General features: G+C 42.3%; 1 protein-coding gene across 1 annotated transcript; it reads right to left on the minus strand.

Moving 5' to 3' along the window:
• Window positions 1-16,172: 16,172 nt before the first annotated feature.
• Window positions 16,173-52,697, minus strand: LOC147605932 (uncharacterized). Its single transcript, XM_086792460.1, has 6 exons — window positions 52,232-52,697; window positions 19,860-19,933; window positions 19,618-19,767; window positions 19,201-19,486; window positions 18,892-19,125; window positions 16,173-16,971 (listed from the first exon to the last, which is right to left on the minus strand). The coding sequence occupies exons 1-6, from the start codon at window positions 52,376-52,378 to the stop codon at window positions 16,435-16,437; spliced, it is 1,428 nt and encodes a 475-aa protein (XP_086648586.1). The 5' UTR covers window positions 52,379-52,697; the 3' UTR covers window positions 16,173-16,434.
• Window positions 52,698-72,089: the final 19,392 nt, after the last annotated feature.

The raw sequence follows: 72,089 nt of genomic DNA on the forward strand, positions 1-72,089 counted from the left end.
TTGTGGGGGGCACTATATGGCACTCCATAACATTTTAGCAACATAATTGAGCCCTTTATTAGGGGAAGATTAAGTCGCTAAAATTTTAGATAAAAAGCATAAAATTGCTTACAAATCACTTGGCTTGACTTTGGGAGAGTGGGAATTAGCTTTCTAGCTTGAGAAAAACTACTCCAATGTCACCTAAGAGTGGAGGGGGTAGTGGTAGGAGGCACTAAGCAACAAGACAGAGAGCAAAGTATGATAAAAATAAACTCCCAAACCCCTATGAAGTAGGTGCATTTTTCAGCTTGGAATTAGGGAAAAGAAGTCTCCACTTGCAGTAGGAATATAATGGGTATAGTAGTTACACAAGGAAAGGGAATGGTTAGAGGTAAGTGAGAAACCTCGTCCTTTCTAGAAGGAGGTATGGTGGACACGTAGTAGGAGGATGGGAAAGCAAGCCCCTTGAGTAGGTTTCCCAAGTAGGCCACTTATTATTAAGGTCTAATTCACTAATATTACAGTCTGGATACACCTAGGTGTTTGAATCAAATCTTAATTTGATAGTACCCAGATTTCAAGTCTAGTTTTGTGAAGAATTTAGCACATCCAACCTATCGAAAAGCTCATTGATGCAAGGAACATGGTATTTATCCTTGATGGTGCATTGATTAAGACCGAAGTAATTGACATAAAGTCTTAAGATACTATCTCTTTTCTTCTAAAAGAGAACAAGTGCTCCCCAAGGTGAGATACCAGGTTGAATAAATCCTTGATTAATTAACTAAGAAATTTTCTCCTTTAATTCAGTTTGCCTCTAGGACCATTATAAGACCTTCAACCCACAAGTTGAGAGCCAACCTCTAACTATATCTCATGATAAAATTTCCTACAATGTGGTAATTCTGTAAGCTCCTCCAAGAAAAGGTATACATATTTAATAAGCATTGCAATTCCCATTCCAAGGACTTATCTTCAACTTTAGTTAATTTTAAAGCATACAAAGCTAATCCTTTTCAAACACATTTGGCTAAACAAGAAAATTCAACTACATGCACTTTGGCCTCACCACATGAACCCCATTGCCTTGTACTCTAGTGGATGGCGCACCAAGGAAAGGCACATCCAAATTTACAATAAATGCCAGCATCATTTCTACTAATCTAATCCATACCCAAAATACCATGAATATTCCCAAAGGAATAACCTTAAAATCTTGAGAGGTATGGTGGCCCCATCAAGAAGAAATGGGATATAGAACCACACTTGCCATTCTACCTTCAATGATTTCTTTGTCTCCTTAGCCTTAACACCAAGCATCTTCAAACATCGAGGAAAGAAAAATGAATGCAAATTGCCTAAATCAATCAAAGATGAAAACTTTTACCTTGGAGAATCCACCAGCTACATGAACACGGGCCTCTTCTTCTTCTTGATCTTTAAGAGTGATAGCATGAGCTACACTCCTACTAGTTAAATAAAGGGGACATACATCAATTCGCCATAGAATGGGGAGGCAAAGTCAAGGGTCTCCCACATTCACAAACTCAGTGGTTCTTATCAAAAAGCATCAATTCTCCTCCTTGGCCCTTTGAAAAAGTTCAAGAGTAAGATTCAAAAAGAAGGGAGGGTTAATCTGCATCTCAAGCCAAGGGGGCTTGAAGCATCAAATTTCCCACTTGTAGTAGGAGGAGGAGGAGGGAAGTTTCTATTCAAAGCGTAAAGCTAGAATGAGGCTTAATTAGCCCCATCCTTGGCTCCAGGGGACTTCTTCTTTGGCTTTGGCTCGAAGCATAGCATTAGAGATTGAAGAGATGGAGCACAATTTGATTCTGAAAAAAGAAAAGAGTACAAAAATCTTTAGCTAATTGGATAGCCTTAAAAAGAATGAGTTCTCATAAGCAAAACCTTTATACATGAGAAATATTTACCCCATTTAAAAAGCTTGACAAGTTTATTTATATACAAGGGTTTCCCTTCCCTGAATCTTCTAAAAGTGTGTGTGTGCAGTTCATGCTGAGGGTCTAGCTCAATGATTACAACATATAAGACCTTTTTCCAAAGCATGTCCAATACATAAATGGTACTAACCCTCATTTTGGAAGTGTGTTAATAGTTCATGAAATCAATGGACAATGCATAAAATTGACTAAACATTTGTATGAACAATTTTATACCTTGGACCAACTTAGCATTTTACTTATCTATTCAACATAAGATGATAGTGTATAAGGAATGTTTTTCGAAGCGTGCCCAATACATAAAAGGTACTAACCCTCATTTTGAAAGTGTATGTAGTTCATGAATTAGTGGACAAGGAAAAAAATTTAGCCCAAAGGCTAATTTTAAGGGTCTTCCAAAATTCATGGGCTATTTTAGACCCAAAAAATGGTGACTATTTTAATATATTAGCCTAAGGTAGCATTTTTAAGGTAAATTTTAGAGAAAAATATACCAAATTTACACTAAAAATTAGCATATATCCTACAAATTTTTCAACATTTGCCAAAGTTTCCTACAAACTCTAACTTATATCAAAAAAATATTCACCAACCCATCGCTACTTGGACCATAGGATATCCTGTGTGTGTGGACAATGCACAAAATTGATTGTATTTTACTTATCTATTCAACATAAGATGATAGCATATAAGGACTTTTTCAAAAGTGTGCCCAATACGTAAAAGGTACTAACCATCATTTTGAAAGTGTGTATGTAGTTCATGAAATCAGTGGAAAATGCACAAAATTGATTTAACATTTGTATGAACAATTTTAAGCCTTGGACCAGCTTAGTGTTTTACTTATATGTTCAACATAAGATCTTTATGAACTTTTTGTACATTCTATTCTTTCACAAGGTCCACAAAGTATTATCTTAGGCATGAGAAACACTTAAAATTTGTATATACTAATTTGCAAAACATTTACATCTTTGTACACCATGGTTTATGAACCTTCTGTACATTCATCTTATATTCTTTCAAGGTACACCACGTATTGACTAAGGCATGAGAAATACTTCAAATTTGTATCTCCTAATTTGCAAAAAAATACATCTTTGTACACCATGGTTTTGAGAGAGTCTCTCTCTCTCTATTTATGGTCCATTTCGGCTCTCCCCAAAAAATTATACTCTCTCCCATTCACATAGAAAACAAGAATAGGAGTCAACACATCATGGTGAACTTACCAATGTGTTGTAGTGGATGCAACCCTATCTTCTTTTAGAGAGTTCTACATTGTTGTACTCCTCGTGATTAGTTATCACGTCAGATTGGTTATCATCCACTAGGTAGCCACACACTCCTCTCTCTCACACACACACTTATGGGTAGAAGCATAAGGATAGAGTAGAGAAGCTAGAGCAAGACTCAATTGCAGAATGGGAGACATAATGAGAGAAAGAGACTTGTATATAAGGCCATAAGTTTCTTATACAATGCAACTCATAATACATGCATGAAGTATATTCACATGGGATTTATCTTAGCTTGCTACCACACAATCTTAAATTATACATCCTTTTGGAGTGTTTGTCTTTGCTCTTCGATGTAAATACTAATGGTAGCATAAATTAATCCCAAAGTGATCATATATAAGAGACACGTCATGTCTCCAATTAAACCCTAAAATCTCTCTCTCTCTCTCTCTCTCTCTCTCTCTCTCTCTCTCTCTCTCTCTCTCTCTCTCTCTCTCTCTCTCTCTCTCTTTGTGCAATAAATGAAAATTGTTATTAGTAACAATTACTTGTAATTTTTGCACATGGAGGCTCTTACTAATTGAACAAAAAACCTTTTTGGTGCACTATCTTTGCTTAAGGTTTTTTTAGAGGATAATAAATTGGTTAGAATACATTTCAATTATTGTGTTTGTTTAAAGGTTGTATTTTGTAATAATAATAAGAAACACTTAAGAGGAAACTAGAAAGGTTTAACATCTTCTTCTTGTGAGCTTATTCTTGTTAAGAAGAAGCTTCTTCTTGTTAAGAACTGTTAAGAAAAAAACTACAAAGGTTTAAGATCTTCTTCTTGAGCTTCTTCTTGTTAAGAACTATGCATGTACAAGGGTTATTTTCATTATCACATATAAAATATAATATCATATAAGGATCCATAATTGAGAATGGAGAATGTTTTAATCATTTTGGTGTTAATATACTTACTGTCTTAATAGATTTTTTTGCTCTATGGATCTTCAGAGTAGGTGGAGCAGGTGGTTGTGTAGACATCATCCAAAGTAAGCTTCACCTATACATTGTACCCTTGAGAATCCTTTTCCTATGCATCCTACCCTTGACAATCCTTCAACTTCCTTGTTTGCCACCATGGGGCCTTGATCTGGCACAATGTACCTAATTCCTCACAAACCTACAACCCTAACCATAGAACAAAAAGCATAAAATTTTCACCTATACATTGTACCCTTGAGAATCCTTTTCCTATGCATCCTACCCTTGACAATCCTTCAACTTCCTTGTTTGCCACCATGGGGCCTTGATCTGGCACAATGTACCTAATTCCTCACAAACCTACAACCCTAACCATAGAACAAAAAGCATAAAATTTATCATTGTCTCCAAGGTCTAAGGATTCCATATGCGGCATACCTCATCTTTGGTGGCTAAGTGTTGCGACATGTATTTTCTTTGGCTAGAAGATACAACCATGACTATGTCAATTTCTTTGTTTTCTTAAGTCTCTAAAGTTTTTTAGTACTTGGAATCTAATAATGTTCTAACGTATATGTTTATCAAAGTTTATCAAAGATAAAGGTCATTTCTTATAGTAATTCTCTATGTGTAGTATCTAAGATAAAGGTCTTTTACTTAAATCTCTAAAATAAGTTTTTCAATACTTGGAATCTAATAATGTTTCATCATATATGTTTATCTAAGATAAAGTTCATTTTCTATGGTCATTCTCTATGTGTAGTATCTCCTCGTGAAGTTTATAGAGTGTTCTGACTATCATTAATGGTCCCTCCCTCTCGCTTGTTGATAAGAGTGTGATCATGTGGCTGAGGTCAAAAGTACATACTTTTCTCTTTCACACTAGTGTGGTTTTAACTTCAAATTCTAATGTCCTTATTTAGTCTTTATGTATTTTCTTTGCTAGATTTTTGGTCGCATCCTTGTTTTAGCTATAAGAGTGTAACTAGTTGTTCTTGATAAAGGTTTTTATTTTGCCTAGCAAGAGTATCACAAATGTGACTAGAACTAATGGTGATGCATACTATAGTATGAAGTGCCAATAGTTGTTATTCAAGCCTATATGATTGTTTTTTTTAATCATCATGATAAGATTAATGCAGTGAACCATATTTAAGTGTAAGAAAAAAGAGGAAGGAAGTTGCTCTAGAATTGATTTTGATGATCAAGTTCTCAAGATAAGAAATATGGTTTTCGTGTGTTAACTTCCATTCTCAAACCTCTTTGGATCACTGCAAATATGTGCCACAAAATCTGAACCTTAGGAAGTTCCACAATAGTAATCATATTTGTGTATTAACTTCCATTCTTGAACCTCTTTGGATCACTACAAATATGTGCCATAAAATGTGAACCTTAGAAAGTTCCATGGTAGTAATCATATTTGTATGCTTAAATTTTGTTTTTTGGTAGTCGTGCAACAATTTCATGTAATATGTTTCATCCTTATTATACCTTGCACATCAATAATTTCTGCATGATTTTGGATAAAATAATTAAGATCCACATGATAAAATTTGTATCCAAGGATAGCTATTAGCAGCATAAGGAAAACCTGTTTCTTTCTTTCTAAATTGTTAATTGCCCCAACATGCTACATAACTTAAGTACCTCCACTTAAATGAGGTAAGAAACCATAGGATTAGCACTCCTAAGGTTAAAAGTCTTTATAACAATAAAAGATTAAAGAAATAGGGATTTATAAACTTCTTGATGTTTTCTCAAAATATTGTGCAAGAATATCTCTGAATTCATGCTAATAAGTGAGGATCGTTGGCCCCAACATGCTTCATAACTTAAGTACCTCCACTTAAATGAGGTAAGAAACCCGAGGAACTAGCACTCCTAAGATGAAAATTTTTTATAACAATGAAAGAAAGAAGGCTTCCTAGTGATTTCTCAAAATATTATGCAAGAATATCTTTGAATTTATGCTAATAAGTGAGGATTATTTGCCTTCTTGAATTTGCAACATTGGGTTTTCAAGCCTTCCTAGTTAATTGAGAGACTCCTACTCGTTGTAGTATCCCAGTGTCATGGTTGTGTTGCTTAATGATACTAAATACTACTTCCAATAAATTCTATTGACATGCTTTGCCTTGGCCTCCTCTATGGGATCCCAATGATTATCTAACAAAATAATTTTATACTCACGCTATCCATATCTTTGAGCCCCTGCAACAAGATCTCTTCATAAAGGTGATGCATTTTGGTGCTTCACTAATAAATTGTGTAATTAAGGGTTACTATTTAAAAATATCCACCACAGTCACGCTTAAAATTCAAGGGTCTAGTAGCAATGTGATGACATTGTGAAGGAACATCATTGACGATAGTTAGAACATACTATCTACAACAAATACGAATTAGTCTTTCCCATTCTAAAACAATGAACGACCTCTTCTTCTCACAACATAGGGTCAATCGTCTCATCCTTTTTTGCACACGTACTTCTCTCTCTCTCTCTCTCTCTCTCTCTCTCTCTCTCTCTCTCTCTCTCTCTCTCTCTCTCTCTCTCTCTCTCTCTCTCTCTCTCATATCTTTAACATACTACTTTTTTGCAAGGCATGTATATACTCAATGTGGTCTTGGAAGCTGTAAAGATTATAAAGAATAATGTAAGATAGAGGTAGCACACTTTCAAGAGAGGGGGATGGGGTGCCACAATATAGATCAAAGAGCAAAAAGTGTGAGAAGAACTTTAGCAATTTAAGCCATGCCCACCATTACATGAGATGTTAACGTGTTACATCATGGTAGTCGCCGGCCATAGCCAATGAGGGCTCTGAGCTCTGGTCACCACCCAAACATAGAGGAATGTGGATAAGTGTCCACATTGTTGGACTTATATAGTGGCCTACCTGCCCACACTAACCCGGCGGCCCATGGTCCTCCGACCCAAGCGCCTCACCCCTAAACCCCGGACACACTCGTCACCACACGCGCTCTAGCGTGTGGACTCAACGTTCGATCGAGCTTTGTCGCCACTATGGGCCACTCGCGCATGCTATTACAAGCCACGTGACATTATCCCCCCATTCTAAAGAGTTTTTATCCATAGTGGCGACTCGCGCATGCTATTACAAGCCACGACATTATCCCCTCATTCTAAAGAGTTTTTATCCACGCGAAAATAAACTAGGGAAAGTTGTTGGGTGGTAAGCGTATTTAGTTATTCTCACTTGAGACCTTTTCTAATTTATCATTTCACTTAACAAGTGACTATCAATACATGGTAAACCTCGTTATTCTCACTTGAGACCTTTTCTAAACTAGGGAAAGTTGTTGGGTGGTAAGCGTATTTAGTTATTCTCACTTGAGACCTTTTCTAATTTATCATTTCACTTAACAAGTGACTATCAATACATGGTAAACCTCGTTATTCTCACTTGAGACCTTTTCTAGTTTATCCTTTCACTTAACCAAGTAACTATCAATACACAGTAAACCTCATATTCCAATCTCTCAACTAGAACTTCAAGGTAAACTATGTGCCGTAGTTTTTGCATGTGCCACTAGCACAAAAGTTAGATGTACTTGAGATTTCTCCAAGAACTCAAGTTTGTAGACTACGCTACCAGCCATTTGTAGACTACGCTACCAGCCATTTGTAGACTATGCTACCAACTTGTTCAATCTTCTCCTTGAATAGGTCTATGGCCATAGGAGATTTAGACTAGATTCCATAAAAGAACATAAATGGAGAAAATCTAGTCATGAACAACAAAAAATAGATTTCAAAGGTAAGAGGTACTCCTCTCCACTACTAGATTATTCATCTATGCACAAGAATATGCTCTAGAACCTTGTTGGGTTTCTAGTCCGACCACCATCAATCTACGAGGATCGTTAACCTCACTCTTACATAGAGTGATATTTAACCTTGAAGATTTTCCTTCAACGATAACTATCAAAACTTTCTATCTCTACCCAACACTATATCTACGGGCAAGCCATATAGTTTGTAGAGATGTTTGATAACGAGCCTTTCAAACTTGGATGTTTTCACATCTTATTGGTTGGTCAAATGTTGACCTTTTTACTTTTCCCTTCAAAAAGAGTTTTGTCTGCAAAAATAGTTCAGAAAGTTGTAAACAAGTGTCTGTGTGTATACCATATGGTCATCTACACTTGTAACTTCCCTAAGTACTACAATAAGGAAATCAAGACACAACACATATTTTAAGTACTAAGACCAAGGAAACATGCAACACTCGTGTTTCATCTGGAACACCAAACCACAGTTGCTACTTGCACCTATGAAATATGTCAATAAAACACAAATCGCTACTAAAGCATTGAACTCAAGAACCTCATAATGGATGTGCTCCAACATTCAAGGAATTCATTTGCATGTTCTACAACATTAAAGATGTTTCTCTTATGGTGGTTAAAAACCACATGGACTTTAATTGTTAAAAGTCTTTAGCAAATTGTTTTAAAATGTGGTAAAGTTCAATTGACCTTACACATAGTTTAAGAAAAGATACACTTTCCTCTCTCCCCCGTCCACACGCTGAAGCACGTGTGTGACGAGTGTGTCCAGGGCTCAAGGGTGAGGCGATAGACCGTGGGCGGTCGGGCTAGTGTAGGCCAGCAAGCCACTATATAAGCCGAGCAATGTGGACACTTATCCACATTCCTCTATGGTTGGGTGGTGACCAAAGTTCGAAGCCCTTCGTGACGATAACTAGCATGATGTATATTACATCGCGCAAGTCACTGCTATAGCCAAGGAGGGCTCTGAGCTCTAGTCATCACTTAAATATTACATTACGTAGTCGTTGTCATAGCCAAGGAGGGCTCCGAGCTTTGGTTGCCACCCAACCATAAAGGAATCTGGATAAGTGTCCACACTTTCAGGCTTATATAGTGGATTAATGTTACATCGCCAATAGTCACCACCATAGCCATGGAGGGCTCTGAGGTCTGGTCACTACCCAACCATAGAGGAATGTGGATAAGTGTCCACACTATCGGGCTTATATAGTGGCCTACTTGGCCACACTAGCCCGACCACCCATGGTATTCTGATGTGAACGCCTCACCTCTGAACCCTAGACACACTTGTCACATGCGCTCCAGTGTGTGGACTCCGTGTCCGGTCGAGCCACCCTACCGCCAACTACTACGGGTGACACACATGCCATTACAAGCTACATGACATAACGCCATTAGCACCATAGCTTTCTTTTTCAGAGAATCATAGGGTCACACACAAGGGAACATAAAACAAAATTTCCTTGGGTAATCTATGAGTCTAAAAGGAATAACCTCTTGTGGTCTCCACTTACTATTAGTCCCACATGCCATATTTTGGCCTCCTATGGACATTAAAATCTCTCTCTCTCTCTCTCTCTCTCTCTCTCTCTCTCTCTCTCTCTCTCTCTCTCTCTCTCTCTCTCTCTCTCTCTCTCTCTCTCTCTGCATCCAAACATGAGGAGATGGCAAAGACAATGATAACAACGAAAGGTGATGAGGATGGTGACACAAAATCCTCTTAAATCATAATGCCAAAAGTTGTTAATGTTTTGCAACTATCAAAATCTTGAAGAACCTGCATGAGAAATCCATAATTAGTGAATCTTTATTATTAGTTTTGGGGCCTCCTTAAGAGATTCTCCATTTAAGAGATGTCCTTATCTTGGAGATTGTCTACTAGGTCTATTACCTCATGGTGGAGACACTCATCGAAGATGTAGTGTCAAGACCTATAGAGATGGTCACGAAGCCTCTTTCTCTTGAGACCGATCATAAATGCATTGATGAGTGAGAAGTCATCTAGTCTCACACGAGGCTGCATCTCATATGGAGATACTTATTTCTAGCAATATAGTCTGCTATTGTTTTACCCTCCTCTTGCTTAAGGTTGTAGATCTATGTGATGGGACTCCGATGGGCAAGAATCCCACAATGAATGTGTCTATCAAGACCTTGTAATAGCTAACCTTTTCATGTGGGTTTAGAGACCTAAACCACTGACCTACTTTGTCTTCAAGGCAAAGTCCGATGGATGAACGGATCATGGCAGGACCATCAATCCTTCCCATGGCCACGTAAATTTGATCTAATTTCTCTAGATACTGAATGGGATCACCAATTCCATCAAATCTGATCATCATCTTTTAGATGTGGATTTGCTTGGTTTTGCCTAACTCTGAGCCTCTAGGTGCTATATTCATCGCAACTATCTTTTCTATTTCAAATGACATCCTTAACATGTCTTCTGTATATTCACGTGGCGGTGGAACGTAAGGAGGTGAATGTGTGAAAGCCTGTATTTTAGAGTGTGAGATCTATTGCCCTATCAGGTTAGGCTATGTGGTCCCCAATGCCGCTTGTCGTCCTTTGGTCTAGCTTTGAGACTGCATGCTTGCATGCAGTTAAGGACGCGTTATATGACTACTCTCGTGTAAGGTAGTCCCAGACATTGTCTCTTTACCCTTCCATGTGTTCCTTATTCCTCCAAATGGAGAAGAACTTAAACGTAGTTTCATGATAAAAGCACTTCTATAAATGAGTTTCGTTAGAGCGAGCAGGACTCCTGGTTTCACTATGTGTGGGTGTATTGTGGAACACTTATCTTTTATGTTAAAGAAAAAGTGACATGTCTCATTTACCATAAAATGGGTAGTCCTGGCAGCAATTGGTTCTTTACCCTTCCATGTGTTCCTTATTCCTCATCCAAATGGAGAAGAACTAGAACTTGGTTTCATGATAAAGGTGCTTCTATAATGAGTTTTCTTGGAGCGAGCAGGACTCCTCGCACTATGTGCAAGTGTATTGTGGAACACTTATCCCTTATGGTATGGCAAAAGTGACATGTCTCGACGATTGCAGTCGTGCTACTTGTTAATCATGGTCAGCGCTTGGGATAAACCCTGCTAAGGATTGTGACCAAATGTTTGAAACATTGTGACATCTAAACATGGTTTGATCGCTTCTTATAGGAGCGAACCTTGACGTTTGTGGTCCCACTCTCCCGCTCCTTCAATGGAGCATTACTACCCAAAGATAGGGCCGTTGAATGCCTTCTTCATAAAATTTAGGGCAATGTTGGCAGAGCTAATTGGTGAATCCAGAGCTCCAAGGACCATGGCGACTCTTGTTTCTAAGTGTTCCATTGTTCGTCCGCTCTATGTTTCGTTAGCTCGGTTCTTCCCCCAAAGCTCCTAGTATGAGGTGGATCCGATGGAGTCTGGACTTCTTATTAAAAGGGATTTTTAACAGAGGAATCACTTTACTTGAGTGTTGATCATTTACTGGGAAGCCTTAGTGGGTTTGAGAAAGTGTGGTTTAATGTGCCACAGTCGACTGTATTATTCAAATACTTGGTTCTGATCAAGTTCACATCAAATATCCTTAATGCTTCTGGTGGTGTGCAGGTCTAAAAAATGGTTCAGACACTTTTTTTTCGTGCTACTATAGGCTCACATGTCCAAGTTCACACCTTGAGAATCACGTGTAGGCTCACGTGTTAAGGTTCATGCCTCTAGACTCACGTGTGTAGGCTCACATGTCCAGGTTCATGCCTCTAGACTCATGTGTATAGGCTCACATGTCCAAATTCATGTCTCTAGGCTCACGTATCTAAGTTCACGTGTGCAAGCTCATATCTTTTTTGTGTATAAACTCAGCTTACATACTTTCCTTTTATGAAATATCCAGGTTAACGTGGGCAAGCTCACGTACGTCCCTTTTATGAAATATCCAGGTTAACGTGTGTAGGCTCACGTCTATAGGCTCACATGTCTAGGTTCTATATCTAGGTTTACATGTACAAGCTCACGTCTTTTTTATATGAACTCGACTTATGTACTTGTCTTTTATGAAAATAAGCTTACCTGGGATACAAAAATCTAGGAATTGAGCCTAGATAGAGTTGGTGTGCCTTTATTAGATAATAATAATTACCCAATAAGTGCATACCAACCCTATGATAGGATTGGTGTGCACTTATTGGGTAATAATTGTACTTTAATTCTTTAATAATTACGAAGGATAATACTTTTCCTCTTTAGCTGCTACAAATTGTGAAAGAGTCTTCTGAAAACAAGTAGGTATGTCTACAAGTCTTTAAGATAATAATAATTAATACATACAATGTTAGGTACACCTACCTATAAACTCACATCTACAGGCTCACATATCCAAAATCATGGGCTCACATGTCCAGGCTCATGTCTCATGTGTCCAGCTAGGCTCACGACTCATATGTCCAGGCTCACATGTCTAGACTTAGGTCTTTTTGCACGCGACTATGAGCTCACGTCCCTAACTGAAGAGCAAGTTTAGCTTGGTTTTTAGATTTTTTGGACTTGTTGATAGAGTGTGATTAATGGTTCTAATCCTAGTGAATTGTTGTTATATACAAGTAATTAAATATTTTTTGATGCATTTGCATGCTTCTAAGCTCTTGTCAATAATGCATGAAAAAATTATGAAATGCATGAACAAAAATTGATTGTCCCACTAAATGCTCATGTTTTTGGAGTGGATTCCACTCTTAATCACAATTGCTAAGCTATTCCTTGGCTCAAAGTAATGAAATCTAAGCCTCTTCTTAGGCTCCAATTTCATGCAAATCACCAACCAATCAAGGTTTTGTTCTTCTAATAGATGAAACTAGAATGCTCTAATGCAAACAAACTTCAAATCCAAATCAAACACAACAAGAAACAACATCCAAGACTCCAAAACCATATTATTTTTCGGAGTGTGACCTCCTAATCAACACCGAGCAATATTGTGTAAATCCCAATAGCTTCAAATGCAACATAAACAAAGCTAAGCCCTAATAGGACCAAATATGTTCAAGTCAAGATCTTAGTTTAAACTTGCCGACGTATGTGTCTTGATCTTGTATTACAACCGCAAACTGCAACTTCCCAATGTGGGTTCGCTAGCTCGTCGCATCCTGACTCTATTATTGCACTAGAATGCTCGTTTGTCAAAGGGGTAAAGGGAGATCACGTTGGTTCTCTCTCACAAAAAGTGAGGGAAGAAGAAGCTAATCGAAGACGAAAACCTACAATCAAACCTATTCAAACAAGCATCCATCTAGCATGTAAAAATCCAATAGCATAGCCAACAAAACAATAGAGGAACTCACTATTAAACTATTGCAACGAAATGATTGTTCATTGCTTATTGTCAAAAATACAAGTGACTTGTCTTCACACTATGCTGGCCAAACTTAAAAATGGTTTGATCTCTATTACTAGTCTTAAGCAAGTATCTACATCAAGTCCTTAGACTTTCCCTATTTGGCATTAAGCACAAGGTGAGGACGCTTTATATGTTCCAACGCCGTCTTATAAAAGATAAGTCCATGTTCGCGTGGATAAGAGGGCAAAGCGCCTTACGATAGGTCGGATGGGTGAAACCATGTTAACCTACGAAGTGGTTAACAGAGCACTACTTAAGTTTAGAGCTCACCATGCTTTATGCAATCTAGAGAAAGTTATGGAACATGCCTGCAAGGGTGTTTATTGAAATGCCTACACTAAAATGATTCTAGCTTCATTCATGCTTTAGTTTGTTTATTGGCCTTGTTGAAAGCTTTCGAGTAAACAAATATACATACATGTCTTAAGGACACACAAAAAAGAGTTGTTTCAATGTCAAGATGGTCAATGTAGTTTGAAATGTATTGTAATGTATATTTTTTAAACAAAAAGGCAAAGTTTTGAATGTAAAACCAACTTAGCATCAAACATTGCTACAATCATATAAGAGTAGCAAAATTTGACTTTCACAAATTGACTTCTTCGCAAAAACTCTTTATTAAAAATTGATGTACCCTAGCAAACCATAGTCCTATATTAGTTAATTACTTTGATTACCTTTGTCGAAAAATTAGTGGCATTCTATATGCAAGCCTCCATTCTAATTCCAGCCTTTACAATCTCATAGTTCAAGTTCAATCTACACAAGAGCACAAAACAAATTGCATATGTACACATGGAGAAATCAAGAAAGTAATTGACAATATGGATGACTGTTGATAGGTCTCATTCGACACCTTGCACCCAAAAAGAGATTTAACAATTATGTCATGTCATGTAAATTGACTCAACATTGAATTTTGTGCACGCACAATCACTTATATAGGCTCCAAGGTCTATGAATAACCCTCCCCTTTATGGCATCATCAACTACCTTTCAAGTAACCAACTACATATACCTAGCACTACCAAGAAATTATAACTCATAAATAGTAGATGCTAATGATGTTACTTCTCTAATGATGATGCCCATGAGTTCTTAATGATCAAACCCAATAAGTAGGTAAGTACACTACATGTTGGATGCAAGCCAAGAAATCGTCCCATCAATGCTCAAAATCAACTATTAGTAGTTGGATAGCTATAGTGGCCCGGGCAAACACAAGGGTTAGGCTGATACATGATTTAAAAATATAGTAGATTTTGCCTATTTTTGTTGCAAAGAGGCACCGTTTTAGAAAACAAACAAGCGAGCGCCATGTGCATGTAATCTTGAGCAACATTATATTTTTTAGCAAGTGCAAGAGTGTGGTTAGAATATCTTTGTGTACCCACACAATGGGTGTACAATAGTCCCAAGTACTCCATCCCTTGGTTTAATAACTAAAATTGATAATGTGCAAGATTCCAAAGTGTATCTCATTGAACACATACCACCACTCCCTCAAAAACTCCACCTGTTGGCTTAATAACCAACATTGATAATATGCTAGCTTTGTAATATGCTAGCTTCCAAAGCCCACATCAGTAAGTATACACAACCACATTAATAATGTGCAAGGATTCCATAGCATTAGCCAAGAAGCTATAGCCCAAGTGGTATGGACCTAGCCTACTGAGAACCATGCATGCCATGTTGTATTGCCTTAATAGTGCCAATATGATGTTAACCTAGCACAATGACTATACAACTGGCAATTATCCACTTTCCAAATGCAACACTCGTTTGGTAGATATCATCACACAAAAAAAACCTTTAAAGCCCACCAAAGTTCTTGCTTTCATCACAAGGCATCATGTGCTTATAGCTCCTTACCACAGCATTGAAGGTCCATTACGTTGATTCAATTGTGAAATTAAATCCTAGAGGGGTGTCAAATTTGGCACCATTCTCTACCTTGATGGTTGCAAACATGGCTATACATCATTGCCAACATCGACTCAGCATCCCCACTACATAGTGCATGTTAAATTTTAAAGGAAAAAACCATGGACAGCTAAAATGTCATTAGGTAATGTGCTACAACAAAAAAACTCAACCAAATTTGTATCAGATCACGAAACAATGGACAGCTTAATTCAGGATTGTGCTACAAACACACAATTGCTTTGACCAAATCTGTTTCAAATTAGGAAACCACGAGCTGATGCACCGCCATGATTTAAAAAATGACCAGCTCTTGGAATGCTTGTTACATAAAACATGCAGAAAGCCTCCTCCAAATGTTCTGCATCGTAATCATGCCATACCAAAGACTGCGAGTATCTCTTGTACTCTAAGATGATCAATCATCAGGTTCATTCACATGTGAAGGTGAAGCAGGATCTGCATATTTCTCCAATTTCAAGCTGGCAACTTGAACGGTTGCCAATAACACCCAGGGCCTTGCATAAGCCCAAAGCCAACAAAAGACGGTTTGTCATTGAATTCTTGCATTGTGTATAGTACGTAATCAAGGCTTTTGGTATACCCTAGGATACAATCAGCAATCCTAAATTTCGTCTAAGAACCAAAAAATGAGACCCTTGAACAGCATCTTCATGAATGCCAGATATATATGCATGAACCATCCAAGCATATCCCCATAAAGGCCAATGAGATGATAGCCCATGTTGTGAAAGTGTTTTAGGACCAGGAGGTCCTAAGTTCAAAACCCCACAAGGTGCTTCCTCGGCGGCATTGCCCACGGGTGGTGATAAACCGAAACTACGGGAGAATCTTGGGAACAAGGCTAGTCCGGAAAAAAAAAGAGGGAATTAAAGCCATGCATTATAGTTGGCTAACTGAAACGTTAGACCATTTCACAATGACTGCTCATCCTCTGCTTGATGAGCATTTAAATGACTGCATTTAGTGAGTGCTGGCCTTTTTACTTACAGCATGGTACAAAAATACAACAAAATATGAAAGAAGTGCCCCTTGTTGAATAATCACGCAAACACAGCTTACTGTTCCAACATGCACACTAAGAAGTGATGCAAGCAAAGCCGTGGATGTAGGCCTTCCATTGAATGTTACCTTTGAATGTAGCCTTCAACAAATTGGTCTTGTTCACCATAAGAGTCAGTCTCATCTACAAGAACCCCTTGTGATGACCTTCGTCGGCCAGGGGCAAGCCGTGTAGTTTCAAGAGCCTCATCCCCTAGGCTGGTACGCCTGCTGTCTGCATTCCCAACAGCAGCAACAACAGACCTTCGTGGATCAAAATCATTCATTCTACCTTCAGGTAGAGGTGGTTTTCCTGGCATATGACCTGTTCTGTCTAGAGGCGACATGTCGTAGACAGCCGAAAAGGGGTTGTGGGGATCAAACAGTAGTGGATTTTTCATTGCATCCGCACCCTTCGTTACTCTGACATTATTTTCCGAGTCCGAGGAAGGCAAGCCCGAAGCATTTGTGTCATCCAGCTTCCCAGCTCCGAACATGTGCTTGTGCTTTCGCAAAGTTTCCATTTCTTGTCCAGTAGGAACAAATGTTCGGACCCTGTACTTTGTTGAGACTTCTTGGCTTCCATCACTGTACAAAACATAGTCATGATACGTGGGAGCAAACTGTAGCAGCAATCAAACAGTCAAACTCTCTCTCTCTCTCTCTCTCTCTCTCTCTCTCTCTCTCTCATGTTTATGATCATTTTTGTTTCCATGTTTATAATCTTCAGTTTACACATGGAACTTATGTACTTTTTGGTCTCATAGACCCATTGGGTCTTTAGTAGACATTAATAAAATTTCTCTTTGCTAATCACAAATTTGAGGGCATCACAAAGAGCTGCAAATAAACCATAAACGAGGACTTCAAAGAAAGACCCTCTTCAGTGCCTCACTTGGATGAAATTATAACCTTTTCTTGCCTTTTTTGAGAGTGCAACAATTGGTATCCTTTGAAAGATAAAATACAATTTGAAGGATAACAAGCAATACTTTCTTCCCTCTCTCTCTCTCTCTCTCTCTCTCTCTCTCTCTCCGCTTATATTAATAAGTGTGAATGGGTAGCATTCGTGGATAACAGTTGTAGGCCCAAGACCCAGTGATATGAAGCACGGGCGTAGCAGCAAGGACACGGGGCACGTGAGTAGGTGCACGACCGGTAAGGTAGACACTGGATGCCCGGGGTCACTGGCATATATAATGGTTGACATGGTATGCCAGGCTAAGTTTGCTTTTGCTAATTCAGGGTCGTCTTCTCCAAGTCCGTCACATTGTTGCATGACGCAGATTTTTCAGAGAGCTAGGGTTTCAAGAAGGCAAAACCATCCATGCCGCAGATCCAGATTAATGAGCTGCCGCGCAAATAAAGGTTGGAATCATCAAAAGGCTATATTATGAGGTTATTCATGCTGTTCCTACATTATCATATTATAAATGATACCTTGTATTCGTGATATGGCTACTTTTTGTACTTGACTCTTTCCATGATCACTATTGTATATGTAGCTAGTAGTCTAATTTTCAATTACATCATGGAACTCTTGTAACTCATTTTTCGTCTCATAGCCCCTTCAGGTCTTTAATCTCCTCGCTGTTGCTTTTTCTTCATTTTCCATGACCCAATTACCTCATGGAACTTTTGAACTCGCATAGACCCTTCCGGTCTTCCATAGATCTCTCTCTCTCCCCCCCCAAAAACCCATTGAGGAGGAGGAAGATGAGCTTTGAGTCTCTTTTTTGTATACATGGGCTCACGTAGTATGTGGCCTGTTTTACTGGGTAGATGTTTATTTCGACATTTAGTCATTCATGGATCATATGTACTCATTTTCCGTCTCAAAGACACTTTGGGTCTTTTATAGACGTTTAATACAATCTCTCTCTGGCTCTCTCTCTCTCTCTCTCTCTCTCTCTCTCTCGCATTCATTAACCTGATCAAAGCAAGGTGAGGTACACACTACAGTTAAGATCAAACTAAGGTGCCCACTATCACAATTCACAATAGTTCCCAATGTGAAGAAGTTGATGCTTTTTCTGTACCATGTGATGCTGTCACAAGCAATGGGCAGAATGAAGATAGTGAAAGCTTACACTTGGAAATGGTGTTTTCCAGTCCCAAATTCCCAATTTTCTCAATACCATAAACACACAAAGAGATATGTATGTGAGGAGGGGGAGAGAGAGAGATGCATGCACAATCACACCAGCATCATGATATTTAGGGTAACTTGCATTAGTGTTTGTATATACATGCATGTAAACATACTGTTAGGCTGAGCCAAATGAAGGCCGTATTGTATGCCTGTAAAGACAGGAAACATAACTATAAAAAACGCTAACTTGGGTAGCTTTACATGGGTTCACCCGGCACAGTGCATGCCAGGAAAGGGAAGTACCATACAGTACTAGCCATACAGGCATGGCCAGCAAACAAACACCAGGCAAGAGCAATCAAAATTAAATACCCACATACTCCCAAAACGGGCATTCAAAATCCACCCATTCTTCCACTCTCTAGAGACCACATTGGAAAAATGCATTTACCTGATGAACTGTATCATAATAGACATCATTGAAATTCAATGCATGAGTGATACTATCCGCCAGACCTCCAGAAGAGCCAATATTAGCTTCCGCATATTCTTTGTATGGGAATGCATAAAGGTGTCCAACTGCAGCCATTGCCATTTCCACGCATATGATAAAATTCTGGACATCTGCCGCATCATCGGAATTCTTTATGAAGCCCGATTTTGCAGCCAGGAAGACAAGCACCCCCTGTGTGACATCAGTGAAGCTTTAGCTTTGGGATGATAGAATGGTGCTTCCTTACTAACTCAGAAAAAAGCCTACCTGCCAGTATGTAAGGAAGACAACCGACTTGATGATGATGAACTTGGGCACCGGTTTGAAAGGCCGGAGCAGGTCTTTGCAGGCAACATAAAAGAGCACCAAAGCGTATAGGGCAAGTGAGTAGGAAATGGTGTAGATAATTGTGACATAGAGGTAGCCCTGCTTGGCACTGAAATTCCCATCCTCGTATTTGTTTTTTGAGTATAGAAAGAATGTGACTGCCACCAAAACAGGCTTCAATATAACAAACTGCAGCCCCCCCTGCTTGCAACGCCTTATGAAACGACTGCACATCCAGAAAACCTGTTAGCTTTTACATAAAAGCTACTGCCACAACTCAGTCATAGCTAAGCATCATTACCTGACATATAAAACAATAGGACTATAGACGTTGGTCTTTTAAGAAACTATATATACCCGTCAAGAGGAATAGCAGGTAGACAGCATGTCATCAAGTGCCACGATGGTTTAAGAAGCCGTCCACTCAAGCTTGTTACCACTGCTCCAGGTCCCCCCACCCAAGCAAGGCACAAGGACAAAAAGTTGTATATTACCCAAGCTTCATATCTGCACAAAAACCACCCGCTCCTTATTCATCTGAAAGAAGCACCTATGGGCAAACCCTGCAAATAAGATGGTTAAAAACAAAGAATCCTTACATGTCACGTATAGAGCTGAAGTAGATGGACTTCTCTCTCATCACGAGGGAGAAAAAAGACATCATTGCATAAACCTGCAAGGAAACCCCCAAGGTATGGCTGAGTCACCTTAGCATTAGTTTGCAAATATTCTCTCTTATGCAGATTACAGAACAAGAAAATCTGCTTGATTGGCTATGGTTTTATGCGAAGTGTTCAGTCATCATACTAAGACAAGGGATATTGACGGTAATTACTGAAAGCATATACTTATATGTAGTGTTGCATGTGAATAGGCACTACGGGTTTTTCTCCCTTGACATTTGGTGTGAAAAGGTGTTAAATTTCATGGTAGAGCTGCAGCTATAGAGGTCGAAGAAATACATGGCTATGGAGTGTAAACAGAAAACAATGAAGGAGAGAATTAGAGAGAAAGAAAGAAGTACATGTACCTTATAGGTTACAAAGGTTGCCCCAATGACATCATTGCTTATGTCAATCACACACAAATATCTCGATATTATTTGATACCCCTCTGAGAGGTGGTTCACACACAGACAAGACACTTACACACTACCACTCTCTAGAAGGTGGTGCACACACAAGCAATACCTTGATCCCAACAAAGGTTCCCTCAAGAAATTGCCTCATATTGTGTCCAAGGATAAATCTAGGCAGTTTTCCTAGTCAAGGATAAATCACATGACTCTAGTTTCACATGCCAATTATGGTCCCATGGATGAGGACATACAAGAGATCAGGTCACACAAAACTTCTTCCTATAAAGAACTAATGGTCCCCTCCACGGTAGGATTAGGAATGGTCTTCAAGGTGGTGATGGGGTTGTCATACTCCTCAGGCATGCTTTTGAGAAGCACTGCCATGGTATCATCTTCAGTTACTGAAGACAGAGCTGCAGCTAGTTGAGTCATGAGACTCCTCATTTTGTTGACATATGCAGCAAGAGATTCTCGTCTTCAGTTGCAACTCGCAGAAAGAGATACCTTTGAGTTTTTGGCACTAGCACTGAAGAGCAAATCAAGTTTTTTCCAAGCTTTAGCCAGTGATTTTAGATCAGAAATGTGATGCAAATAATCATCACCCAAGCCAAGAGCAATGATGGCATATGCCCCCTCTTCTCTAAATAGATCCTATTGTGTTCCGAAATCTTCTTCATTGGTTGCATCAGCATCGGAGGAAGACATTGCACTGGTAGTGCTCTTCACCAAACCCCACAGGTTTTCTTTCATTAAAGGTAACTTTATCTTCATTTACCAGGTGTGGGAACCTTGGCCATTAAACTTGTCTATGAACATGTGAGAGCTCATAGTTGCAAAGAAGATAAAAGACTCTTTTTTTGGGTTTTCTAAAATTAGAGTTTCCAAACATGGGGGTTTTTAGGCTTTGTGATGACAGTTATTTTCACCCACCAATCATCAAGCAACTCGGACCATCGAGTTGTGAGCCCCACCTAAACCATGTGCCTCTCCCCTCTCCTACCCGCCATCGCCCTCTCCACCCCCTTTGCTTGCGCGCTGTCCCCTTCCGTCCCCTGCCCGCCCCATCCCTATCACACTGCGCCCCTTCCATCTCACACCTATGCCTGCCCACGTTCGCATCCCACCTCCTGCCCTTTGTTCTCCCCGTCCACACCCCCCCCCCCCCGGTTTCCCCCCTCCCCCATCCGAGGCCTATTTCTATTCTCCTTTTTTCTTGCTTGCGTCCTTGCACCTCTTCTCCCTCGACTGCTGAGCCGCTCTGCCTCCCCTCCTTTTCCTCCTTTTGAACCCCCTCCTCACCTTCCTGCTCCTCGTACCCCTATTCACCTCCCCCCCCCCCCCCCCCCCTTCTCAATGTTTTCTCAAGGCAGGTTTTCAATTCTCGAGCAGCTCTTCCTTTCGGCAAGTTTTGGCCTCTTCTGGTCTTGAACCCCAACAGGACTCCATGGCAACTGCTCCGTCATCCCCGACCAAGGCCGCCATCCCTTGCCTCTCCTTTTCAGAAGCGAACCTCTAACTCCTCACTTCAACAGTGGCATCCTTAGAGGCCTCCACCTTGATATGCAAGATTGTGGATAGCCGCCCGACGCACGGACAACTCAGGGATCTGTTTACAAGCTAGCCTCCTTGGCGTGCCTGGAAAGATTACTGGTATTCATCCTTTGGAGCATGGGTACTACCAGGTTGCCAACGGCGTCGGACAGAGTCATGCAACTGAGCCCCGCCACACTACATACAGCCCATGCCTTCTTTGCGAGGTGGCAGCACGGCTTCAACCCAACATCCAACCCTCTGGCTAGTGTTTCAAGCTTTCCCGTGACAGTTTGCTTCCCACGCCTTATGAAGGAATGCCTTCCTCTCCTCCCGGTTCTTGCTCAGGCGGCCAGGATTCCATCCCTTAGTATTTGCATAGCCTCTCCGAGGACAGTGCCAGTACTCTGGCCTCCCAAACCAATGGTTCATATGCAAGCAGATGGGACATCTTGCTGGATCTTGTCCTCGTCGTCAATCCAAGAGACCGCCTCCAATGGTCCCCCCCCCCCCCCCCCCCCCCCCCCCGTTCCAGCTCAGATCCTCTTCAAGGGGATGGGAGGGAAGTTGGCCTCCAGGCATCATAGCACCAAGATCCGGCCACGGCCGATACTGATTCCAAAGAGTGGCAGACCGTTGGCCCGATACAGAGCCGCCAAACGACCTTCCAAAGCTAAGCGGCACCACCAAGCGCACCAGGCTAGCAGAGTACAAAAGGATATAGTTTCGTTAGAGAACCGTTTCAAGCATTTATCTCAGCAACCACCCAACGATGATGTGCCCCCCTCCCCCCCCCCCCCCCAAAAAAAAAAAAGTTGCCTCAAGGAATCCACCTTCGGTCCCCTACTGTTTGGAGATCGTTACATCGCCGAGTGAGGTTCCCACATCCTAGTGAGGCCCTCTGGCCCTACCTAGCCTTCGGCGGACCCTTCCTCTCAGGAGGCTACCTCCCCTCCTCTTCCTTCTCCTAAGTCCTACCCCGTCCCCGACTCCCCCCCCTCCAATCTATCTTCAGCTCTACCCTCAACAGCTTTCTCTTGACCCGACTCCTTCAAAGCCCCCTCCCCCCTCCTTCCACCTCTCTGGAGCATTCCTGCTGCCCTCCGGCTACACCAAACCCAAAGCGGAGGCAACCGGTGAGTTCAGTAAGCTACTTGATTCATCATTTCTTGGAGCCGGTTGAGATGACGACCATCGCCACATCTCCAATAAGGGCTCTCCTACCAGAGTTGCGAGGCGGTCCCTCCAAGGTTCAAGGACAGCTGGTGAATTACAGTTTCTTCTGGTGTCTCCCCATCAAAGGAACTGGTATTTTCGGGGAGACAGTGGCTCCCATTCGGATTTGTGTGGTGTTTCATCACTCCACGCCAAAGAGTGGCGTGATGATCTTCTCCTTCCCTTCAATGCAGCACTAGGGACAAAATGGGATACGGAGTCGCTATCTGCCACCGTCTAGGGGCATGCAGTCGAGCGCTCTCATCATTTGCATGATCTACGCATCGCTGACGTGCTTACCCATCTTTGGCCCTTGGCTTGGATGGAGTTGGGAGACTCAAGCCACAGAGATCACGACGTGGAGATGGTGTCCATATCTCAGTACAGTACCCCTTCCCCCCTCCTACAGATACCTACATTGTGACAAGTGGAGCCCAAATTATGCTTATTCTCGAGCTCGGACAAAGTGGCGTCACATGGAGGGTAGGATCCACGCCCACTTGGCGTGTCTTCGTCCCAAGACCGACTATGATTACTCCCCATCGAAACCCACACCCAAGACTCTTCAAGTGGAGGGCCATTTCGATAGTACCGCTTCCCGTAGAGATTAGAGATGCAGATTGCCTCATGGAACATCCAAGGTTCCGTCGGGGGGGGGGGGGGGGGGGGGGAGTTGGGGGGTTCTCAATGCTTTCAGAAGCATGGCATCCTTAGAGGAGAGCTTCACAGAGCAACAATTGGGAGACCCATTGATATTCTCTTTCTCCAAGAGTATCCTCTTTCAGAGGGGGGTACCCGCCGCAACGCGAAGATTCTACCAAGCAGCAGTCACTTTTTGATCTCCCTCTTTTGGCCCCTCCAAGATGCAAGGGAAGTTTGCATTTCTGTCAACTAGCAACTATTGCCGACAGTAGTCGGCTCAAGCACTATTGACACTAGTCCGGCTCAGTGGGTCACCATCAGGATTGGAGAGGACTATGTGGGCTTTTTAAATGTACATACGCCGGACGCCGTTGCAGGCAGACCCGAGTACAGTTCACAAGCCCCTTCCACAAGCAGACTTAGTATGGGTAGGGACTTTAACATGATAGAGTCAGCAGAGGATAGACTGGGAGGAGGCATGGCTTCATTTTCTAGCTCAAAGTGGAGGAGCTAGATTTTCTCTCAAGATCAACCGCAAGCACCTTGGATGCAAGCCTAGATAAGATTAGCAGTCTCCTGCAAGAGGCAGCACAGAGTAGATTGGCAGGATTCCATGAGCAAGAGAGCAGCATTTGCCAAGGCCTTGCTTCTCTTCAGCAACTTCAGGAGAGCTCCCCAAATAGCCCGTGGACTGAGGGTCAGTTGTCGCCCGAACAAAGCTCAGATCCATAGAGGAGCGGAGGGTGGAGTACAAATACCATGCCGGTGCTTCCTTTTGGACGCAAGCGGGAGATAGGGTCACTGGGGATTTCTTTGAGATTGCAGGCCCCCACAGGCGGAGAGATGGTATCCTTAGGTTGCATGGCCAAGATGGATCTATCATTTTTGAAACCCCCTATGTGAGAGCCATAGCCACATATTTTTTCAGATCCCTTCTCATAGGTGCCCCCATATCGGTTCGCAGATGACACAGCAGCATACTTATCAAGAGACGTGGGGAATCTTCAAAGATTTGTAGAGGCGATAGAGATCTTCTGTCGCCCATCAAGAGCGCAGATCAACTCGCACAAGTCGTGTGGATTTTGGGTTGGCAATAGAGGAGAGGGAAGAAGAAGAGAGAGATTGGTGTCAAGGTTTTTGTGTATTTAATATGGTACAAAGAGGTGACTTAATGAATGTATATGGTTGAGGCCCTAGGGGTTGACCTCTGGCCCTACATATGCTTCTACTAGGTGCTATGATGAAATGGTGTGATGAATGAACTGCTTAACTTCTGAAAATGATATATATACCTAGATGAATCCAAGAACATGCCCAAATTCACCTTTTAGGAACGTGCATGTTATCTACTCATGGTAGTCAACCCACAAGACTATAACTATCAACTCCATTATGCATAGTATGGACTAGATACTACGACATCCCCACTAACATCATCAGTGCCCAATGGTGGGTGTAGAACTCTGTATCAAGATATGCTCTCACACACACACACACACACACACACACACACACACACACATAAGAGCATATACCCTGAAAATGATGCTTATTGCTTATATATGTGTTGACGTGCTAGTCGGCCAACTGATGTGGTTGTCGGCCTCTGCTGGACAATAAATATGGATAAATTCCCCTGTAAATGCTGCGCTTACTGTTTTGTATTGCCCACATTGTTGCCCACTACCTCTCACCTGGCTGCCGGCTATGTAACATGCGGAAGCTCTGGGAGTTTTCTTTCAGCCCTAAACACCATCTAGAAGATGCTAATGCAAAAACGCAGACAGAAGGGAGAGTAGAGAGTAGAGAGAGAGAGAGAGAGAGAGAGAGAGAGAGAGAGAGAGAGATGCTAGAAATTCAGTATATTTATATGGTACAAAAAGGTACACAGTCTACAGCCCTAGGCTGCCTTGCAAAAAAGGTGCAACACACCAAAATCTGTCCTACTCTAGGACCCAACTCATAAGGAGTTGAATGACTCTATCCTTGAGCACATGTGCCCTTTTATAGCCCCTTTGGACACTTGGAGAACTGGCCGACTGCTGTCGACCAGCTGACTAGACATTAAATCGAATAAATTGGTGCCTCTGCAGCTGACAGTATCCTTGGTACAACCGACTCTCCTGTGTGCAACCGACAGCTCCTGTCTTGCAGCCGACAGCCCCTTTGGTACAACCAACAGAACATCTTCATGTCCTTCTCCTAGCCCACTACTACCACATCTGCACTTTATGCTCCAAATCCTGGTTCTATTGATCTTTTTCTGGCTGCCCCTTCTGGACTAGCTCCAGAGAATGTCCATGGCAAACATGCACATGACAGGCTGCTTGGGCCCTTCTGAAGCCTACCAACATGTGTCTACAGGCTGCCGACAGGGTCCCATGCCCTCCTAATGGTGATGATGATGATTATGATGCTGATGACGCTGAAGATGATGATGGTGCTGATCGTTTTGCTGCTGCTGCTGCTGCTGATGATGATGATGATGATGATGATGAGGCTAATGATCTGATATTGATGGGGCTACTGCTGATGGTTGATGGGAGAAAGAAAATTAGGGTTAGGTTAGAGTATTCATGGGAGACATACACAGAGAAGAACAAGGGAGAGAGAGAGAGAGAGTTGTGGGGATAAGTCAACTCATGAGGCATGAGTGTGTGACTCCCCTATCACACATGTATATTGCACTAGTACACATAGTGCACTTAGTACATTAAAAGTACTAAGTGTACTATGTACTATAACTTATGGGCTTGTACACACTATAAGGGTGGGCATAACGCCTTTACCCCAACAACCTCCCACTTAAAGGCAAAGTGCCCTTAAGTAAAGGAAAAGAAAAAATCAGCATGTACATGATAATATACAAGGCCATATCAAGGCTGAAAATGGCCTCATCCAATGCCCATCAAGTGTCTGCAATGAGCAAACCGCTCCGGAGGCAAACTCTTTGTCAACAGATCAGCCGGGTTGTCATCCGTATGAATCTTAACAAGCTGAATTTGCTTGTTCTCTATCACCTCTCTGATGAAGTGATACTTCACATCCACATGCTTCGTCTTTGCATGAAAGACAGGATTCTTTGCCAACTGGATGGCACTCTGACTGTCACAATGCAACAATGGAATATCCCCTGTATAACCCAAATCAACCACTAACCGAGATAGCCATAATGCCTCCTTGCAAGCCTCTGTGGCTGCAATATACTCGGCCTCTGTAGTAGATAAGGCAGTGCACTTCTGCATCCTGGATATCCATGACACAGCACCTCCTGTGAATGTAAATACATAACCGGTAGTAGACTTCCGGTTATCTGGATGACCGGCATAATCCGAATCCGTGTAACCATGCACTAATGCATCCTGTTTGCCAAAGCAAATGCACATATCCTGTGTGCCCTTCAGGTATCTCATGACACCTTTCACTACTTCCCAATGCTTCTTGCCAGGGTTGGCCATGTATCTAGAAACCACCCCCACTGCAAATGCAATGTCCGGCCTAGTAGCAACCATGGCATACATGAGACTGCCACAAGCTGAAGCATACGGAATCTTGGCCATATCAGCCCTGTCTCTATCTGACTGTGGGCTGTCCATAGCACTGAGTTTCACATATGGAGGCAAAGGAGTACTAGTCTTCTTCCCCCCATCCATATTGAACCTCTGCAAGACTTTGCCAATGTATTCCTTCTGAGACAAATACAACACATGCTGATTTCTGTCCCGAAGTATCCGCATACCCAAGATGTGATTTGCATCACCCAAATCCTTCATATCAAAGGTTTCATGCAGCCTCTTCTTCAAGGCATCCATCTCTTTACGAGATTTCCCGGCAATCAACATATCATCAACATACAAAATGAGAATCAATAGACTGCCATCCAAAGCTTTCTTGGTGTACAAGCAGTGATCTATGTCACTTCTCCTGAATTTCTGAGATTTCATGAATGTATCAAATTTATGATACCATTCTCTTGGTGCCTGTTTGAGCCCATAAAGACTCTTTTTCAGCTTGCATACAAGCTTCTCCTTTCCACTTACTGCATAACCCTCTGGCTGCTGCATATATATCTCCTCATGGAGATCACCGTGAAGAAAAGCAGTCTTCACATCCATCTGAATCAAGTCCAGATCATCATGCGCAACCAAAGCTAACACAGCTCTAAGTGTGGTCATTTTGACCACTGGAGAGAAGATCTCTTCAAAGTCCACACCATATTCCTGCTTGAAGCCCTTAGCCACTAACCTGGCTTTGTATCTTGGCTTTGCATCAGGTGCAACTTTGAGCCTGTATACCCATTTGCATGGCAAAACCTTCTTGCCTGCAAGCAAATGCACCAACTTCCATGTTTCATTTTTATGCAGAGAATCCATCTCTGACTTCATGGCACGCTCCCATAGAGCTTTATCTGCCCTCTGTAAAGCCTCTTTATAACATGAGGGCTCCCCACAGTCAGTGAGCATCAAGTAGTCAACCCCTGGAACAAACCTGTCAGGGGCTCTGGAGGGTCTAGTGGACCTCCGTACCCAATGACCATCATTTGCAGGTTGCTGTCCAGCCTGCATATCACCCATTGGTGGCTCCTGTTCCATGCCATAAGGCTGAAAAATCATGCCCGGTATCTCCTCTAACTGTGGTATATCCATAGGGATATCTTCTGCCATATCTGGATGTCCATTTGGACCATTTTCAGCACCATTTAAGGGCTGGTTTTCCTGCTGTAATGGCTGATTTACAGCCCTTTGTTGTTGTCCATGATGTCCATCATCATCAAAGATGACTCTACCAGGCTCATGTTGCCTTGCAGGCTCCTTATACATGCATGTTTCATCAAAAATGACATCATTGCTGCGTATGATCTTTCTATTCATGGGATCCCAAAGTCTATACCCCATTTCATCTCTGTCACCATATCCTAGGAATATGCATTTGTGAGACTTAGGATCAAGTTTGGTGCGCATTTCCCTGCGTATGTGCACGTACGCAACGCAACCAAACACTCTTGAGTGCTTGTATGACGGAGGCTTCCCTGTCCATACTTCCTCTGGCACTTTCCCACCAAGCCTCGTGTTAGGTGACCTATTTATAAGGTGAACGACTGTCATAACAGCTTCAGCCCAAAAACCATGAGGTAATGCAGCATGTGACAACAGAGAACGGACCTTCTCCTGAATGGTCCTGTTCATTCTCTCTGCTGTCCCGTTTTGTGGAGGATCATAAGGAGTAGAGAGCTCCCTCTTGATGCCTTTAGCATCACAAAAGTCCTGAAACTGTTTGGACATATACTCTCCCCCATTGTCGGAACGCAAAGCCTTCAGTGTTTTGCCAATTTGATTCTCAACAAGAGCAACAAACTTCTCAAACACTGAGAATGTATCACTCTTCAAACGAAGAGGATAAACCCACACCTTGCGTGTGGCATCATCAATGAAAGACACAAAATATTTTGCCCCTCCCAAAGAAAGCTGAGGCATCTCACATACATCTGTATGCACAAGCTCTAACTGAGCATCTTTTTGTCCAAGAGCTTTCTTGTGGGGGCATTGTAGTTGCCTACCATATATACAATGCTCACAAAACTGAAAACTTGAAAACTTTAGAGAAGGCAAGTAACCCAAACGAGACAATTGCTCCATTCCCTTGACACTCATGTGTCCCAACCGGCTATGCCACATGGAGATTTCCGACAGCTCGGTTGCATTTACATTAGCATGGTGACAAACACCTGCATGCATAAAGTAAAGAGTGTCCACCTTAGAGCCTCTGGCAACAACCAGTGAGCCCTTACTAATCTTCCACTTTCCACGACCAAATGTGGTAACATAATCAGCATCATCAAGCTGTCCAGTAGAAAGCAGATTCTTCTTGATCTCAGGCACATGTCGGACATCATGGAGCATAAGCTGTGAGCCATCTGAAAACACAAGCCTCACATCACCTCTGCCAAGAATCTTGCATGCATGGTTATCACCCAAATACACCACTCCTTCACTGCCAGCAGTATACCTGACAAACAAGTCTCTGCAACCTGTGACATGAAAGGAGGCACCTGAATCAATGATCCATGAGCGCATACCATGACCACCTGTAAGAAGTGAATGGGCATCAAGTGAAGAAGTAAATAGGACCTCATCCTCACTGCCACCTGCATGTGACACATTGATTTCTTCAATCTTGACTCCACTTTTGCCCTTTGGCTTTACATCGTTGGCTTCATCTTTCTCTTTGTCTTTGCCTTTTCCCTTTTCTTTTTGATCATTTTTCCATTTGTAGCATTGCTTTTTAATGTGTCCCTTCTTGCCACAATAATGGCATTCCAAATCCTTTTTGGAGCGAGACTTGCTCCTTCCCCGTTCTTGGCTTTTCCCCCTTTGCTGGGATCTCCCACGTGCATTCATTGCATTGGACTTTCCAACAGAGTTGTTTTTCCTGTTCATCTCTTCTTGAAGAAGAGCACCCTCAACATCTGCATATGACAGCATAGCATGCGAATTGCTAGTGGCTGTCCTGAATGTGTCCCAACTCTCTGGCAAAGTGCATAACAGAAAAGTGGCTTTGAACTCATCGTCCATTGCCAACTTTTGATTAATGACCTGGCTGACAATACCATTAAACTCATTTAGATGGGCTGTCATAGAAGCCCCTTCCTTCATCTGAAGGCCTATGAGTTTCTTCAACCAATACACTTTGCTTGAGGCACTTTGTTGGGCATACAAGTCCTGCAATCTCTGCCACATTCCCCAAGCTGTCTTCTCTTCACGAATGCTGAAAAGTAATGAGTCTGACACAGACAACATGATAGTAGATCTTGCCAGCTCATCCATATCTTCCCACTCTTCAGCAGTAAGAGAAGCGGGCATTACACCCCTTTCTTTGATAGGCTTGTGCTGCTTTTTCTGGAGCAACACATTGTAGCACTGGGTTTGCCAAATATCATAATTATGCGAGCCTTCAAGCTTCTTGATGTGAAGCAATGAAGAGCTCTCACCTGTGGTTGCCATAGCAAAATGCAACCTGTCAATGCCCGACTCCCTGCAAAATGTGCAAACACTGCACCAAAAGCACACAAAGTGCTCACAGTTATTCTCCCAAGCTTTATCTCCCACTGCGGAAGCACAAATGCAACTTTTCTCCCACTGTATGTGATGAAAACACCAAAATCTGGTTGCTGCAGATTTTGGACAGCACCTTAAATGTGCTCTTTTACCCTTCCAAAGTACTGTACAGCAGTACTAAGTGCTCACCAATGATGTACCAAACCTGTACCGGCAAGTACAGCAGCTGAAATTGAACCTTTTGGTCACTCAAAACAGTGTACAGCCATGCCAAAACATGCACAAAGCTGTGCCAAATCTGTACCAGCAGGTACAGTAGCAATAAATGCTCTCCTGGCTGTCCAAATGAGTGAAAATCAGACTTTTACAGTCCTGTACACTGCATACAACAGTCCCGAACAGAAATTGGGCAAAAGCCCCTTGACTGCAAGCTGATTTTTGAGGATTCAAGGCATAAAAGTCTCGCCTGCTGCTTTGCCAAGCTCAACAAGCATACAAACTTGAAAAGCCCCTTGATTTAAGATCAATTGCTGATCATACATGGTACATTGAGGCACATGAAGGCATCCAGAGTGTTCACGATGCTTCCCCCTGGCCACATATACAGCAAATACATGAAAGCCCCTTGATTCACAGGCACATTGAGTGCTTGTAAGGCATCAACACATTATCCACAGCATCAAATGCGATTGCCTACATGCAAATCAACCAAATCGGCACAAAAGCCCCTTGATTTGCACTGCAATTTTGCCCAAATGTGCGATTTTTCATATCATACAACATGTATGAGTGCTTAATTGCACAATTACATCAAAAGCCCCAAATTTCGACATCCAATTTCCTGCAAATTGATCCTGATTGTGACCAATTTCCTGCAAATTTATCCTGATTGTGACCAATGTCACCCAATTTTGCCAATTTTGCTCAAAAATTGAGCAATTGGGCACCTATACCTGCTCAATTGTTGATTGTACTTGCTCAATTGCAAATCCCAAAAAAAAATTGAAGCAAAATACCTTGTAATTTTCTGATTTTTCTCTGATTTGCAGGCGACTTTGGTGCTGATGCTTGATGCTCCTGCAGATGTGCAGGTAGGGACGGCTGGGTGACAAACTCCTGGTTTCCCCTCTTCTGCAAGCCTTGAAATCCGAAGTTCAGAATAACTTCTTCACACAGAAGGCGTAGAGTGAATCTCCGCTGGTGAACGTCTTGTGGCCGGCACCGCTTTGGACGTCAGCACGGGCGAGATTCTGTGGCAGGGAAGCACCAACGCGACCGTATATGGTGGCTTTGCGTTTTTTCTCTTTTCTTCGCTTCGCTTCTTGCGCTTGCGCTTCACGCCCAGCCTGCGACCTTCCACGCTTACGGCTGCTGCCTTCGCCACTCGCCTAGGTGGCCAGCCGACTCCTTCACGTGCTGCTTTCGCTCAACGCTCACTCACGCCTAATGGTTGCTACTAGCCTTCGCCTGCGTAGTAGCCGTCTCATGCCCAGCGCTACACGATTTCAGTGGACACTTGCTGCTTTCGCTTTGCTTCGCCGTGCGCCTTCTACACGCCTGAAGTCGACGGGCTCCTCTTCGTTTGTTGACGCTTCTGCCAGGTGCTCCTTGCTCACCAGCGATGGCCCTCCCTATAGCGCCAATAATGTGCTGATGCCTTGCTGCGCCTGACTCCTTGCTACCATCAAGGAGAAGAGGAAGGGAGGGATCACTAAGGGCTCTGATACCAGTTGATGGGAGAAAGAAAATTAGGGTTAGGTTAGATTATTCATGGGAGACATACACAGAGAAGAACAAGGGAGAGAGAGAGAGAGAGAGAGTTGTGGGGATAAGTCAACTCATGAGGCATGAGTGTGTGACTCCCCTATCACACATGTATATTGCACTAGTACACATAGTGCACTTAGTACATTAAAAGTACTAAGTGTACTATGTACTATAACTTATGGGCTTGTACACACTATAAGGGTGGGCATAACGCCTTTACCCCAATAATGGTAATGCTCCTACTGCTAATGATGCCCTAAATGCAAACTTAGATCAGGGATTAGTGCTGTTCATGCCGAAGATTAGCCATGGCACAGGCGTGCACGTGACATTGAGGTTCCAAGGTAGCCTCAATCTCCAAGCCAAATCAGTCCCATAAAACAGCTTCAAACAGTCCCCAAATTTGTCCCACAACAGCCCACTGTTTTCAGCCTGTTCTAAGGGCAAGAGAGAAGAAGAAAACTCTGTAGTCAGCCTGTACAAACCACCAAAGAAAGTGGCCCCACTAGAGAATTATGATAAACAGCTGCTGTACGGCCAGTTTACAGGCGGCGAAAAGAGAGAAAACAGCACTGCTGCTGTATGGCCAGCGCTGGTGCAACCAAAGGAAGAAAAACAATCCAGTTCTGCTGTCGGCCAGCCTGAGGGCCACCAGCAAAAGCAGGGACAGTACTTGTTGTCGGCCTGTTCAAAGGCGAGAGAGAGAGAGAGAGAGAGAGAGAGAACTTGCTGCAGTTGGCCTGTGCCCTTATGCACATCCTCCAAAAGAGCAGCCCCCTTCTTGCTTTGCGACGCTTCATTCCATGCCTTTTTTAGCTGGAGTCAACCAGCTCTAAAACATATAACCTCTGCTTTTCCACCTTTTAAAAGTGGCTCTCCTTGCCAAAGATATCCCATTTATGGTTTCTTTAGCCAACATCTCTATAAATGACAGAACTTTGCCTTCTTTAGTGTCCAGGTTATAAAAATACCTCATAAAAGTGAGCCTAGCTTTTTAGTGATATCTGCAGCCCATAAACTCCCCTATTAAGTGCCCAGGCTTCAAATATCGGTTCACACCGACACCTTCTTCAGAGAAATGCTTTTATCCTTTAGCATCTCCCTTCTTCTGTGGAAAAATCCCCGTTCTCACTTTGGTTCCGTTCTGTGTGTGGTCTTACCCCAAAACACTGATCAAAGATGGTAGAAGGCCAAAATGGTGAAGACAAACAGGGTTAGGGTTAGGGTTTACAGAAAGCAATCAGGCGTGGAAACCAAGAAGCAGGAGATGAACACGACTGCAGTATATCACAATGATAGAAAAGTAATGTACAAGCCACATGATAGTGACCCCTAAAGGATAAGTGTTCACATGTTCGGCCATAAATGTGCCGGGTGGACCAAAACACTTATAAACTGCATATAAGTGAAACTGAACTAAACTGGGGGAAAAAACCTCCACTAACTGAAGTAAAAAGTGCCCCAGTAACCTACTGATGATCACTAGCACTCCTCTGGGTGCATACACAGCATAAAACCCAACAAACCCCCCTGGAGTGATATGTGATCACTGTACATCATCCACCAAAAGGAAACAAATTCAAAGCATTGCGGAATGCTTCAAATTTCGGACGTGGTAATGCCTTGGTGAAGATGTCTGCCACATTCTCATCTATAGGACAGTAGATCAGACTGATATCTCCTGCCTGGAGTCTCTCCCGAACAAAATGATAGTGAATCTCAATGTGTTTCGTGCGAGCATGAAACACAGGATTCCTGGCCACAGCAATGGCACTCTGACTATCAGTATAGATAGGTGTAGGCTCCTCCACTGAAATATCCATATCAGTCATAAGACGACGCAGCCAAACACACTCAACAGTAGTAGTGTAGGCTGCTCTGTACTTACACAAGTATATGAGGCACCCAACAGCCTGAGCATATGTAGTGGCATCAAAGGAAACACTGTCATCTTGTAGTGACAGTTTCATCCCAGGCTCCATAGGAGTACTAATAGGCTTGCAATCCTGAAATTTAAACTTCTCCAGAAGTTTAGCAACATAACGTGATTGCAACAACCCAATGCCTCTGTTATCCTGCACAAACTGTATGCCCAAATAGTAATGTACAAGGCCCAAGTCAGACATGTCAAATGTCTGTTGCAGTATCTCCTTAAAAGCTGCAATTTTGTCATCATTTGATCCCATGAGCAAGAGATCATCCACATAAAGACTGATGACCAGCAGATCTGTCTCTTCTTTCTTCACATACAAAGTGGCCTCTGATGGACTGTTCACAAATCCCTGAGTGAGTAGAAAAGCATCTATTTTTGCATACCAAGCTCGTGGAGCTTGTTTCAAACCATACAAGGCCTTTTTCAGCCTGCATACTTTCCCCTCATGACCATGTTCTGCAAATCCCATGGGCTGAAATACATAAACTTCCTCCTCGAGGTCCCCATGTAGGAATGCAGTCTTTATGTCCAACTGGTGAACAACCCAACCACGATGTGCAGCCAATGCAATGACACACCTAAGTGTCGACATACGGGATGTAGGAGCAAATGTCTCCTCATAATCAATGCCCTTCTTCTGTGCATAGCCCTTTGCAACTAGACGGGCTTTGTACCTGTCAATGGATCCATCTGCATGTCTTTTCAACTTATAGACCCATTTAGTACCAATGGCTTTCTTGCCTTTGGGCAGATCAACCAAATCCCATGTTTGATTCTTTTTAATAGAATCAATCTCATCCTGCATGGCTTTGTTCCAATGCACATTATCTCGTGCATCCACAAATGAATCAGGCTCATCATCATCCTGTAAACTGGCTGCCATAACCAGATTCAAATCCATGATGTGTGCATGCTCATTGGTCCTTGTCTCCCTACGAGTACGACCAGCAAGAGGACCCTCTAAATGGCTGTCCTGTAATGTCCTCAAATACCATCTAGGTATATGTCTGACCTGTGGTGCCTGCTGTCCCATATTTGGTTCAGCTTCTGGTTCATTTGGCTGCTGAATTTCTGCACCACCTACATCATTTGCTGGCTGTCCAGTACCCTCATGAGTTGGATCACCAACTGTAGAATGAAACTCCATGGGTAGTAGACCTTCAAACACATCATTTTCAGCCTGATTTGCCTCATAACCAGCCATGGATATTTCTGATTTTTCATCAAAAATCACATCCCGACTGATGAATATCTTCCTGGATAGTGGGTCATATAACCTGTAGCCCTTGCTCTCACGGCTATACCCAACAAAAATGCATTTTGTGGCTTTATCATCAAGCTTCCTCCTCAACTCTTTGGGTATGTGTGCATATGCAAGACACCCAAAGATACGAAAATGCGATACAGAAGACTTGCGGCCATGCCAAGCCTCAAAAGGAGTAATAGAAACCAATGCCTTTGTGGGACATCGATTCAAAATATGACAAGCACACATTACTGCCTCCACCCAAAAGATATGTGGTAGTCTTTTTGCCTTTAGCATACATCTGGCCATCTCCATGAGTGACCGATTTTTCCTTTCTGCAACCCCATTCTGCTGTGGAGTGTAAGGAGTAGTATACTGATGTTTTATACCTCTACTCCCAAGAAAAGAATTCAGCACATATGACATATATTCCCCCCCTCGGTCAGAACGGAGAGTCTTCACCTTGCATCCTGACTCTGTCTCAGCAAGTGCTACAAAGGCCAAAAATGCATCATATACCTGTGATTTCTGTGTCAAAGGATAGACCCAGCATATACGTGAGAAGTCATCAAACGGGAAAGATGAGGGATGTGTTATGCTTGTGTTTTTTGAACTTTCTTGAGCCCTATGGACTACTAGAGTGGGCTAGTAAAAGGTGACAATTATAACCTTTTGTTGCTCCATGATAGCAATGGTTATATCAAAATAAAATGATTATGGCATGTTTTGGTCCTTAAGAGTTGAACACATGGAATTTTTTATCACATTCTCAATCAATATGTTCAGCTAGCATTACATGAAAATGTTGAAACAGACTTCCCAAGTGTTGCAAAATTTGCTCCTTTTGGTATGCAATGCACATAATTTTGTTTTTCCCCTTATACAAGATTTCAAGTAGATGGGAGGATAGCATTGTGTGCAAAATAAAAGCAACCACCTAATGACTTGCATGGGACCACAAAGATCACTGTGTATAAGTTGCAACTTTGCAGTTGCTCTTAGAGCCTGATCACGTGGGAAGGAAAACCTGTGCATTTTTCCCAAAATACATCCTTCACAAATGTGATCTGGAGGCTTCTCCATGAGAGGTAGATCTGTAAACATATTATGTCGCTGCATAAGCATAAGACTACCAAAATTTACATGCCCCATGCGAGCATGCCATAACTCCGCATCAACCATAGCTGGAGTAAGAGTGAATGCATGATAAGCAGACTGATCCACTGGCTGAAATGCATCCAACTCATAAAGTCCATGACATAATGTACCAGTAAGCATCAAGGTCAAGGCATTTGCTTTGTCTCTGACCATGCATTTATCATCATCAAAATGGACTTGCATTCCACAATGTGATAAAGAAGAAATGGACAACAAATTCTTCTTTATCCCTGGTACATATAAGGCATCTGTAAGGCGGAGAATGGAGCCATCAATGGCTGTAAGCTGAATCTCCCCAATGCTACACACTGGATATGAAGCATTGTTGGCACACTGAACAGTTTTGCCAACAGGGGCAGAGCCAACATGACTAAACAAATCCCTGCGAGATGTGATATGCTTTGAGGCACCACTATCAAAATACCAAGTACATGCATGCTCTGTCAAACTGAGTGCCTGTGAAGACCAAGAGGCATCATAGCTGCATGTAAAAAAACAGTAATCCCTGTCCTCAACAAAAGAAGCAGTCTCTGGAGGAGCTTTAGGAGCATCATTAACAGACATCCCAGCTTCCTTTGCCTTCTCTTTGGCAATCCTCTTCCTACATTCCGTGATGTAGTGACCTGGCTTCTTACAATAATGACATTTGCCCTTCTTCTTGGGCTGTCCATCACCTTTCTTGGTATCCTGTGAAGAACCACCATCACCTGAGTTTTGATTTGCACTCTTTGGCTGAGATTTCCCTTTCCCCTTTTGACCTATAGTAAATGCTTGTTCAACATTTGTGTTCATATTCATATTCTTCCTCATTTGCTCCTCTTGTAGTAAGAGAGCAACAAGTTCCTGATACTTGAGGGGTTCAACAGCATTCCTCATGCTGAGGTTCAAAGAGGTATGGAAAGCCAAGTAAGATCTTGGCAAAGAGTGCAAGATGGTGGACACAAGCTGTGTCTCAGGAATAATCTCATCCACATTGATGAGTTGCTCTCTCAAATCCTGCAGCTTGTTTAAGTGGCTAGACATATCATCTCCTTCATTCATTTTCTGATTTTCAAGCTCTCTTTTCAAAAATGAGATCCTAGCCTCATTACGAGCAGCATACATTTGCTCCAAAGTCACCCATGCATTCTGTGAAGAGCCAGCTGAACGAATATGAGGTATAATGGACCTCTGAACTGACAATGCAATGAGTGACAAAGCTTGTGCATCCCTGGCATCCCATGTCTTTTGAGCATTTGTTCTTTGAACAGGCAATGGCTGTCCTGGAGCCTGTACCTGTTGTCCTCCTCCACGAGCACCCCCTTGGGGAGGAGTCTCTGGAGCCAATGGACCTGGACGTGGTTCATCACCACTAACAAAATCCCAAAGACCTTTTGCCACAAGCACATTTTTCAGCATAAAACTCCACAAGGAGTAGTTCGTGCCATCCAATTTGTCTTCCTTAGACAAATATGTGAATACATCACTTTGCTGTTGATTTGCCATTATGCTTTACGCACAATGTTGTACCTGTTTACCAAAAAACCCAATAGCAAAAACCCTGATAACAACTGTACTCCACTGAATACAGTTCACTCAAATCTGCCTGCACTCTCAATCCTCTGAATGTGCAGCTCAATGCACCAATGACTGAGTAGAGCAGCAAATGGCGTACACAATGCCAAAATGCCCCAAAAATGCCCAAATTTGCTGCACCCAAACTGTGCAAAAAACCTGTATATTTTCTTGCTAGAGAAACTGCCTGTTGTGCCTGTATATTTTTCACAGAGAAAAAATAAGAATGCCCAAAACTCAAAACCTGTAATGCTTACCAGCTGAGATTGCAATACGTATGAGTTGATTGTTGTACTCGTAGACTGTTGTACTGTGCAGGTACTGTACGAAAGCAGTCCTCTGTAAGCAAGCAGGTACAGTACGGATACTGAGGCATCCACAGTACCGTACTGACAAAGTTGACCAAAGCTCTGCAGGTACAGTCGGCGCTGAAGGCGTATGACTGCGCAGGTGACAGGTACTGTTGGCGCTGAAGGCGTATGGCTGCGCTTGACTGTACGGTGGCTGGTACACGTGCGCTGAAGTTGTAGGCGTACGGTGGCTGGTACACGTGCGCTGAAGTTGTAGGCGGCGTCTTACAGGTGGCGCACAGGTACTCGGGTTGAAGGCGACGTGAAGGCTACGTGTAGTAACTGTAGGCAGCGTACTATAGTACGCGACTGAAGGCGACTGATTATGGGCAGCAGGCGTAGAGATTATCTGACGGCGCACAGGTGGAGGCTTCGCTTGACTGTACGGGCTGGTACAGCTTCTGAAGGCGATGCAGGCATTGAAGACTGAATGTACGTTTTCTGTACGGGCAGATGCAGCAAGTGTACGGGTAGTGCTGAGCAAAGCTTCAATGGCTCTGATACCAATTGAAGACAAACAGGGTTAGGGTTAGGGTTTACAGAAAGCAATCAGGCGTGGAAACCAAGAAGCAGGAGATGAACACGACTGCAGTATATCACAATGATAGAAAAGTAATGTACAAGCCACATGATAGTGACCCCTAAAGGATAAGTGTTCACATGTCCGGCCATAAATGTGCCGGGTGGACCAAAACACTTATAAACTGCATATAAGTGAAACTGAACTAAACTGGGGGAAAAAACCTCCACTAACTGAAGTAAAAAGTGCCCCAATAACCTACTGATGATCACTAGCACTCCTCTGGGTGCATACACAGCATAAAACCCAACAAATGGTTGCGAATGCCATGCTAAAAACACATTCCATGCAAGCACTCTGACCTAAAACAAAAATATCTACGGAAGAACTTGAGGGTTACTTGTGACTTTGGACAAATGAGCCATCTTTGTTGCATGCGTGGAAGCCTTGCTGTACTGATCCATAGCCCTAAGCCTGATTAAGAACATTGATGCTAATTAAGATGATTAACACAAAGGAGAGAGAAGAAGAGAGAGATTGGATGTCAAGGTTTCTTATATTTAATATGGTACAAAAAGGTTGCAAATATGCTTGTTACATGTTGGGCCTTGGTCAGCCCAAGGGGTTGACCTTCTGGCCCCTTTCTACATACTACTACTAAGCTAATGCTGAATGAACTGAATGTGACTTGATGGAATGACTGACTTATTGGCTTTTGCTTATATATATGTGTGGGACACCAGTCAGCCAGTTCCCTTGTTGTCGGCCTGCTGTGGACAAGATCCCTTTGCATAAATGCTGAATTATATGATGCATGCTTGCTGGTCCTGCCACCTATTGCCATGCCGGGGAAACCGGCTCCTTGCTGCACAAGGCTGCTGCCCCCATGCTGATGCCGAAGCTAATGCTGTTGATGATGACGATGATGATGATGCTCATCTAATGATGATCTGATGCTGATGAAGATGCTAGCTTAAATGCTGACTAATCAAGGATTACTAATGTTCATGCCGAAGATTAGCCATGGCATGGGCGTGGACACTCTGTCATCCTTCTTCCTTGGACTTCTAACTTTAAACTGCTACTGACTTTGACTTCTACTTAACTAACTTTGACTGATCTTTTTGTCTGAACATCTTCACTCCGGATCTCCACTTCCAAGTCTTGCTGAAGAACTAAGCATCTATTCCATTACTGACCCCATGCCTGTTGTCCCTTACCCTTAACACAGCATCGGCGAAAGCCTTGCGATACTGATCCACATCCCTAAGCCTAATTAAGAACATTGATGCTAATTAAGATGATTAAGACAAAGTAGAGAGAAGAAGAGAGGTTATACAAAAAGGTTGCTTAATGCTGGTACATGACTTAGGCCTATGGTCAGCCCTATAGGGGTGACTCTGGCCCTTCTACATGCTATCTGATGAATGAGACTGATGATGATCTGAATGAACTGACTGAATAACTAAATTATGACTGAATTGCTTATATATAATGCTAAGGACCAAGTCGGCCAACTGATGTGGCTGTCACCAGGTCTGGACGTGAATAATGCTGCTTTTAATGCCTTCAATGCTACGCTTACTATATTGCCTTGTCCATACCAAGTGGCCTTCACCAAGATGCTATCGCTTGCTGTCTACACTTCCTGAAGGCTGCCAGCTGAGTGCTGATGGTTGCCGATATCACAAATACAGAAGCCAAGTGCGTAGAAAACCTTATCTCATACATAGCATCATGGCATCATACATAGCATCTGACAATATCATCATCATACTTTGAAATCACTGAAACAACATTATGAAAACCTACACAAAACACAGCACTAGGGGCTAAAGTTGGGCCAGCCCCCCCTGAGGTATCTTTATTACCAACAGAGTGTTCCATTACAAGAGAACGAGCGCCAGAGAGTAAACACTCTTCAGACTGGCACCAGATACATCTAGAATAAAATGAAAATAAATCAAACAATTGCCTCAGTCCTCAAACTCAAGCTTCCGAGAGGTCCTCGGGCAGTGATCTCACCCTCTAGCAGTGGTGCTGCCCCAAATAACCAACCATGAAAACCTTGGCTTTGGCCACCCGAAGGTTCCACCCTTAGAGCCACAGGCTTCACGTAGGTTCAGAGATTATTTAAACGCCTTAAAATCTGTCGCGAAGAACCTTGCCGAATTGGACTGGACAGCACTGTTTTCAGCCCACAAACATGCTGTACAAGTCACCCCAAGAGATGAGATAAGTGCCCTGTCGTTTGCCTTGAACTCGAGCCTTTTGAGCAAAAAAAATTCAACCCAGAAACCTGTTGTATAGCAATCGACCAGCCCTGTAGAGAAGCCAAAAGGGGTCGTCTGCTTCATGGGAGAGAGAGAGAGAGAGAGAAGAATCGCTTTTGGCCTGTAGAAGCTATGGAGGCAAGCGACCAGCTATAAATCCCTGTCAAAGGTTGGTTGCCTTCATCTTGGGTCTTGCGTTTGTCTTAGCACCCTTCTTCTTCGGGGACTGATTACGCATGTGTCCTTTTTCTTCACATATGAAGCAACGTCCCTTCTTCTTGAGCTTCAAAGCCTGGAGGAGACGATTTTCCTTCGCTGGAGTCGAGTTAGAATTCTTCGAAGGTTGGTCCGAAGACTTTCCTTCTATCGTGCTAGTCATCGATGCGGAGAACTTTCTTTTGTGCTTGTTCCCCTGCTTGGTTACAATCTTGGTTTTGGAAGAGACCATCATATCATCATAAATACGCATAGAGTGAATGGCCTTGTCCAAAGTTTTGCACTTGTTATTCTTGACCTGTAAACGGTACGAGTCGGGTAATCTTGCTACGAAGAAACCCAATAGAGTAGTAGAAGCCAAAATCCTCATCCTGGGCATACTGCTCTTTCATCTCATCAAGCTCATGGTGATAAGCAAGTGAAACTGCTGAGACCTGTGGCTTGCGTGACAAAGCATCTACCCCAACATTCTTTTTGCCTTCCACATGTACAATCTAAAAGTGGAACATAGACAAAAAGTTGGCCCTTCTCATATGCTTCTCAAAAAGTTTAGTTTGCGTAAGGAAATAATGCAAGGTCTGATGATCTGTCTGCACAGTGAAATCAGCCCCAAGCAAATAGTGTTTCCATGTAAAAAGAGCATGAATTACAACCAACATCTCTTTCTCATAGACCTATAAATGCTTCTCCGCATTCTGTAATATACGACTCTCATAGACTATTACATATCCTTCCTGCATGAGAACTATTCCCACATGCATCACACTGGACAACAAAAGCCTTTCGAAGATCCGGTAGTATCAATACGGGATCCGAAGTAAGCTTTTCTTTAAGCTTCTTAAAGGCTGCAATTTCCCGATCAGCCCATCGAAACGGAGTTTCCTTCTTTGTTAAAGCATGAAGGGGCAAAGCAATCTCAACAAAATACCATATGCACCGCTGTAATAGGAACACAATCGCAAAAAAGCTACGTACATCATGTTAGCACATTCATCCCCAGTTTCTGCTCATTTATGGTGTCCATTTGGTCCCTTTTGTATGGCCCTTGATTGTGGGCTGGCCACCCCTTTTTTCCATATTTTTCTGGGATTTTTCCCAACTGTTTTGGTATTTTACCAGTCAGCCAGCTCATATGCTCCAGTCGGCCAGCTCATATTCTGTTCTGGTCGGCCAGCATACCTCACCTATAAATAGGTGGTGCTGGCCTCTCATTTTTCATTCAATCTTGTACATATTTGCTCCCTCACTTATGAGACTTGTAGTGTCTCTTCCTTGGGACTGTTATGCTTCAGTATATTCAGCATAGTTTGCTATATTCAGCATAGTTTGCTCCATATCTCTCTCTCTCTCTTGCACTCTCTATTCAACACATTCTAGTGCCCCCTTTGCTTCCGCTCTGTGCACTCTTTCATGGTATCATCGCTCCCAGTTTAGCAACCTCTTTGCTGCCCCAGATTCAGCCCTGTTTTCAGCACCCTCTCCTCTGCGTTTTCTCTCAGATTTGCAACCCTTTGCTGCTGCGTTTTCTGGTCAGCACCTGCTGGTCTTTTCGCCTACAGTTTGGCTTCACCGACACAGCCATCAGGTACTCTTTGATCAGCGTTTTCTTTTCCACGTGGAGATTGGACATAGGTGGCGTGTTTTTTTCAGGACAGCAGCCTTCTGTGTGCTGCGTTTTCCTCTCCAGTGGGCTTTCCCCTTTGCAGAGGGGGTCTGTGGTGTTTCAGGCTTTGGTGGCACTCTTGGTACCTGTGGAGGACACTTCTACTTCAGAGAGAGTGCATTTTCTTGAAGAGAGCCCAAGCTATTGTCCTTGTTGATGCCTTTCCCTCTTGCACCCTCTTACAGCATATTCCCAGGCCCTGTGTGACTGCCTTTCCTCTCTATATCAAATCTGCATTTTTTGCTTCCCTCTTCTGGTGACCTCAAGGTTGGAGGTACAGTCGACAGAAGCTTCTGCGTTTTTTGCTTCTACAGGAGGATTCTCGGGTGCTGTCCAGCCTCTTAGGGCTGCGTTTTGGTGGGAGGAAAGACCCTATATCAGCATTTTCTGATTTGGACAGCTTTATCATATGAGGGTTGGTCCTATTGATTGGATCAATGATGACAACTTCAGATTTGGCTCCCATACCAATCTCTTGTTATTTACTTGATGAGGCAGACAAGTTGGATGGTGGTAACTTTCAGTCATGGAAGTTGCAAGTTACTTCTATTCTCAAGGAGTATGGTTTGATGGAGTTTCTCTTGTACAAGAATCGGTGCTTGCTGGACCTTGCCTCTACGGAGGATGTGTGTCGGTTGAAGAAGACTGACAGACAAATCTATGGCTTTCTCCTCTTGAATTGTCAGGATTCGGTTCTTCGACACTTCATCTATGCTCCTGACGATGCTTCTGCCTTCTATGTGTGGCAGTTGCTTTGTGACCTGTATGGTGATGCCAGTGATCGACAGATGGTTTCTAAGATTTGGCTCCCGTACCACTCTCTTGTTATTTCCTTGATGAGGCAGACAAGTTGGATGGTGGTAACTTTGCAAGTTACTTCTATTCTCAAGGAGTATGGTTTGATGGAGTTTCTCTCGTACAAGAATCATCGAGCCACAAGCTCAACTAACTAGATGGACGTACCGACCAATCTCTACCTCGTGACGTCCCATACCGGCACGAAGCTACCCTCGCGGGCCTCAAGACTGCTGCTGGCCTCAGCTGCATGCTGCAGGTGCACGTCTGCACTAGATCCAAGCTCTTGACCATAGAGCTCTCACAAATCACGCGAGACTCTATATGACTAATGACTAACCTTGGCCACCCTTTTATAGGCTCTTGGCCGGTTATCGGGCATCCACACTTGGACGCCCACCCGTCCATACTTGGGTGCCCGCCCGTTAGTCTATCCCTAACTCACCTCGCCAATCTGCCTGCCTAGCTCCAAGCTTCCCCAAACCTGGAAGCTAGTCTTGTGTGCGTGTAGCACACGGTGGATACACATTGTGCACATGACATACTCCCCTTCCTCTAAGAGCTCACTCCTAAGCTCACTAAAAAGCCAAGGTAATCTCTGTGAAGAGTCAATGTCTCCCATGTATCATCCTCCTCAACACAATCCTTCCACTTGATCTTGTATTCCGTGATAAGCGTATTACGTAATTTTCTTTCACGAAATCCAAGAATCTTTTCAGGTTCGTGTGGAACAACTGTCATGTCTTCGACATCTATGATTTCTTGAGAAGTAACTAACTGGTCTGTTCCACCGAGTACTTAAGTCTACTGACATGAAATACAGAATGAACTTTCACATGAGAAGGCAAATCCAATTCATATGCAGCTGAACCAATCCGTCGTGTAATACGAAATGGTCCACAGTATCTAGGGGATAATTTCGGACATCGACATGTCCGTAAAGTCTCGGAATCTTTCGGAACTCGCAAATACACCATCGTTTCTTCGGAGAACTCTCTGCGTGAACGATGTCTATTAGAATAAAATCTGTCTCGATCTTGAGCACTTCTAATAGATTCCTTCGCAACTTGTAACATTTCTTGCATATCTTGCAAAAAATTACGTGCTGCATCATGTTGAAGTCCTAAGAATCCCACTGTAACAGGTGATCTAGGTTGAAAACCATACATAAGCATGAAAGGACTAAAATCTGTACTCGTATGCTTAGTACTGTTATATGCAAATTCTAACATAAGAAGATAATCCTCCCATGAACTCTGTCTTTTGGATACATATGCTCGAAACATATCCTCCAAAATCTGATTCACTCTTTCAGTCTGGCCATCAGATTGAGGATGATCTGAGGAACTCAAATTCAAAGTTGTTTCCAATTTCTCAAAAACAAGTTTCCAAAAATCGCTCGTAAACTTAGAGTCCCTATCACTAATTATGCGGTAACCCGTACAGTCTAAACAATTGCTCGATAAATTGCCGTGCTAATTGCGTAGCTGTAATGGTCTTTCGGGTTGGTAAAAATCTAGCCATTTTTGTCAAGCGATCTACCACAACAGTCAGTAGAAATCTCGGTGAACGACAAAGTATTCACCTCTCTAATTCGACTAAGCGCATCCGCACTGTAGGGCAAACAGAAATGCCTTTGTCTCTAACCCCCAACAAATGGGCTCGCACACGATCCGTGCCTCCAGTCTTAATGGATCCACAAAAGTGGCACTTCCACTTGCGTGACCCTCCTCCTCTTGCACTATCATATCTGGACACAAGATCCACCTCATTCCACCAAGGGGATCTGTTTTCTGCATCTATGCCACGAGGAGGTGCCATTGAAATTGATAAATGGCTGAAAATTAAAAAAACATGCAAAATGCCCTTGCATGAGACATAATTAAAGTGTCCACAAAGTGGAAAAAAACGCAGCAAACTAGAATCTCCAAAATCCAATGTTCATTGCGTCAAATTTTAAATCTTACCTGCTCAAGACTCGAGTGCCACCCGAGCAAAAGAAGGGGCCAACTTGCCAAGGCCCAAGAGGAGGGGCCAAGAGGGAGAGTGCACTGTGGGGCAGCCAAGGCTCAAGGTAGGGAGAGTGTGGGGCAGCCAAGAGGAAGGGTGGGGTAGTAGGTGGAATGGAGAGTGTGGGGCAGCCAAGGGGGCAGCCAAGAGGAAGGGTGGAGTGGTAGGGAGAGCACTCAAGCAGCAGGCTCAGCCAACAAAACAGGCGCAGCAGCGAATAGAAGCCGTACGCTGGATAAAAACTGCCGCCGGCGACTTAGCGAAAATGCGCTTTTTTCGGAACGCCCGGAACGTGCGTTTCGCCCTAGCATTCCGGCGTTCCGACACACGTTCCGCCACGTTCCCCGGCAACTGCGCCGTTCCGGCTCCCGTTTCCGCGTTCCGGGCACGCCTTGAGCTTCAGAGCGGCGTTCCGACGTTCCAGGAAGGCGGAACGCCGTTCCGCGGTAACTATGGTTGGGGCTCAAAACGTGGTGCAAGTCATCACCGACAATGCATCAAATTGTCGACGCATGGGCCGCTTGCTTGAGGAGGAATTCCCCACCATTGTGTGGACTCCATGTGCGAGTCATTGCATTGACTTACTCATGGAAGATGTGGCCAAGCTCGGGTGGGTGAAGAGGATTGTGCAACAAGCTACATCTATTGTCAACTTCTTCATGCTAAAGGTGAAGGTGCTTGCTATGTTTCGTGACCATAGCAGGCTTGACTTGAAGAGCCATTTGCCACCCGCTTTGCCTACATGTGGCTGGTTTTGGAGCGTCTATACGACGTGAGGCCCGCCCTTCGCCACACAGTTGTTTCCACCATGTGGAACGAATGGGATGAGCACGTCACTGAAGAGGCCAAAGCCATGCAACGCTTTTGCCTAGAGGAGAGATTTTGGACTAAAGTCCAAGCAATTGTCATTGCTATGACTCCATTCTATAGGCTCTTGCGGATGACAGATTGCGAGGGGTCCCCCATGGGCCTTCTTGTCCACTTCTTTAGAGCTGCCCTTGTGGAGTTGGAGGCTTGCACAGACATTACATTTGACGAGCGAGCACAAATCATGGAGATTGCACAGAAGAGATGGAGGTGGATGCACAAACCAATCCACGGGTTTGCAGCATTGGTACATCCAGCCTACAAGTCTCCAGTAGTTTGCACCGATAGGGAGCTTCGACAAGATCGGGATGCATATATGCTTCGAGCTATGCCAGTTGATGAGCACAATGCCTTTCTAGAGGAGTTGGGCTGCTATGTTGATTAGAGAGGTCAAACCTCCTTTTCGTCTCCCACTTGCTCGAGGAGGGAGTCACTTGTGAAGCCCCTTTTTTGGTGGGACAATTTTGGGTATGGACTAGAGCATCTCCAACCCATAGCTTTAAGGGTCCTAGCCAAGGATTGTTCTACGGGTGCATGTGAAAGGAACTGGAGTTCCTATTCTCTCATACACACGAGGATACGCAATCGACTGAGCACACGACAGTTGGAGCGGTTGGTCTACTGCCGCACTAACTTGCGCATGATGCAGGGCATTCTTAGTATGGGTAGTCCCAAGCAAGTAAGTGACAAGTCTAGACTCTAACTTGTCATGACTCATAACTTTTAAGTTTTGTGTACACTGTATAGACTCTTAACTTTTGTGCCTTAATGTGTAGGTCAATGTTGACACTTTCACGTTGACGAGTGAAAACTTTGCAAGTGTCAATCAACAACCTGATGAGGAGGAGGAGGCAATCTTTATGGAGCTCTATAGTGAGCTTGTGGCAGCAGATACTCGCAGCACCAAGAGTCAGCATGGACGGGGCCGAGCAGTTGGAGTTCATAGGCCTCCGCCTTTGACATCGGCAAAGGGTGGCCTTCGCACATATGTGAGGCGGGGATCCTCGAGCTCCAATCCCCGACTTCATGATGATATTCCATTGCCCCCTCATGATGACACCCCACTGCCTAGAGAGCCCTTGTTTGATGATGATGGCAACCTACTTAGCGAGAATGATCCCCAGAGTGTCTCGTCCACCTTCGAAGAGTCCTCTTCAGAGAACTCTCTTGATGGACACTCTAGTAGTGATCATGTTGATGATCATGCAGATGTTGGTGATGATGTAGACTTTTGATATGTTATAGCTCTCTAGGCATTGGGCATCTATCTCCTTCTAGCCTATCGATGATGTATTGTAGTATGTAGTATCATGTATGTACGCATGTTGGCGGTCGCCCATGCCATGAGTTTTTGGCCTATCCTTTTGTAGCAATTTTGTACTCTAATGGCATGATGACATTATGTTCATGGTTCTACTATTTTGTAACTTCTTGTCTACAATTTTTAAGTTTAGGAAGTATTTTTTTTTTTAAAACGTACTAATATCGTACCGTACCTCAAAAAATTTTAAGGTACCAATTAGTACTGTATTTTATCGTACCGTACCGTATCGTACCTTTCGTACTAACTAACTATGGGTCTTTGTCATTGACAACTTGCCTTCATATGGCCTTTCTAACCGCACCTACCCTCCCTAATGTTCTGGAAGATCTTTTGATGGTTCTGATCTTTCTTCGGACTAAGTTCACCCAAAGAATAGGTTTGGTCTTGTGGAGCCTTCTCATACTTAAAATTTTCTTGCTGAGAGGTTCCTGTGGTTTGAGGTTTCTCAAAGACGTTCTTCTACGTCTAGCTGATCATCATCTCTTCATAAATCCTAGCATACCTGATGGCATCCTCCAATGCCTTGCTATGATTATTCATTACCTATAGCTTGTGTTCATGTGCCAACCCATAGGTTAAAAAACCCACACAACGTTGTGGTATCCATGACACATGTGTGCCGCTCGGGACTACCACTCTTTGAATCTCTGCAAATACATGTCGAAAGACACGTTGTTCATGTCCAAGTCCTACACTTGGCCACTATATCACATTTATCCTCTGCCTGGACGAACTAATCGCGAAACACTATCTCAAACTCTGCCCAAGTACTCAATGTGTTCTTGAGTTCTCTCCACCATGTCAAGGCTTTCCCCTTCAAGAGACCCCTCAGCATCTGAATCTTCCAAGCACAACAAGAGAAACTCAAAGTATACATTCCACCCATTGAGCCAAGAGTCAACCACCTCCTTGGTCCCCTTCACCCACAAAAACCTCGGGTGCAAAAGAAGGAGTTACCAATTGTTATCATTTCATCCCTGTATGCTGCCCATATTTGTTCCCTTTTCATGGCCCTTGATTGTGGGCTAGCCACCCCCTATTTTTCTGGCATTTTCCCAAGTCAGGTCCTTCATGACCAGTCGACCAACCCCATGCCTATGGATAGTTGGGCTGCCCTCTCTCATTCATATATTCATTGTTGTGTGTAGTTTGTATGTTGACACACCTACCCCCTTTTGTATCCTTCACTTATGGGCCTACAAGATCTCTCGCTTGGGATTGTATTCGTTGCAATATATTCAGCCTTTTGGCTTCATATCTCTCTCTTGCACTCTTAGTTCAGCACATTCTAGTGCTCCCTTTGCTTCCGCTCTGTGCACACTCTATTATTGTAACATGCAAAAGCTTCGGGGGAGATCGGTAACTTCAATGCTCAGAAATCAGCACACTTTTTGCGACGGAATTAACACACAAAACTGAATGAAGATGTGCAAAAAATAGAGAGAGAGAGAGAGAGAGAGAGAGGAGAGGACACAGTATTGAGTCCCAAATACCCTTTGTAGGGCCCCCGCCACGGATGGTGTATTTGCTTTATTAGAATGATGTAAATCTGAAAGAAAATACAAGAAAACTTGACCTTTCTTGGGTGAGAAATCTCTGCCCTTGACCTGCAGTCCTTCACCCCTTTGCGTTAGCAAGCCCTTGGCTGTCCTAGCCCTTTGGTTGCTTGAGCACTTGGTGAATTATGAGATAACACAAATGGATTATGGACTCACCTATTTATACTTCTACAATAAAGCAATCGGCCAATTCTAAACCAGGCGGCCACTATATTTTCTGCCCCACGACTATGGTCCATACTTCCACCTGAAAGGCTATGTTTGAGATCATCTATGGATAGATGGTGCTTCCATCAATTCTTTTGAAGAATACCTTTGGAGAAAATGAGTATATTAAAGATCTCAAACAGCTTTCACAGATATGTGGACAGCCTTGGAGCACAAGAAGATTGCTCACAAGTATCATCAACCAATAGGGTAATTGGGGTTTCTTAATAAGTCTAAAAAAGCTAAGCTCAAAGGCACTCTAGGATTTTAACAAATCACTGGTCCTTTCAATATTACTAGAGGATACATAATACCTTTCATATGAGTCTTCTTAGAGTGCATCACGTGTTTATAAACAATAACTTGCCTCTAAAGATCCACAAAAGTTCAAAAGGTAACAACAGATTTTACACCCAGAGAGCTACAACAGGTTGACAGCAAAATTCTTGTCAAGTTCAAGAATTATCCGTCAGAAGAAAAGTCAATAATTGAACACTACTTCAAGAAGAATACTTGGACTGAGGTCAGCATATCGGAAGTTGCGCAATGTCACAAAAGATGGACGGCATGGCTCCCCGTGATACAAGAGAGGCTTATTCTCACAAAGAGAAAATAATAATAGACTTGTTTCTCGAGGAGGGAAAAATGACACAAGCTTCCATCTCCAGTGAGTGCAAGATACAAACCTATTCTTGTAATAAGGACAAGATACAAGCCCGCATCAAGATAGGCTTGCGTCTCTGATGACAGCAAGAGAAGACAATGCCTTGTGAGACGGGAGGTCTCTATCTCTGAACAGTTTAAGAAGAGCTCCTCACAGACTCATGTCCATCACTCTGAACAATTTGGTTTTGATGCGAAAGTATGAATTGTTTATGGCACAAACTTTGTTAGCAGTTTTTTATTGACAGGCTTCGCCAAACCAGGTTCCTAGTTAAGCACATGAGATTCTTAGATAAATGCATGGCTCTTATCCAATATAAAGCACAGGTGGGTGTGCTTAATTTAAACTGAGCCAACCTCCTCTGAGGAAAAATATGAAGACTCAGAGTCCAGACTGCTGCAAAAACCTGGGCATCCAAGGGTGACCAGTGTTGTGGAGTTAGCTGCATGCATGTGCATGCTCCACAGCTGGTCACAAAGTGCTTAGCACATGTACTTTGATTGAGCAAGAGATAGCTTGGAAATCAACAATTTATTACCAGTTTTCTTTTTCCGGTCTCATTTGTGCACGCTTAACAGACATCTGGCCAATAGTGCACTGTACAGAGCACTCACAGGACAGGCACAGCACCCACATGTGTTGATCTATACAATGAGATTGTGGTGTCCCAAAAGATCATTAAGAAAGCAAGCCCTACACATATGCAGCTACTGATTAAAAACCAATGCCACTTCTAAGACTTGCCAATGGTTGAACTTTACAAACACTTCTAAGCCTTGTTAATGAAACTTTAAAGACTGTCACTTTGAAAGCAGGCACATACACCTCGCTGTCCCCAAAAGAGGTTGCGTAACTTCCTGACCATGATATTGTCAATGAATGCCATCAAGAGGATGCTTTGCATAGCTTTTAGGAGAGTCTCGACTGTAAGTAACCAGAATTTTTTGCCATCCAATGTCTGCCATGTCAGGACACACACTGCCCAATGCTCGACCGACTCATCAATATCCAATAAAATATGGACTTATAACCACTGGGCTTCCAACACATCCTCAGAGCCAAGCCAGTTCCGAATCAAAAAGAACCACCCTCACTTAGAGCTATCAACCCCATTTGAAGTTTCAAGGGGCATTGAATCTTCCGACGCATATGATATGATGACATTTTTTTTCCAAAAATGAAGTATGGTATAATACATCTAGGGAATCCCTTATTTGCTTTTTGTGGGTTCAGGCTCGTACACAGATTGATGTAAGGGTCTGCATGCATGATGCATGATGCACGGTGCATGTATGGTGCTTTATGACCTAATTTCTCTTTATTAATCTTGAAAAGTATGTCATACCGGGACCATGAAGATGATGCGCACTGTGTACCGCTGATATGTGGGTTCTGTGTAGTTGGTGAGATGCATGTAGATGTGCCAGAGGGCGAGCACAACCGCTCCACAGGTGCAGACTGCTGCCACTCCGATTGCGAGATAAGAGGCCATCGCTGCGTCTTGATTAGGTTGTGGGCATCCGTCCGAGCTGCGAAGAACTCCACAAAGCGCCAAGATCTGATGGCCTCTGACCAAACTGTGAAGGGGGCGGAGATTGCAGCCCACGAGAAGCCGGGGGAAATCAAATGGGCGGGCAAATCTGGAAATGGGCGATCGGGAAAGCTAATCGGACCTTCAGATCGATCGAGAGAGAGAGAGAGAGAGATCACCCACCTCTCCCTGGAAAAGAGAGAGGGGCAAAGGGAGACCCAAACCTCTTCGGAGTTACTAAAAAAAGAAGAAGACGAGGAAGCAAATGTATATTGTGCATATTTTGGCTTTGTTGGCACATCAACCCATATTCCATTCTCAGGAGAAGCTAGGTATGTGGTGGGGTCTTTTGGGTCAGGTGGGGTCTTGGGAGGAGGGATGCAAGAACTTTTATCAAGCAAGAAGCATGTCTATGGGGGGCTTTTATCAAGCAAGCATCATGCCCTTTATATATGAATCAAAGTTTTCACACCTACCCTAAGATTAGAGTGGGCGAGGTGGTGAGGTCTTTCGGTTGGGTGAGGGCAATTGGGGCCTTGGGAGGAGGGATGTAAGAACTTTTATCAAGCAAAGAAGCATGTCTATGTGGCGCTTTTATTAGGCGGGCAGCACCATGTCTATGAAGTCCCCTTTATATCTGTTACCCTCTCATATCAAAGTTTTCACACACCTGCCCTAAAATTAGAGTGGCCCTAGGGAGATCTCCCCCTTTTTTTTCCCGACTCAAAAAACGAAAAACAAAATCTCCCCTTTTTTTGGAGTGTGTAAACCCCCTTGTTATATATTGTGAGAACATACGAAATTTTAACCGAAGATTTCATTTAAATGTTATTCATTCTTTTGTAGCATTTACATCTACTTAATGAAGAAAAAAATGAGATTGTTGGATGTACACATGAGTCATCTGTAACACACAATCTCAAAAAGAAGTACAAGGCTACCTCACATAAAGCATGCTTTACAAGTTTTGGGTAAAGATTGTGAAAGTCTAATTTTCAATAAGAATATGAAACAATGGACCTTCTCTCCGTCTTTTTGTACTTAGTAAATCCTCTATTGATTATCTCATTAAATGGACCAAGTTTAAAATTTTGGGATGTCTTAGTCATGAAGGGTTATCCATTATTAAAAATCTCTCTCATTCATATTGCACATATTAAGACACTACTTAAAATCACAATGAAAAATGTGTTTTACATAGCCCTAAGGTTCCAATGTTAGGATTCTATAGGACACTACTAAGTATATTACATTTTTTCTCTCTCTCATTCATATTTCACATATGAAGACACTACTTAAAATCACATTATGAAAAATGTGATTTCCATAGCCCTTAGGTTCCAATGTTAGGATTATATAGGACACTACTTAGTATATACTATTATCCTGCATGTAATCAACCATTTTAGTAAAGTAAAATGGTATTTTGATCTCATAATCTAAGATGGAAGTGTGTCCTTATATTTTATAAGCTTTCAAGTCAATTGTGTCCTTGCCTAGCTTATATCCACATCCTAGACATACATAAAACACCAAGACTTAGCTTTTTTATGCTCTATCTTGGTGTCCTACTATAAAGTCTTCAATCCATGACTTTTTTATTACTTTCTATTGAGCTACAATGAAACTCCTCCACTTTCAATGAATCCCAATGATAGCTAGCCTTTAATACATCACATTTCTTTGCATGTGGTGATTGAGAGTATTTTCTCTTCGTATAAGCACATATTTTCTCTCCCAAAATGGACAAAAAGTAATTTTCCTTGTTTATCTACACAAGACCTTTTCTCTTTGATGTAAACAATGAGTCCTTTTCTCTTTCTTGTGGAGAAGGGTACATGGAAGATGAAAATCGGTAGCCTAGAAGAAAAAGTAGTGGATTGGGGAGATCACTAGCCTTAGAGTCTATCCCCAGTACTATTACTTTAAGTTTATAAGTACGTCCAATAAACAATTAAGGAACGCTACTCTTTTTTTTGGGGCATTTCTCAGTAACTTAAGAAGTACACATTGTGCTTACCTTGTAAATAACATGCCAAATTTTTTGTGAGAGTCTTTGAAAGACTCTAAATTTCAAGATGTTGTAAATGAGCTTGAAGCTTTCTAGTGATTGAATGAAGATATATGTAAATTATAAGTTGTTGTGTTCAAAGAGAGAGGGTTTGCACGCACACGCATGAATGCACGTGTATGCATGCTAGCATACATGCATGTGTGTGTGCATTTTGTGGGGATCAACATATATGTGATAAAAAATCATTGTAATTATCATGAAGTCTTATATAATTCTACATTATGGAATCTTGTTTTACCCATTTTCTAGGTGACTAAATAGCCCTAGGTGGGGTAATTTGCAAAGATTATGTCAAGGTAGAGGACTTGATATAACACTGAACTTACTATCATCTTTTTTATATTGTATGCTTTCTTGAGGGTTGTTCAAAAGTATCCATGTTTTTAATATACTTAGACACTTAACCTACTATTCTCTTTTTTATATTGCATACTTCTTCTTGAGGGTTGTTCCAAAGAATCCATGTTCTTAATATACTTATACACTTTCTTACTATCTAAAAAGATATTTTGTGATATAGACATCTATATGCTTATACGGTTGACATATAAAGAAAAATGCATGAAGTTTTGCTTCCTTAAGGGATAGAAAGATCCCATGATGATTTATGTTTTAGCACGAGTGTTATTCCATTAGTCTAATCATTCTAGAAACACTATAATCACCACATGCATAGCGTTTCTTAAAAACCATTTACGTGTGAATATTGGCCCAATATTATAACCCACCCTTTTATAATATTGGCCCAATATTATACCCACCCTTTTATAATATTGGCCCAATATTATAACCCACCCTTTTATAACTTTTTTTTTAAATCCCTTAAAAAGTTAAATATATTCCTATAGATTTATTTAAGAAAATGTATTCCCTCACGTTGATCAATGTACTATCTTACATATTATTTAAAGGATTCCTTAAGAGTCCAAAATGAGATCGTAACAGTTAGTGTTTTCTTTTATAAAAAATGTATAATAACCCATCACAAATCATTTTGCAAGTAGTTGTAGTTTCTTCCCATTTGCTCGTGCTCATTACCTTTTTGTCAAATACCCTAGAAGATCAAGCCATTAATGATAGGACGTATGCATTCTTTCTCATTGGATTATTAAGGTTAGCCTATAAGGTTAGGTCGTTAATGATGGTATCCATGCATGCTTTCTCAATGATAGTACATATACATTCTTTCTTGCTAGATTATTAAGGTTAGCCTATAAGGTTAGGTCATTAATGATGGTATACACGCATGCTTTCTCAATGATAATATCCATACATGCTTTCTTAAGGCTAGCCTATAAGGCTAGGTCATTAATGGTAGTATACACGCATGCTTTCTCAATGATAATATCCATACATGCTTTCTTAAGGCTAGCCTATAAGGCTAGGTCATTAATGGTAGTATCCATGCATGCTTTCTTAATGGATTATACAAGGTGAGTAAGAAGGAATAGTGCATACTTAATTATGCATGCCACTTTAACTACCCAAACCTATACTTGTAGAAATTTACGAGACACATATAACTATAACGTTGCATTTCTTTGTGTTTGTCAAATGGGATTAGGAAGCACTTTTAAAGGATGCATACTTTGTAAAAAGATACAATCTTCAAGGCTTGCAAACAACACACACACACACACACACACACAACGTAAGATCTTTTATGACGAAAATTACACAATTATAAAGGAGAACAAATATTGGTTTATCATACAAAGAAGAGGTTTCATCTTATAAGTAACAATATACAATGAAAGTAAAAAATTGATGTGTGGATGTGGTCAGTCCCACAAGACATCTATAGCTATGTGGTACTAGGTTTAAATTGGTTCAATATGATGGATTAGCATCCATGATGTAAAAATAAGATTCATAAAAGATATGTTCAATCTATTAATAAATCATATGTGTTGACATCACATCCCTCTAATTTGTCTTAGTAGAAGTCATTATCAAAAAAGAAGGGTAGTAAAATAAGATATCGAACAATGTTCAATCTATTAATAAGTCACATGTGTTGACATCACATCCCTTTAATTTGTCTTAGTAGGAGTCATTATCAAAAAATAAGGGTAGTAATAAGATATCGAACTATGTTTAGAGAGGGATAAAGGTACTAGTTAAAACTATATTATACATACGTACATAGTAAACACACTAATACAGGGCTTAATGGCAAACTTAAGAAGAGATGAACACAAGTTGTAAGAGCATAAGGCTCCAAAAGCCACAAAGTAATCAATACATAGACTAATGAAGGCACCTCTATGTGCCACCAACACCACTCAGGTGTCCAATGTGTCACCTACACCACTTATATGTCCACCTCTTCTAGAGTCTACACAAGGTTGATCTAGTACCTTACATTTATCTACACCTTTAACACTAGAATTATGTTTTTTTCACACAAAGTTGGACTCCTCTTTTGTCGAGACTTTGGTATCACAAGCCATTGCTTCATCCTTCATTCTTTTTCAACATTTTTTCATTACTTCATCCTTGATTATTTATGGCATGATCATGGCTTCTTACAATAATAACATGAGCAAGGAGACTTGGTTTCTTCTTCTCCTTGTTGTAAAAGCTATTTTATGCAATTTCACTAGGATTAGGAAACTTTGTTTGCTTACATTCTAGTTTTTTTAAGAACAAGTAATGAATCAACTTAGGCCAATGTTAAATTTGAGTGATTTGCAATAGAAGAAACACATCGCTACTACAAGCAACACAAAGACTGCTCCCCTCCTCCACAGCCACACCTACACCTATAAGTTGATCCATGAGGCATCTTATTTCATTCACATGTGTTGGACATTCCTTGGGCTATTTTAAGTCAATAGAATTTCTTTCAAAGAAACAAATGTTGCAACATTTGTTTGCTAAAAGATGGACCAAAGAGATAACCCTAAGCTTCATTAGCAATATCTTCCCTCTCTCATAGCAACATAAAAAAATTTGCCAAAGCTTCATTAGTTATATCTTCTCTCTCCCATAGCAACATAAAGGACAGTTCCTAAGCTCCATTAATAATATCTTCTCTCTCCCATAGTAACATAAATAAAAGTGCCAAAGCTTAAGCATCACTTATTGTGTGTGAAGCAACTCTTTAATGGAGTAGATAAAAGGCTACCTTAAGAACAATAAGGTTACATATAGCATGGGTTCACTCTTAACTATGTGAATAGCTATGTAGCCTTCAAGTAAGTAAGCAATGCAACTCTATGTGGATGAGGTAAGAAGGAGCAGCCCACCTAATTCATTGTGTGAAATGCGAGTGTGATATTCAGTGCAATAACTACACCTCTCTTTATTATGCTATGGGGGCATCAAAAGTAGCTCAAGCTACCTCTCCATGATGCTTGGAAGTAGCAAAAGACATTCTTGAGCTGGACATTCAAATCTATAAGGCAACATCGAGTTGAAAACCAACAAGCAACTTTATGGAAGCTGCATGTTTTCCATTCTTTTTCTTCTTTTCCTTTTTTTAAATGGAGGAGGAACACACACACACACACACACACTTTATTACCCCTTTGTGGACTAAGGGGAGGGGTGGCTAGAATTAAAATTGCATCTTGGGGGAGGAGAAGGGTGTTGCTTTAACCACCTACTAACTATTGTTCCCACCCCCTAGGTTCTCGATTCGTGTTGGGTAGCATCAAACTCTAGAGAACGTAAGGCTACCTACTACTATGTGGATCCTTTGCATGGGAAAATTATAGAGTGTATGATAGTGCAACAGTGTTTTTTATTTTTTTTTAAGGTTACAAAAACTTTTGTAAAAGTCATAAGAGACATGTATAAACCTTAGTGGAAAAAAACGTGTGTGTGGTATTTTTTTTAAGGGGAGAAAAATAAACCATTGTGGTTTGAAAAAGGAAAAGAGAAAACGACAAAAGTTTTTTATTTGCTCCATGTCTTCATCATTGGCATTTACTTTTGATTTAACAAAAGTAATAGATTTGATGTTCCCAAAATATCAGACATGGAAGATTAAGATGTAGATGGCTCTGATACCATGTAGAAATTCACACTAAGAGACATTTTCAATAACCTTGATCAAAATAGAACTCAAGCACCAAAGAAATAGATTTACACTAAGCAAGGCTCTCCTCCTTAAATGAGCTAGGATACTAACTTAGATATAAGATATCTCATGAATTAAATATTTGGATTAATCATTATGTATTTGAGAATTTATGCATGTAGGTGTTGAACAACTAGTTAGAGTATAATGCACATGAAAGCATCTCAAATAACTATGCACTTTCCTCGTCTAGAAATGTAATGGTGTCTTACCTTACTGCTATTCATGAGCCTAGTTATAGAGTTGTGCCACTAGATTCCATTTATCAGCACTTCATGCCATGAATAATTTTTTAAGTTAAGTGAAATTGATTTTATTCTTAGGCTTTAGTTTTATGTACTATCGATGTGGGATTTTCATCTAACATTAGGGAAAAAGAATGGACTTTCATTAAGGCATCCATAGGTCCACAAGTCTCACAAATTGACTCAAAGATTTTTAGGTGTTGGGATAAGATCTCTAAGTTTAGCAATGCTATACAGTTTTATCCATGTCTTTTGTCTTGCGGTTTGGATGTTTCTAACTTATATGCAACCCATCTACCTATTTCTTTTGCCATTCTTAACAAATTAGTTGGGGTTGCCATAGCTAGTTGTGGGTTAGGTTCTTGATGTTCTCTTAGGTTTGGTCTTGGAATCGGTCATACTGGGGACACTACATCTCTTCCTCTTCCTCTTCCCCTTCTAAGTTAAGGCACATACTGAGGTGTAGGCCAGTGGATGGAGAATAATAGGGTTGTGAGAATCTATTCCCCTTGTGTTGTCAATATGAATTCCTTCTTGATTAGGTGATAGCATAACATCACCTGTATGTGTGCAAGGAACATGAACTCAAGATTAGTTAATAATTTGTTATGCTTTGGCATATATTTTATCTTTTGACTCCTTTATATTATGAGGATTGGGTTCCACAATGCTATTCTGAGTAGTTGACTCCCAAGCTTCCCTTAAATCTTTTAGAATTAGCTCTAAGGGTGGCATCCCTTCTTCCAAATCTTGAGCTTGGTTTTGTGGAGTTGTGTAAAACTGAAACACCCCCCAAATTGTGCATATTCTACATCCGATATCTCTCTTCTTTGCAATTGCTCGCCATTATAAATCCAAGCCTTACTTTTATGTTGAAGTTGTGAAATCCATTTGTGTGCCTCTTTGATTTCTCCCTATACATCTATTTCCTCCATAGTTAGGAAAAAGGCTTCACCCATCCTAAGAGCACTGGTAGCATCATTCAAAGTCCTAGGAGTCAATTGAGATTTGTTAAAGGCATACATAAGGTTTTCCTCTTATACTGCCACTACATTCAATAACCCATTGATCATTGTCGACTGACCATAGTCAATTGTTTTGAACCCTGTTCCATTTTAGGTAAGGCATAATCCAAAAAAAGATCCAAAAAGTCTTTTGGATCTTGTGAGAGAGGATGAATTCCTCATTGGAGCATGCCTTGAAAGATTCTTGGTTCCTCCAAGGAAATACACTAAATTGATTGCTACCCGAGTGACCGAATGATGACCATACCCTATGCTACATTGATAGGAGGATGAATTCCTCATTGGAGCATGCCTTGAAAGATTCTTGGTTCCTCCAAGGAAATACACTAAATTGATTGCTACCCGTGACCGAATGATGACCATACCCTATGCTACATTGACCGAATGATGACCATACCCTATGCTACATTGATAGGAGGGTCTTGGTCCAAGATGATTAGATGCACTGTCTTGCGGATGTGAGATATGCATTGCCTTCTAAAGTGAGATGGTTTACCAATTATTATCCCTGATCTTAAAGACAAATAACTTTTTATTAGCGTGCAAAATCACACTCAAAACACACAAGTTTAAAACATAAGTCTAGACATTACTTTTTGGTCTCTAAAGTGATATTTGTGGATGTGCCAATCAAATACTCACAAGCGTGAAAATGTACGGTCATATTCTCACATACGTAAGAATAGAGATAATTCTAATTTGATGTTTTTCTCAATGTACAACCTTATCACACAAACAAGCAAGTGATTTATTAATCATAGATATTCATAGTGGGAGAATCAATTCTCACATACAATAGAATATACGAAAGGTTGGTTTTTGTATTGTTGTAAGATGTTTACAATTCATCGAAATCACTTCAGCCAATGAATAAATTACCCTGGACCCAAATTTTCAATCTTCTTGATATTCTCATGGATATGAGAATAATCAAAGTGAGAATTACATTCTCACTAACATGAGAATATAATTTTCACGAGCGTGAAAATACATAGATTCTCATGTGTGAGAATGCAAGTCGACTACTACAGAAGATATTGATTTTTAAATTCCCAAATGATACAGATTAAGTCCTCTTGATATGAGGAATGTAATGATGTTATCAATTGGACCCAATTGTTCACCTTATTGCTTACCCTCACGTTTAGTGGAGAGTAGCTTCTCAACCCACAGAATGGGGTTAATACTTATGTCAGCTATTTATAGGAGCACTACATGTGATGCCACCCATGTCCTTCACCAGTGGCACTTTTTCCTACTGGGTTTTTCCGCCCGGAGATTTAGGTGTGAATGGGTATCAAGGAGAGCTCCAGGGGAAATGATGACGAGCTCAAAGAACAAGATGGCTGGGAAATGCATCAGCTCACAAGGCTTGCCCATGAGGTGATGAAGTAGCTTGAATGTAAGGTTGGGCACTTGTGAGGTCAAAGAGAATGACCTCACAAAAATGAGGTGATGGCTCGAAGCTCACAAGCAGAGGACACATGGTGATCCAAGTTAAAAAGCTGTGAAAGCTTTTAAAAAAGGTGTTGAAACTTAACGCGGTGAGCTAAAGAGCCATGAGATCACAATGCAAAGAGCCTTGAAAAACATGTGAGATGCATAAGGTGGGATCCTGTGAAGGCAAGAAGGCATGTGAGATGCGTGAGCTACAATCCGTTGGTGAGTGCGTGAGCTCACAGTTGTGAGGTGGTAGTAGCGTGATGAGGAGGTCCTACCAACTGTGAGATCATGGTCATCATGAAATGAGGTCAACATCTCTTTAAAGATAAGAATGCTAGGTGTTAACTCCACAAGGCTCGATTGCACCTGATCTGCTACGTGTCACAATAGTAAGAAACAACGATGATCATTAATGATTTGACAGACAGTTGGGACTTGATGGTGAAGATGACAAGGTTAATGAAGATCAACAAAGGAAGCAAATGACATTGATGGACGTTGGTGACAAACTAGCCATCTCTCGGGTTCCATGTTCTCAAGAGCTCACATCATCTGTTTGACCTCACGCTCACTCGTTAATTTATGTGAGCTTCCCCTCATGTTCAAAAAATAAAATTTAAGTGTGAGCTCCCAAACCCACCAGTCATGTAAAGTGACCTCTCAACTTTTTGTGTGAGCTCTTAGGCCCCATCAAATGACCTCCCTATGGGGCCACCTCATGGCTTATTGGTCTACCTTCCATCTCCCAGTCACTTACACATGAGCTCAGATTCAACTCACAAAATCCCATCTTCCAGCCTCAAATTTTTGACCTCTCATTCAAGAGATTGTAAGCTCCTACTCAAGTTTTTGAAGCTTTCTAGATTCTATTACCATTCACATTTTTTTAAAGCTTCTTTCTCACTTCCTAGCAGGTCAGATATGACCAATAGCTCATAATGACTTGTTTGGGATTCTTACAAAAGAAGATAAGTTGGATGGGTCCAATCACTCCCTTTGGAGTTTTATGGTTAGAAATGTCCTCATTGGGAAGACTACTAGTAGTTAGATATGACCAACAACTCATAATGACTTGTTTGGGATTCTTACAAAAGAAGATAAGTTGGATGGGTCCAATCACTCCCTCTGAAGTTTTATGGTTAGAAATGTCCTCATTGCAAAGGGTTTGTGGGGTCTAGTGAGAGTGGTAACGAGCCCCGATAGAAGATGGGATTCAAATGACACACAAGATTTGGCATTAATTGCTTTGCATGTTAAAAGAGCAATTATTCTGTATGTTCATTCTTGCAAAACATTTAAATTTGCTTGGGTCGCTTTAGTGAATATGTATTAGGCTAAAAATGATGCACGAGTTGATTTTCTTAAAAGATAGCTTGATAATGACAAAATGCAGAAGAAGGGGTTCATGAATGAACACTAACCAAGTTGCAAGACTTAAGAGAACAGCTTCTCAACATTGATGAGATCATTCCTAAAACAAGGAAGTAGTTAACATTACCCTTAACTCTTAGCATAAATCTTATATAGGTTTTCAATACTTACCTCCATCTTTCTTTGAGAGGCAATGCAACCCCTCTTACCTACCAGGAGCTTATTAACTTATTATTGTAGGAGGAGCAATCTAGAAAGAATGCATTTGTCACTTCTAGTAGTGATTAGGCTTTTTTCACCAAGAACAAGGCAAGAAGTTCCAACGGAAGAACAATTCAAGCAAATCGACTAAGGATGATTTCAAGAAGCCAAAGAAGGTTACTTACAAAGGTTACTTGCTGTATTGCCATATTGTAAGTAACCTTCTTGCCATATTATAAGTCTAACAAATCTTGTGAGACTGAGGTTGATACTCCAAGAACCCAAAGAAGCCAAAGAAGGCAAAGAAGGTTGATTCCAAGAAGCCAAAGAAGGTTACTAGCTGTATTACAAGAAGCCTGGCTATGCACTTGAATAATGCTATAAAATGTAGGCTAAATAAAAGAAGAAAAAGAAATTTAACAAAGGTTCTACTAGTTCTACCACCCCAAACAACCAGAGTGCTAAGAAAGAGGACTTTGCGAGCGACGAATGCTATCCTTGAAGACTTCTCACTTATGGCTATTTGTAGCTTTAATCCTCACTAAGATTCATGCCTCGACAACCAGTGTCTTGGACACTTGGTTTCTTGATAGTGGTGTCTCTAAGTACATTACTTCTGAAAGAAGTTTAGTAAAAAAAATGGACTTTGTGCAAGTTGGTCACACGGTTATATATGCAAATAATGCCTCCTATCCAATCAAAGGTATTGGTGAGATTTGCCTTACTACTACTAGTGATGAGGATCTTTGTCTTCAAAATGTACGTTTGTTCTAGATATAAAGAAGAACCTACTTTTAGTGCCCACTCTAGCAAGGGGGTCTCAATGTTAAATTTACAGATGATTAATGCATTTTCCATAATAAGAGAACAATATAAGAAAATTGTGCTTACTAGAACTCTCTATACATTGGCCATACATCGATTGGTGGATTAATGCTTTTGTAGAAACATGGGATGTTAGAGGGCTTGCCTCAACTTGATTAGAGATGTGACCAAACTCATACATAGTGATATGTGTGGTCTATGTGGACTCCGTCTTTGGGAGAAAATCTTTACTATGTGACCTTCATTGATGATTACAACTAATTTAGTTGGTCTTACCCCATGAAAGTAAAATTAAAGGTGTTTTCTCATTTTCAACACTTTCTTGCTTTGGTTAAGAATGACTCTGGTTAAAAAATATAAACCCTCCATATACAGATAGATGGGGGGACATTTGTCTAGTGCTCTTTCAAAGACTTTTTGGCACAAAAAGGTATTAAGAATAAATTTATAAGTCCTTATACACCACAAAAAAATGGTGTTGCTAGAAACAAGACTCTCATGGAGATGGTTAGATGCATTGTTAAAGGTCAGGAGCGTCCATACAAGTTTTGGATGGAAGCAATTCTTTGTGTTACCTATGTACTGAATAGGTGCCAATCCTTATGGAAGCAATTCTTTGTGCTACCTATGTGCTGAACAAGTGCCCCATTGAAGCTTTGAAAATCATCACTCCTTATATGAAGCTTTGAAAATCATCACTCCTTATTACGAAGCTTGGTCCAACATAAGGTCAAAGGTTAAACATATGCTTGTTTTTTAATATTTAGTATATGCTTATGTTCCAGAACAAAGCACGACTAAGCTCGATGAGAAGGCAATAAAATGCATTTTTATTGACTATAGTTCAGAAACCAAAGGTTATCATCTCTATAATCCTCTAATGTTAAACATATGCTTGTTTTTTGTTGTTTAGTATATGCTTATGTGCCAGCACAAAGCACGACTAAGCTCGATGATAAGGTAGTAAAATGCATTTTTATTGACTATAGTTCAGAAACCAAAAGGCTATCGCCTCTACAATCCTCTTAGCAAGGAAATCATAGTCACTAGGGATGTTCTTATTCTGTCTATCCTATGATGGAATTCAATAAACATACCTATGCCAGTTCCCTATGACATTTTTTATGGTATATTGCTAGTGCCAATGCATGTTGATACACAACAGATTTTGGCTACTGATCCTCATTTCTTGCAAGGGGGAAATGCTCAATAAATTGATGCACCACCTTGTGATTAGTTGGAAGATGTAGTAAATTTGAAAGATCAGCAAATCAATGAGTCTAGGCTTAGGCCTAAATGTGTTAGAAGCACCTTATAGGATAGCAAATTGTCTGCTCCTTTTGCAGAGTAGAACCAGATTGGTTCTACTCTGCAAATGTGTTAGAAGCACCTTATAGGATAGCAAATTGTCTGTTCCTTTTACAGAGCAGAACCAGATTGGTTCTAAAACTATCTCTTCAGTCTATATTGGTGAGTTTTCATTTCTAAGTTCTCCATATGATGTAGATGAACCCGAACTTTTAAAGAGACTCAAGGAGATTTAAATTGGGTAAAAGCCATGTAGGATGAAATTTAAGCCGTTTAGATAAGTGATACTTGGGATTTAGTGGATCTATTTCTTAGTAAGAAAGCAATTGGTACTAAGTGGGTTTACAAAGTCAAGAGAAAGGCTGATGGATCTATGGATAGGTTCAAGGCCAGACTTATTGTACGAAAGGTTATGCTAGCACAGAAAGGAATTGACTATGATGAAACCTTTACCCCCACTGCCCGTATGACCACTTTCAAATTTGTTACCTCTTTGGCAAACCACTATGGATGGAAAGTGCACCAATTGGACATCAAAACACCATTCTTGAATGGTAACTTGTAAAAAGAAGTTAATGTGAGTCAACCCGCTAAATTTTCCCAACTTGGCCAAAAATAGAAGGTATGCAAACTTAAGAAAGTCTTTATGGTCTAAAACAAGCTCCCAAAGCTTGGTACCAAAAAATTAATGCTGGACAAGCTTATCAAAATAGTCCTAGAGAAAGCATTTATATATAAAAAAGGACCACAAGGATTTGCTCATTGTTATCCTCTATGTCAATGACATGCCGTTTTGACCAGCACTAATGAGGATTTGATTATAGCCTCAAATTTTGAGATATTAGATCTTGGTCTTTTGCACTACTATTTGGGTATGCAGTTTATATAGCAAGATGATAATATAATCATTAAATAGTCAAAGTACATCAAGGCACTACTCAAAAGGCAAGATTGTAGATCTTGGTCTTTTGCACTACTATTTGGGTATGCAGTTTATATAGCAAGATGATAATATAATCATTAAATAGTCAAAGTACATCAAGGCACTGCTCAAAAGGTTCAATTTCGAAAGTTAGAGACCAATCTCTACACCAATGAAGCTTGGTGTAAAGCTTGGGCTACAAGATCTCGGAGAATTGTTTAACATTACTACTTATGCTCAAGTTGCTGGATAGCTCTAATATATTTGTGCAACTCACGATGAGACATCCATTATGGTGTGTCACAACTTTCAAAGTTCATGTATTGCCCATGCATCAAACATTGGCACAGCAAGCAATTAAATGTATTTTTTAATATTCAAGACCTTGGATTGTTCTATGCCAAGGGGGGTGATTTATAATTTCAAGCCTTCAATGACTCAGACTGGGCATGTAATTATGATATAGGCACATCTAGAAACTTCTTCTTTCTTGGCAACCCATGCATACCTTGGCTAAGTAAGAAGAAGCCAATTGTGGCAACATCATCTAACAAAGCTGAATACAAAGCAACATTCCCAGTGAGACAACTGAATGTGTATGGTTGAGAAGACTGATGGAGGATCTTTATGTCCCTTTTAGACACTCAAGTTGCAAAGAATCATATCTTTCATGCTAAGACCAAGCACATTGAAGTGCACTACCACTATGTTAGAGACTCCATGCAGGTGAGATCAATCTAATCTATTGCAGTACACATGATAATGTAGCATATCTTTTTACTAAATCCTTATCACGTGAAAAGTTTGAGTCCTTCCACAAAGATTTAAGCCTCATCCTCTTTAGAGAAGACTAATCTTTAATGTGATCTATTGTAGTACACATGACAATGTGTAGATCTTTTCACTAAATCCTTATCACGTGTTAAGTTTGAGGCCTTCCATAAAGCTTTAGGCCTCATCCTCTTCAGAGGCTACATTTTCCTACTGGGGTTTTTCCCCCAGACATCTAGGTGTGAACAAACACCTTAGGGTTAGTAAGTGTATAAGCAACCTCTTAACTTGTTCAAGGTTGTTGCTAATTTATACTAGTTGAGAGCTTCACATCTCTCTCTCTCTCTCTCTCTTTCGTTGTTCGCCCGTCACTTCACTGTTCGCCCGCCTCTCTTTTCGTCCACCTCTCTCCCCGCCTGGGCTGGCCCCTCTGCATTTTTGCTAGGCCCTCCGCCTCCCTTTCGCTATTTGCCCATCGCTTCACTGTTCACCCCTACTCGCCATCTCTCTCTCTCTCTGTTCGCTCTTCGCTGTTCGCCTGTCGCTTCACTATTCGCCCCTGCTCGCCCCCCCCTCCTCTCTCTCTCTCTCTCTCTCTCTCTCTCTCTCTCTCTCTCTCTCTCTCTATTCGCCTCTCTACCGCCTGGGCTGGCTCGCTATGGTGGCTCGTCTGCATTTTTGCTAGCCCTCCGCCTCCCTTTCGCTGTTCGCCCGTCGCTTCATTGTTCGCCCCTGCTTGCCATCTCTCTCTGTGTTCGCTATTCAATGTTCGCCCATCGCTTCACTGTTCGCCCCTGCTCACTGCCCTCTCTCCCGCCTCTCTCTCTCTCTCTCTCTCTCTCTCTCTCTCTCTCTCTCTCTCTCTCTCTCTCTCTCTCTATTCGTTGTTCGCCCATCGCTTCACTGTTCGCCCCTACTCGCCGCCCTCTCTCCCGCCTCTCTCTCTCTCTCTCTCTGTTCCGTTGTTCGCCCGTCTCGCTTCACTGTTCGCCTGCCTCTCTCTCTCTCTCTCTCTCTCTCTCTCTCTCTCTCTCTCTCTCTCTCTCTCTCTCTCTCTCTCTCTCTCTCTCTCTCTCTCTCTCTCTCTCTCTCTCTCTCTCTCTGTTCGCCTCTCTCTCGCCTAGGCTGGCTCGCTATGATGGCCCGTCTATATTTTTGCTAGGCCCTTCGCCTCCTTTTCCCGACCCACCCTTCCTCAGGCCCCCAAGGGAAGCAACATAACTCTCTCTCTCTCTCTCTCTCTCCTCCCTGCCTGTGGGAAGTGCTGCAGAGTAAGCTCGAGGAATGGCTCCGAGCCTCCAAGAGAAGCTCGAGGCCCTCGTCAAGATGGCAATGAAGGCACTAATCAAGGAGAACAAGAAGACATCCGATTGCAACCTCAATGAGGTGGAGAACAAACTACACCGGCACATCATGGCCCTTGAAGCACGGGTCACAGACCTTGAACAAGAGAACATAGCACTCAAGGAGGAGGTGAGTGCATTGAAAGTGGAATTGGTAGCCGTCAAGAACACCGAGACGGAAGAAGGGGAGATCAATGACAACACTCTCACGGCCATCAAAGAAGAAACTCTCATGGCCATCAAAGAAGAAACTCTCACTGCCATCAAAGAAGAGATCTCCAAGGAGATCACAAAGGACATGGAGGGAAAACTCGAAGCCAAGCAGTCAGGATGGGTTGAGGTGGTGAAGAAGAACATCCGTAAAAGAAGTGAGGGAGGAGACTCAAAGGGAAGAACACCAAATCATTCACACCACCATTGAGGAGGAGAAGATGAGGCATGCCCTCCGCCTCAACATTCGAGTCACAGGTATAGCCGAGACACCTGACTTCACTCCCAAGAAAGATGGACAACTTCCATGCATGAAGCTCGGCTATAGGGAAGAGGACCCTCTCCCCTTCACCAAAGCATGGAGAGTCGAGAAAGACTCAACACGCAAGCGAGCCCTCATCCTACAGTTTGCAGGAGAGACGGAGAGGGTCACCTTCATGAGAAAGAGGGTGATTCTACGAGGATTACATGGAGATCCCATCTATTTGGAAGATGACCTTACAAGGATGCAGAGTCGAGAAAGACTCAACACACAAGCGAGCCCTCATCCTACAGTTTGCAGGAGAGACGGAGAGGGTCACCTTCATGAGAAGGAGGGTGATTCTACGAGGATTACAGGGAGATCCCATCTATTTGGATGACGACCTTACAAGGATGCAGAGATAGAACATAGGAAAACATGCATGCCGAGAGTCCTACAGGCCCGCAGAGGGCAAGAGAGCATTCTATTCGCGATGGCCGTGTCATTATCGATGGCAAGGCCACCGATTAGCGCCAGCAGGCGGCCTATGGGACATCGGCTATGGAGGATCCAGATTCACAGATACACATAGCATTGGAACTGCAATGGAGCACTTTGGACACATCCTAGGAGGATGGAGGAGGTCATGGAGGGGCGGGACATCATACTACTTATAGAGACGCACCATAGCCTAGAGAGGGGCTACCCAAAGTAGAGGGCTATCAGTGGGAGTTTACATACAGGGGGACCACACGGCAGAGCACATCGAGAGGATCTGGAGGTATAGCGGTACTCTTCAAGCGAGGGCTACAGGAGTGCCTACAAGTGGTAGCATGTGACCAGGAGGCTAGATACATGTGGATTAGACTACAGCTCTTAGCAGACAGGGTGTTATACATTGCTCTATGCTACTTCTCTCCTAGAGGATCGAGATATGCCATGACAGCAGAGGATGAGAGTAGAGGCAAGGAGGAGGACATAGGGCCATTGGGAGAGTCACCATATGCAACCCTTTCAGATGAGATCATACACTACTCCAACCTGGGGAAGTCCGCCTTATGGGGGACTTCAATGCACGGACACAGAGCCGACAGTGCGACATTTATGATTTCGAGCACCCCGAGGTGATGCACACACTAGAGGTGGAGGACACGGGAGCCTGCAGGGTGTCAGAGGACATGGGGCTGGATAACACCAGATATGGTCATCACTTACTTGAGGTGGGAATGTGACACCATCTCGTTATTTATAACGGGATGAGACAGTGTGGCAGGATTCAGGAGCACTAACATGCTTTCCACGATCAGGGGGGTAAGCACAGTGGACTACATCATGGTGTCCATGGAGACCACACAGGCAGTGACATCTCTCACCATCCCCCCCTGTCCTATTGGTGCGGATCACACGTACCTCTTACTGTCACTGGTGAACTCCACACTAGCACCCACACAGCCCACACAGGCATCGCATACAACCTTCTACTTCACCCATGACTTGGCAGACATATATGAGCATAATGTATATGATGGGCTATTCTAAATGGATCCCCTATCACCTAGACACACTCACCACCCAGCTGTCATCTCAACTACATACGGTTGCCACCACAGTTTCCCCCATCATACACACATTACACATACAGATAGATCTGGGAGCATGGCCCAGAATCGGTGGTATGATGATGAGTGCAGAGAGCTATATAGACACCTCTGTGTGCCCAGAGAGCACTGGGGACCATCACACAGAGAGACAGGCGAGCCGACAGATGAGGATCCTCACATGCCATGCATATGAGGAGGCACAATACTGGGATATATACCACCGACTCATGAGCAAAGATGCAGCCACTACATGGCCCAAGATGAGAGAGCCTCACCCTCCCCCGATTGAGGATCCACACACATGGCACACATATGCAAAGAGCCTCTACCATATCCCTCTGTAGCCGTGCCCATACCACAGCCACAGGAATCCCACCCTACCACCTCTACTTGCTTTACTGCCTCGATGGTAGAGAGAGCTATCGGCCGGTTTACAGCATGGGAGATCAGCTGACCACACACAGGTATATAGAGTGAGCATCTTATTTATGCAGCTGACACACTGGGACCCTTTGTTGCTTCACCTCTTTAATAGGGCACTAGTGGAGGGCCTAACAGCTGAGTGGACTATGCACACCATCGTGCCTCTCCACAAAGCCGGGAGACATGCTAGACCCCAGCAACTACAGGACTATCATGATTGGTCATACATTGGCCAAACTTTATGGCGCAGTGCTTGAGGCAGAGTTGAGCTCATATGCAGAGAAGGAGGGACTGCGAGCACCAGGGCAGGCTGGATTCCGATGAGCTTTCTCCACTATTGACCATATATTCACTCTGATTCTGATTGACCATATATTCACTCTGATTGACCAAGCTAGGGTGCGGGAGAAGAGATTATACTGCTGGTTTGTGGATTTTCACAAAGCATTTGACACGGTGCCACGAGAGAGACTCTTCCAGCACCTACAATTATTGGGGATCCCATCAGAGATGGTTTGGGGCATCTATGCTTTATATGAGCAGGTCTTCGGGCGCATACGATGCCCCGAGGGGCTATCTGATGTTATTGCTAGCACCATAGGTGTGAAGCAAGGATGCCCACTCTCCCCTACACTATTTGGGCTATACATCGATGAGGCGGCTGACTTAATTGGTCACAGTGGTGGCGGGGACGGGGTAGACATCTCAAGTGTCATAGTCCACATTATGCTATATGTAGATGATATTATTCTGGTCTCTAAGTCGTAGATGGGACTACAGCACCATCTCCATGCACTCAATGACTTCTGCACACAGAGGGGGCTTACAGTGAACCAAGGCCATGATTTTCCACACCTCAGGGCCGGTTCGATTAACAGGCTATCTTCACACTAGCAAGAGGACAGGTAGAGGTGGTAGACGCATATGTGTACCTGGGGATTACATTTACGACCCCGCCAGGAAGATTTACTATGGCACAGGCAGCCAGGGATAGACTCACACGAGGGTATGCAGCTCTGGCCATGCTAGAGAGACAGTGTCACCAGGCACACTTCCAGGAGCCCTGCGCACGAAGGGGTGGTTATTTGACACACTAGTCACCCCTGCTTTGATGTATGTTGCAGTAGTATGGGCTGGGCTTGCCACCTCCACATGGTCTCAGATAGAGAGGCCTCAAATTCTCATGCTCTCACGGATGATCCGCAGCAGCAAACCCTCCATCCCACATGACATTGTCCAGACAAAGTTTGTTGCACCTCCTATGCCAGTAGAGGCCCTCTTCCAGACGATCTGCTTCATACAGAGGATCAGAGATATGCCATCAGATCGACTCTCACATAGAGCTTTTGAGGCATCCAGGCAGCTCGTAGAGAGTGGAGATAGGAGATCATGGTATTCATAGACGATACAGTGGCTCACTCAGCATGGTCTTAACATAGATCACCTACCACCTTTCCAGTATGATATACATGCACCACACATCCAGCTCTCTCACAGTGAGAGGAACAGAGTCCTTCGGCAGGATTTATGGCAATGATACACTCAAGAGACTTGGATTACACCCAGTCAGCCTCTACCGCTG

The sequence above is a fragment of the Cibotium barometz genome, chromosome 58 (assembly GCF_041138505.1).
Source record: "Cibotium barometz isolate CiBa-2024 chromosome 58, ASM4113850v1, whole genome shotgun sequence".
Lineage (NCBI taxonomy): Eukaryota > Viridiplantae > Streptophyta > Polypodiopsida > Cyatheales > Cibotiaceae > Cibotium > Cibotium barometz.

Excerpts from the sequence above, each read along its gene's own strand:
- LOC147605932 (XM_086792460.1), bottom strand. The coding sequence starts at position 52,378 with ATGGCCTCTTATCTCGCAATCGGAGTGGCAGCAGTCTGCACCTGTGGA. Across the intron at positions 19,487-19,617 it reads CCTGCTATTCCTCTTGACGG|TCGTTTCATAAGGCGTTGCA; the intron begins GTATATATAGTT and ends CTGGATGTGCAG. Across the intron at positions 19,126-19,200 it reads TCTTCCTTACATACTGGCAG|GGGGTGCTTGTCTTCCTGGC; the intron begins GTAGGCTTTTTT and ends GATGTCACACAG.